Source organism: Taudactylus pleione, unplaced genomic scaffold (assembly GCF_031769625.1).
Source record: "Taudactylus pleione unplaced genomic scaffold, aTauple2 ptg000070l, whole genome shotgun sequence".
NCBI lineage: Eukaryota > Metazoa > Chordata > Amphibia > Anura > Myobatrachidae > Taudactylus > Taudactylus pleione.
The window spans coordinates 21,454,404-21,526,492 of record NW_028284472.1 but is presented as its reverse complement, the minus strand read 5'-3'; positions in this window follow the sequence as shown (position 1 = coordinate 21,526,492).

Here is a 72,089-nt window from a genome sequence, read left to right as displayed (position 1 = left end):
GGCCTCCCCAACTCCCTTCTCTCCACTCTCCAGTCTGTCCTCAATGCTGCTGCTCGGCTCATCTTCCTCTCCAAACACTCTGCATCTGACCCCCCTCTCCTGCAAGCTCTACACTGGCTCCCCTTTCCTTTCAGAACCCAATTCAAGTTTCTCATACTCACTTACAAAGCCCTCACCCATTCCACTCCCATTTACATCTCGGACCTCATCTCCCTTCACTCTCCTGTCCGCCCTCTTTGTTCAACAAATGCATGCCACCTTTCATGCCAATTTATTACTTCATCTCACTCCCGCTTGCAAGATTTTGCCCGCACTGCTCCCCACCTTTGGAACTTTCTCCCTCTTTCCATCAGACTCTCCACCTCTCTACAATCTTTCAAATAAGCTCTCAAGACCCACTACTTCATCAAAGCCTTCCAGCTCTTATCTTAACTTGCTGCTACATACTCCTTCATCCCTGCCCACCCCATCTGTGTCACACCTGTTTGTCTGCCCCTCCCCTTTAGAATGTAAGCTCTTACGAGCAGGGCCCTCTGCCCTCTTGTGCTTCTCCTTCTCTACTTTCATCTACTTCTTACTCCCGACTAGGGCACCAAACACTTGGCTGCTTTGCTCTGCTGCTTATCTGGGTGTTATGGTCGCTAATATAGCAATGTATATTATCCATGTTCCTTGTCCTGTATTGTATTGTATTGTATTGTAAGTCACTGGTCAACTTAAGGTGCCATATAAATAAATGATAATAATAACACTACCAGGAATGTGTGGCAGGTGTAGGAGATGGGCACTACCAGGAATGTGTTGCAGGTGTAGGGGATTGGCACTACCAGGAGTCTAGTTGCATATGGGGTAGAGGAGATGGACACAGTAGGGGCTGGACAAGTTGATGGATACTAATAAGTACAGTATCAGGGTGGGGTGCACAGGATAATTACTGAGGATTGACAGGTTCTAGGATAAAATGATGCATGTGGTGATATATGTCAGACTGCTTCATGTGATACTACAAGATGTACAGTCACTCTTACACCACTATACAGTACTTGATTGCTGAATGCCTGTGTCAGGTTTTCCTACAATTAATTGTGTCAAATGGGCATGTGTGAAATTCACCTGCTTATATAAACCTAGGGATTTGTAATGTGGCACCAGGAAAAGATTTTCCCTGCCAGTACTGTAAGCGTATGTGCTTTAAGTGGTTTTACAACAATGCCCCAAGCTGGAGGTTTGTACCGTCTAAATCAAATGGCCTCATTAAACAGGACAACTATATTGGGAGGGGGTGAGCAGGGGCGGTGCTGTGTAATTTAGCCTGGAAAGCTTGCACCAGCTCTATATGTATCTGTACTTTGTACCCGTGCCCCAGCTCTGCTCTGCTACCTTATTCTGTACTCTACAACCAGGCTCCAGCTCTGCTTTGCACGACACCCTCACTCTGTGATATGTATCTGCTCATCAGCTCTGCACCCTCATTTTGTGCCCTGTAAATGTGCCCCAACTCTGCACCCTCACTCTGTGCTCTGTAATTGGGTCCCAGCTCTGCACCCTCTCTCTGTAACCGGGCCCCAGCTCTGCACCCTCTCTCTGTAACCGGCCCCAGCTCTGCACCCTCGCTCTGTAACCGGGTCCCAGCTGTGCACTCTCGTTCTGTAACCGGGCCCCAGCTCTGCACACTTGCTCTGTAACCGGTCCCCAGCTCTGCACCCTTTCTCTGTAACCGGGTCCCAGCTGTGCACCCTCATTCTGTAACCGGGCCCCAGCTGTGCACCTTTGCTATGTAACCGGGCCCCAGCTCTGCACCCTTGCTCTGTAACTGGGCCCTAGCTCTGCATCCTCACTCTGTAACTGGGCCCCAGATCTGCACCCTTGCTCTGTAACCGGGCCCCAGCTTTGCACCCTTGCTCTGTAACCGGGCCCTAGCTCTGCACCCTCGCTCTGTAACCGGGCCCCAGCTCTGCACCCTTGCTGTGTAACCGGTTCACAGCTCTGCACCCTCACTCTGTAGCCGGGCCCCAGCTCTGCACCCTTGCTCTGTAACCGGCCCAATGCTTGTCTTTTCCTATTTTTTTTCTCTCCATCATGCGTCCCAATGATGTTCGTACAGAGTCACAGTACAGATTCGGACAGATACAAGAAGAAGTGTATTAGAAATGTGTTTGGTGTACTGTACCTGGGTGGTTGCAGGGGCTTGGCTAATCAGATGCAGATGTAACATAGAATGAGAGTGTTAGTAGAGTGACACAGGCATGTTGTTAATAGTGGTTGAGACATGAATGACGCAGTAACATACATCAACAGTGCGACTGATTGTGGGGTCTAAAGATGCATAAAGCATGATTGCAGCATCTGTAGACATTAAAAGTGGTCAACTCATTAATTCACATTCAGATGCACGGATATACACCAGGGAAGGGCTCTGTAGAAGCATTAGCATTAGGTCGCCTACACAACTGCAGCAAAAGATGCAAAGAAAGCCTCCACTGCATTCAACTCAGAAAACGTCCCACCAGAGAGGGAGTATCCCGCCACCTGCCCCTTGACAAACCCCACCCCCTCAACAGACCCCACCTCCATTAGAGCTGCTTCCACAAATTTCCCAGGCTGGTTTTCCATGTCAATCCACCCCTGGCTAAAAGTCAGAAATACCCATATGCTGCATGCGAACCACTGAGTCTACACAAAGATCACACTCTGTCAGGATGCAGCCTGGGATCGGGTGCTACTCACCCCTATGCCGGCGTCGGCATGCTCTGAGGCATGTGGATACTGGCTGAGTATTCTCCTCAGGGTCTGCTAGAATCCTCATGTGCTAGTCTTGGTTGCCACTGGCGTGGACATGGGTGCCGCCATGTTGGTTCGTGTCATCTGACTAGTATCCTCCACTGGTAGCCTGCGGTCGGTCAGCTGCCTCATTTGACCAAAGGGTATTTTAGTTCAACTCTTGGAACAGGAATTTGCCTGTGCAACTTCACTTCTCTAGTGGTTATTTGCTGAGACTGTGTCCTAGGCTCAACTCTACTCCCCAGTGTTCTCCATTTAGTTGCAACCTTCGTGTTTCCCATTGTTATTCAGCGTCTGGTTCATTCGAGCTGTCGCCCATCGCTATTCAGAGTCTGGATATCCAGTCACCTAAAACCTCCATTACATATCATCAAAACCTCCATGCTGTTACCCATCGTTATTCAGCGACCAAATCACTGAAGCAGCATTCTTCACTATTTAGCATCTCATTCCCCAGTACAGCTACTCGTGGCGGAACGCTGTCCGGAACCCCAGAGTTGTTCCCATCGCTATCAGCATCTGCCTCATCCTGCTGATTCTCCCAGTTGTTCCTCTAGTACATTCGTAGTCTTGTCCCTATCTTCTTGCTACTCCCAGATGCCTACTCCGGGGGCCGCAACCTGTTCACTTGGTGCAGCAAAACCCATATCCCGCTTGGAAGGGTCACTGGTGAACACCATCATGTGGATTAGACTCCGTGCCTTGGTGTAGGTCCCCCCAACATCTGCGAGTTGCCTATGAGGAAGACATTCTGCCACCCCAACCTAGCCCCCTGGCTACTTAACACTTAGCTGAGGACAAACTATACAAGGGTCTGACACGCTCATTTAAGATGATTGCGGAAAATAATAATAATAAAAAATAGAATTGGAATAGCTGAGATCTGGTGTTACCTTGTTCAGTTTGAAGAGCAGCTAATCTCTGTGCAGCAATTCTAAACACGAGATGCACAGCCAGATTAAATATCCGGTGAGGCTTTATGCAAGACATACAATGTCCTATTATAAGCCCAGTCAGCCGATAATCATCTGGTCAGGTCCATGATTATACAGTATATAGCCACAACCGATCAGTAATTATTGGTCAGTCGGACATGCAAAATTGTCCAACATGCCCTATAGACCCGATAATTGGACAGCCAGATTTCTGGCGGTGTATGCGTGGGGTGACCGAGAGGGAACTAATCACCCAGGCTTGTTGGAGGAGCCAGGGTCCATCCCCTCCTCCATAAGAAAGATAAGTAGATAGATATGAGATAGATAGATAGGTAGATAGGTAGATAGATAGATAAATTAAATATATAAACATACATTAATTTTTAATTTTGTATTTTTAAGATGGAAAACTATGCGCATATCAGTCATAATATGATTAGTTTCACAGTTCCAGCCATTATTTTAATATTGATTTTATAATATTATATTTTGCTGTTGGTTTACTGCAGACAAAATATATCACATTATGTAAATTCCCAAAGGATCAGCAGTAATATTTTTAGCGCAGTGACTGATTGTGTTATTACTCACTCTTTACTTGCAGCCCACACCCAAAAATCACATCATTTATTTGTCCCAATAAAATACACTGAATGAAGTAAGTTTCAGTAGTTCACATTTTCAAGTGGTTTAAAGCCCTCTCTCCATACAGACTCATCCGCTCAAGGATGATCTTGTATAGTTTTAATGTTTTTGTGTATAATGCTGGGTACACACTGGACGACATACAGTATCGGCCGTTCAGTTGACCGGTCGATAAATCGTCTGTGCGTCGGCCAGTGTGTACCAGCGATATGTCTGTGAACAATGTCGTTCACAGAAATGCACATGTGTATATGGGTGGTCAGCTGACCACCCGTACACTTGCTGCACAGGCCGCCGAGAAGGGGGGTGCGACGCAACCCCCGGCTAGCTCTATATTCAATTTTCCTAGCCTTTAAGCAGTTCTCTTTAAGCAGTGTAATGCTCCATAATTTTAGTGTAATGCTCCATAATTCCTAGCAAAACATATGTTATTGTACAGTAGTTTACTATTTGGTTAACTGACATTCTAATTTTATATTGATAATAATAACTTATCTAAAGTTGACCCAATAAAATGTCAAAGCAGTACTTTCATCATCTATAGTCTCTCACCAATTTGATTTAAAAGCCATTTCTTACTGGTGGTGCACATTTTATAAGTGAAGCCTGACCCGGGTCATTTACGGAGGCTGTGGGGAAACTGTTGATGTGTAACATCTATTTTGATGTCTGCAATGGGATCCAATTAATAGTAGTGGGTATCCTATCAATGTCAGTCCTTGTATACATAGTATGCCGCACTTAAGGTACCTCCAGACTTGCACATTTTTGTGTGCAGCCCCATAGGGCTATATACAAAAATTGTGCATGTCCGGTGTGAGATAGGGCTATGAGAGGGACTGATTGCTGTGCCGTTGAGGGCGTTTCTATGTTGTTGCAATGGCAATTTGCTCCCTTAGCACCTAATTGGATTGAACCCTTTTTGTCTTGAGCCCTCTCACTTTCCCATCAGCAGCACATGACTTCCCTCCTGTCTCCTGCAACTGGGCTCTGTCATGCCGCCTCTTGTCCTGGTTGCTTAGCAACCCAAGTCTCTGCGGATGCAACTGTACATATGCAAAGAGAGATCTTTGAGTGTTACTTTGTTACAGCAGGGTATCACACAGAGCCGGCAACTACAGATATGGCATTCACAAAGACAACAACATAGACTACAATAAAAGAAACCCCAAATACAGTACATTGGGCCTGATTCAGCAAGGAACGCAGATGAGAATTTGCACGCGCCCGTTCAATGTTTTTGCACTGCGCCTGCATCACAGTGCGGGAACTACCCAGTGCAAGCCGGTAGGGGTACGCAGGCTACACGCAGTGTGTAGGCAGACTGTTCTGATATTGGTTGACAGGAAGTGCCATTTGTGGGTGGTGACGGGAGTAGTCAGGCAATCACAGGTGTGCCTGTGCATTGGGACGCTGTTATAGGGGCGTGCATAATTAAGGCAGTGCGGCGGCATACGCAGCCAGACGACTCGATGCACGCAGGAAGTGGACAAAATCCTGCACGAGATCAGGTCAACCTCTATTGTGCGTATGGTTCCGATGGTTCTCGTTGTTACCGATGTTTCTGCTGTCTTGCGGACTACTCAGGCTTTGAGTAAAGGGAAGTGGGCTGCATTGTGCATCTTATGCTGCGGTTGCCGTGCGTATGCATTGATTAGCATTCAGTATATTCACAGCGGCTGAGTGCGTTCGTGCGTGCGTACAGTTGTGTTCCTTACTGAATCAGGCCCATTGACCACAGCAGCACAACCAGCAACTACAGAGTAGAGATGTGTATGGAGTAGGGGTGTGCACCGGCCACTTTTCGTGTTTTGTGTTTTGGTTTTGGATCTGGATCTTTCTTCGTGTTTTGGATCTGGATTGGTTTTGCCAAAACCACCCTTCCGTGTTTTGGGTTCTGGGTTTTGTGTTTTGGATCTGGAGTTTTTCTTAAAAAATAAAAAAAAACGCTAAAATCACATAAAATGGGCCTTTTTTTGTTCCTACGCTATTAATAACCCCAATAACATTAATTTCCACTCATTTCCACTCTATTCTGAACACCTCACACCTCACAATATTGTTTTTAGGCCAAAAGGTTGCACCGAGGTAGCTGGATGACTATGCTAAGCGACACAAGTGGGAGGCACAAACACGTGGCCCATCTAGGAGTGGCACTGCAGTGGTAGACAGGAAGCCAATCAGCGTTATGGTGCCCATTTGCATGTAGCACGAACCCGGGAGATCCGTGCTACATGCATCTGTGTGATTGGCACAGAGCAATGACAGGTCCGTGAGACCCGTCTGTGCTGCTGTGGTAAAAAAAAAAAAAAAAACCTGTGTAAAAAAAGAAAAAAATGGCGTGCACCCCCCCAAAAAAGAGCAACCAGCCCCGGGCATTAGTGACCCAGTGCTGGGTGTGCTTAAATACAGGGGACAAACGACGTAGGGGTCCCCTGTACTTAAGCACAACCAGCACCGGGCTAGTCAGAACCAGCGCTGGTTGCCAAAATACGGGGGACAAACGACGTAGGGGTCCCCCGTATTCTGCGCAACCAGCTCTGGGCTCTGATCCGGTCCTGGTTCTGGAAATACAGGGGACAAAAAATTAGTAGGGTTCCCCTGTATGTTCCAGAACCAGCACTGGACTTTTTCTAGCGGCCCCCCAGCCGCAGCATCAGCCCTGACCGCTAGTCAGCCCAGGCCGGGGATCCCTGGAGAGCTGGGGACCCCCCCAATAAAGGGGTCACCCTCTCCAGGGCACCCCAGGCCCAGGCTGATAGCCCGGGGCTATCCCCGCCACCCCTGGTGGCGGTGGGTGGCAGGTTGATTGTGTGGTGTGGTGTAAAACTTATACTGTCACGGTGTGTGTGTCCTGTGTTTTTTTGAAACAATTTTTTACAGGTGAACTACAGGTACTAGTGGGCCCTTAATGCCCTGCATGCTGGTACTTGTGGTTATCCAAGTACCAGCATGCGGGGCAGGCTTGCTGGGACTTGCAGTTCTACTTGTAAAGACAATGGCCCTCATTCAGAGCCGTACGCTCTGAGCAGAGCGCACGCTCTGAATGAGGGCCGGGCTCCATTTTCATGGAGCGTCCTCCTGGACACTCGTATAGCTGTGGGTCACCACCCACAGGCTATACGAGCGTGCTTTGTGATCGAATTTGCGAGCCGGAGCCTGCGGTTGAGGTTTTCAACCGCAAGCTCCGGAGTGATTTTGGCTCTATCAGAGCCAAAATCACTCCCACTGACATCACTAGTGATGTCAGTGGGCCGGCTTCTGACGGGAGGCGTTCCCGTGGGAACGCCCCCATCAGGGAGGCACGCCCCCGGCACGCCAACCAAAGGGGGCGTGCTGTCAATCAACATTGACAGCACGCCCCCTTTGATCGGACACAACGAGCGAAGGACTTTCCTTCGCTCGTCGCGTCTGGCGCATGCGCACGACGGAGCTCCCTCCGTCGTGCGCATGCTCAGTGCATAACATCGACCCACTTGCGAGCGGACAGCCGCTCGCGAGTGGGTCTGAATCAGGCCCAATGTTTGATATTCTTTATTTACACCACACCACACAATCAACCCGCCACCCACCGCCACCAAGGGTGGCGGGGATAGCCCCCGGGCTATCAGCCTGGGCCTGGGGTGCCCTGGAGAGGGTGACCCCTTTATTGGGGTGGTCCCCAGCTCTCCATGGATCCCCGGCCTGGGCTGACTAGCGGTCAGGGCTGATGCTGCGGCTGGGGGGCCCGGTGAAAGGGCTCCCCTGGCTGTGGCATCAGCCCCCCGCTAGAAAAAGTCCAGTGCTGGTTCTGGAACATACAGGGGAACCCTACTCATTTTTCCCCCTGTATTTCCAGAACCAGGACCGGATCAGAGCCCAGAGCTGGTTGCGCAGAATACGGGGGACCCCTACGTCGTTTGTCCCCCGTATTTTGGCAACCAGCTCTGGTTCTGACTAGCCCGGTGCTGGTTGTGCTTAAGTACAGGGGACCCCTACGTCGTTTGTCCCCTGTATTTAAGCACACCCAGCACTGGGTCACTAATGCCCGGGGCTGGTTGCTCTTTTTGGGGGGGGGGACGCCATTTTTTTCTTTTTTTACACAGGTTTTTTTTTTTTTTTTACCACAGCAGCACAGACGGGTCTCACGGACCTGTCAGTGCTCTGTGTCAATGACACAGATGCAAGTAGCACGGATCTCCTGGTCCATGTGTGCATCTGTGTCATTGAAATACACAGCAGCACAGACGGGTATCACTGACCCATCTGTGCTCTGTGTCACTGTCAATCACACAGATGCATGTAGCACGGATCTCACGAGTCCGTGCTACATGCAAATGAGCACCATAATGCTGATTGGCTGAGAGCCATGACAGACGGCTCTGTCAGCCAATCAGCACTTTGCCCATTAAAGGCAAAGGCATTTTTTTTTAAATGGCCGCTCTAGGCAAAACCTCGAGATCCGACAGCAGATCTCGAGGTTTTGCCTCGGGAGAGGGATCTGGGGCAGACAGGGAGATCCGAGCTTGGGCTCGGATCGCCCCGGATTCCCGAAGTTCGGGTGGGTTCGGTTCTCAGGGAACCGAACCCGCTCATCCCTAGTATGGAGTTGGACCCTCATGTTTTGGTCTTGGTAAAGCCACATTCAAATGTTATGGTTTTTGTTTTTCCAAAACTACCCTCAAGTGTTTTGGCTTGGATTTCAGTTTTGCATTGCTTTAAAATTGGTAAAAACAACTAAAATCATGTAATTTGGACCTGTTTCCACACAACACAAAACCGAGATTCCATTTTTAAAGTTCCAAACTTCCTCGGTTCTATTCAGAACCCCAAAAGTGATCCAAGCCTGGACTCAAATAGACACAGAACCCCTTAGTTTGAGTGTGTACTTTATCAGGAAAACCAAACAGCACATATCTCAGGGCCAGATTATAGGGAGGGTGACAGGGGCAGTCGACCAGGGTCCCCCACACCTTGGTGGGCCCCCACACTGCCGCAGATTTTGACCGGAAGCTGCCCCACTCATCCTGCCGGCTCCCGGCAGAAGAATCACACTCAGACACAGACAGCACACACTAAAAGACACGGACTACAGAAGCCCCGCCCCCTTGTCAAAACTACGCGATTTGCGGGTGCATGTATAGGGTTGGGGCCTAATGCCGTGAAGTGCCCGCCCCATCAGAAAGCTGATGGCTGAGCTCCTGCAGCTTCAAAAGGTGTGTGTGCGCTCACTCAGTTCCTTCTCTCGCTCTCCCCCTCTGTCCCCTCCTCTCTCTCTCTTCCTTTCTGTCTCCCTCCCCATCCCTCTCTGTCTCCCTCCCTCCCCTCTCTCTCTCCCTGTCCATTCCTCCCCTAACTACCTCTCTATCTCTCTCTACCATCCCTCTCTTTATCTCACTCCGTTCCTCCCTCGCTCTGCCCCCTCTTCCCCCTTCTCTCTCTTCCACCTCCCTCTCTGTCTCTTGTCCTTCCCCCTCTCTCCTTCTCTTACCCCTCTCGCTCTCTTCCCCCTCCCTCTCTACCTCTTCCTTCCCCCTCTCTCTCCCTCCCTTCCTGTCCCTTCCTCCCTCTCTTCTCCCCTCTCTCTGTCTATACTGATGTGGATGATATGTCATCCGATTTGCACGATCAGATGTCATATCGTCTAGTGTGTACCCGGTTTAAGGGGAATAGTAGTTGCTGCGTGAGGCAATTTTATTGATGGGGCCTCCACAATTTAGTTGCCCCGGGGCTCCTATAAGCCTTAATCCAACCCTGACATCTCTACTACAGAGATGGCAGCCATAGAGACTGCAACAGCAGAGACTGCAATAGCTACTGCAGTAACAGAAACCACAACTACAAAACTGGGTGCGGTTAAAATCCCGACAGTCGGGATGCCGGCACTTAGAATGTTGGCACCGGAATCCCGACACCTTTCAGAATCCTGGCGCCAGTATCCAGACGGTAAGTACCGGGGTTAGGGAGAGGGTTAGGGTTAGGCACTAGGGGGGAAGTTTAGGGTTCGGGAAGGAGTAGGTTAGGTTTAGGCACTAGCGGGGGAGGTTAGGGTTAGGGTATAGAGAGGAGAAGGGTTAGAATACTGGCCGACAAGTGCCGGGATTCTGACCGCGGATCCCTAGCGCCGGAATCCTGTACCCATCCCCTACAGAGCTACAGTGTCAGTGGCTGAGACACGGTAATGTAGCATTTCGCATGCAGATACAGCCGCAGTTGCACACAGAATATAGGCATGCTGCATAAGCCGCTTGTGTGTCCTATTTGCATCACTTTGCGAATAAGACGCATTTTAAGAGAAAGACGTCACACGAAAAGGCACTACCGATTTACTCTACAGCATGGCGCAACTGGAAGGGCTGTTTAATGCGCAAGGAGGCTAGATGTGCACACATCTGTATTTTACATGTTTGGAGTCCATCATCCTTTACATATGCTTGAAGATGCACTGGTTTTACAGACGCCATCAAACAAGTACAGTACTTAGGGGTCTATTTACTAAGCAGTGTTAGGAGACAGAGTTAAAAGTGATAAGGAAGTGATAAGATGCCAGCCAATCAGCTCCCAACTGTCATTTTTCAAACACAGCCTGTGAGATGGCAGGTGGGAGCTGATTGGCTGGCACCTTATCACTTCCTTATCACTTTTCACTCTGGGCCTGATTCAGAGCCGGACACTCTGACAGAGCACTCGCCCAGAATCAGGGCTGGCCCTCTGTTTTTTTAGAGCGGCCTCCTGGCCGCTCGCATAGCTGTGGTTGACCACCCACAGCTATAGCGAGCGGCCAGGAAGATGGTCCTGATGGTCAAGACCATCGCGACCATCGGGCTTGCGACGAGACCCTTGTGGTAGGGTCTCGTTGCCGCAAGCCCTAGAGTGCTTTCGGCTCTAACAGAGCCGAAAGCACTCCCACTGACATCACTTGTGATGTCAGTGGGACCGGCCCCCGACAGTAGGCGTTCCCATGGGAACGCCTCCATCTGGCCAGTCACGTCCCCGGCCCGCCCACCAAAGGGGGCATGCTGTCACTCAACATCGACACCCCTTTGGTACGAGACCCGGAGCAACGGATTGCCCGTCGCTATCCGGGTCTCACACATGCGCACGACGGAGCCAGCTCCGTCGTGCACATGCATACTGGGCCACCATCGACCCGCATGCGAGCGCATAGAGCTCGCGAGCGGGTCTGAATCAAGCCCTCTGTCTCCTAACGCTGCTTAGTAAATAGACCCCTAAGTCTGTAAGCAGCACATCTTAGGGGGTTCTCCCCTCCTATCATTGCCATCACATGGTTATTAATATATTACATCTGGATGGTATATCCATCCTTGTTCTACTTGACTTCACTTTTTTTGCCTATTTTTTATATCCGACTCTGATGAAGATACATCGGTGAGGTCTAGTATCCTCCAGGGAATTTACTTTTCCATATTAATATTTTTTCACTACATTAGCGTCATTCGCCGCACCCTCTTTGCCTTCCTATATTCTCCTGGTCCAGGGGCAGGACCAGGTACAGGATGGCAGCATTTGTCAGAAGCACCCATGGTGTATTTTATTGTGTTTACTAACGCTTTGGTTAGACTCGTTATCTAACCCATCACCCTAGTGAAACTCAGAGAACTCACAAGGACTTAAGCGGTAATGAATGCAAGTGCAGAGTTATACACAAAGCAAACGTATCGCCACTGCGACTTAAGGAGTCGTAATCGAGATTTAAAGGGGTGTTTGCAAGTAGGTTAGCCAGGGAGTGTTGACGAAACTGCGGGCAAAGCAGAGTTCTGCATATAAATAAATGGCCCTCTTTTCAGAACATACTTAAAGAGTTTTCTGGAGGAGCCAGCCATGTGTAAGGTGCGGAAGGCATTACGCTGTGACCGCGAGGCTGGACCACGATCACAGGAATCACCAGAAACTTCAGGGCAGCAATCAACGAATTGCGGGAGACTTACCTACTGTTGCTGGACTCCAGGGGGTATATTTACTAAAGTGAGAGTTTTTAGAAGTGGAGAGGTTGCCCATAGCAACCAATCAGATTCTAGTTATTATCTTCTAGAAGGTGCTAGTTAAATGTTAAGTAGGATCTGATTGCTACGGGCAACAATTCCATTTCTAAAAACTCTTGCTTTAGTAAATATTCCTCCAGGAGAGTCACCCAAAATTCAGGAGTGCACAAGGATAATATTACATACTTTATATTCTTTCTGTAAAAGTTCAATACATAGCAAATATTATTTTTATTTTGTTTCATGCTGCCATAGAGAAAAAATTGCTAATATACAGAGACATGTAAATATTTATAGTCATATAGAGATATACATGTATTATTTCAATGCGAGGGAGCTTTGTTTTGATGTAAAATTTTCAGACATTTGCAGATAGATGAAACGTATGCATTATCACTGTAGCTGTTTCAGAACAAACAGAGATGCTTGCAATGTTTATGTAATTTGTCCTTGCTAAGTCTTGTTTAAAAACTAATAGAGACTACACTTATTAATAAAAGATTACACTGAGAACATCTGAGATTTCGTTCTGGGGAAAATAGGAGAGAGACATTATTTTTACAGCATGTCCAGAGCGGTAACATCAGAGAGCGGAAAATGTTTTACTTACTTTGCCTTACAGGAACATGGTCCAGGAGCACGAGCGGGTTTTGGCAGGGCAGAGGGCGAATGTTCTACCCTTTGCCTCTTATGAAAATATGTACGTTGTCATCCAATTCAGGACAATAACTGGCATCTATAGTATGCACCTGTCATGATACACAAGTTTAGCTTTTAATATATCGTCATGCAAATACTTTCAAATACAATAAATGCTATATACATACAGTACTCATTATAACCAGGTATATGTGCCATTTTTGCAGAACGCATCTTACATGTACGTTATGTGTGCAATCAGGAGTCTTTGTAAGAATCTTATTTATGTTGTTCTTCAAGTAGCCATCATAAGGGTTTCCTTGCTAAGCGGAGAGGCTTTGGGTTGTTTAAGCAGACCTCCTATAGTTCTCCTAGTGTTAATGAGGGAGTGAACTTCTGTGTGCGACTCCCTATATGTCCTAGAGCAGTGGTTCTCAAACTCTGTACTCAGGACCCCACACAGGTCACGTTTTCCAGGTCACCCGGCAGCTGCACAGGTGTAGGCATTACTCACTGACACATTTTAAAAGATCCACAGGTTGAGCTAATTATTTCACTTGTGATTCTGTGAGGAGATCTGGAAAACATGCACTGTTTGGGGTCCTGAGGACCGAGTTTGAGAACTTGTGTCCTACAGTTTTTGCTCCATATGATGTAAGAAGCTTGGCGTGACTTGGACGCTCTTCCACGGGTAGTAATTTTGCATCTTATTCACATTATAGCCACATACAAAGTTACTAACAGTGTACCAGAGACACTAGACAAGTACTTTTGTCACAAAGGAATTGGTATAAAATTAGATATGAGCGGGTCCAGTTCTCTGAGAACCTGGCCCACCTGAACTTCCAGATCTGAGGTGAGAACCGAGCTAGGCTCGGGTTTTCCCGCCTGACTCGGATCTGAAAATAAGGCAAAACGTCATCCTCCCGCTATCGGATTCTCGCGGGTTTTGGATTATATAAATGTCCCTGCAAACGGGTCCATTTTCACTCCAGCTGTAGAGAGAGAAGCTAGCAGATGTAGCCAGTCACTGTCTGTCACTCAGTGTGTGTGTCCAGTCAGGGTCTTGGCCTGAAGGCTGCAGCTGTGTTGTCTATAAAGGGGCTTAGGCTGCAGTATATAAAGGGAGGCTTCTTTCAGTAGGTGCTACAGCTACTGTGTCACTTGTCCTGTCAATTAACTGTGGCTGCTGCTGTATTGTTGTCCTGTCCATCAGGCTAGGGATGCAGTCCATAAAGGGGTGCTGTGTTGTCCAGGGGGGGTGCTCTGTCAATTAGGGGTGCTCTTCCCCAGTGAAAGCAAAAATAAAAGTACTTTTCTTTTTTGTGTGTGTGTGCATTAACAACTTAGCTGCTCTATTATTGTTTGGTGACACTGCTGCAGTTTTTTAAAGCACTACTAGTAGTCTTCTTGGTCCCCTTCTGAGGTGAAAATCCACTCCCACAGCAGCAGGCATAGCACTCAAGAAATCTCAAGAAAGACACAACATAAGTCTTAAATCTTGCATTTGCTCTGTTCAGCTTGTCCATATATTTGTGATTAAGTGGACAGTGGGTACAATGGCATTTTGGAGGCCAGCAATTAAGTTTTTTTTAATGTTCCTGTACAAGTTGGGAATTGCTTTTCTAGTGAAGTGGAATCGTTGCAAAGGATTGTTTAACAGTCAATTGTTTTTTAAAGCACTACTAGTAGCCTGCCTAGTTCCCTTCTGGGATGAAAATCCACTCCTAGCAGCAGCAGGCATAGCACTCAATGATTCTTCTGGGGCAAAGACTGATGTGAATGAGTAAAATATTTTTTGGAAATGCCTCCCCTCCTTCCTCATAAATTTGCTTCGGAATCAAAATATGAAATGAAATTTACTACTTAGCAAATATTTCTTTCCCTGCCTTCAACTACATACTCCAACTGCCTCATGCATCTTGAATAATAAAAACATTTGTTTCCTGATGTGCCATGTTGGAAGTTGAACTGCCACTGCTGCCGCAATCTTTCACATGTGGTTGCTGAATGCCAAAAATGTTCAGAAATGTTTATGGGCACAGATATCATCTCCAACATGCCCCTTAAATTTTAAAAAAATATTCTGAACCACGAAGTTGATTTTGTGGGCAAAACATGAGACATATTGTTCACCCATGCTCTCCCCTCCTCTCTCATAAATTTGCTTTGGAATCAAAAAGTGAAATAAAATTTACTACAAATCAACCCTTCCTGTCCTTACCTACAACTACATACATACTCAAACTCCCTCAGCCCTCTTGATTAATGAAAACATATATGTTTCCTTATATGCCATGTTGGAAGTTGAACTGCCAAGTGTTTGTGCACTGCTGCCGCTTAGCTTAGTCAGCCAGCTATCTTTGTGCAAATTTTGGGCCTAAACCGGATGAAAACAATATTGTGAGCTGTGAGGTGGTCACAATTGACTGGAAACTAGTGGAATTTAAAGTTAATGAGTTTAATAATACTGTAGGAACAAAAAAAAAAAAAAATTATGTGATTTTAGCATAATTTTATAAATTTTTTCAAAAATACAGATGCAAAGCTAAAACCAAAACACACAAGGGGCGGTTTTGGCAAAACCAAATCCAGATCCAAAACACAAGGATATACAGTTTCAAAACCAAAATACGGGGGTCGGCGCACATCCCTATATAAAATTTGGGATGAGCGCCAACCCCTGTGTTTTGGTTTTGGATATGGCTCTCCTTCAAAGTTTTGGATCAGGATTTGTTTTTACAAACTGACCCTTACGTGTTTTGGTTTTGGATCTGTATTTTTTTTCTAAAAAATCATAAAAACAGCTGAAATCACATAATTTGGGCCTGTTTTTGTACCTACAATATTAGTAACCTCAATAACATTTATTTCAAGTAATTTCCAGTTAATTTTGACCACCTCACAATATTGATTTTTTCCAGTTTAGGCCAAAAGGTTGCATCGAGCTAGCTGGCTGACTAAGCTAAGCGACAGCAGTGGGCGACTCTAACATGTGGCAGTTCAGCTTCCAACATGGCACAGAGTGGCACTGCAGTTGCAGACAGGATGGCAGTTTAATAAACTATAAAATTAAAAATGTCAGGCAGCAATGCCCCAAACAGCACATAATGCAAAGACAGGAGGTGCCTGATGAAATTGTCTTTGGGCCCTTTCACCCACCCTTATGTTGTACATAGTAAACAGGATATACAAAGTTTAATGAGCCAATCATTTCAGTGACAGGGACTGCCAATTGTGGCTGAAGCAATTGGTTTGTTTGGGCCCCAACACAACAAGCTACCAATGGGTAGCTGACATTGCTGGTCATGATATCTCCATGCACAAACAGGCTTTACAGAGGCAAGATGTTGTCGCCATCATCATCCGATTCCTCACCCTCATCAGTGTGTACATCATCTTCACACAATATTAATTTGTCCCTGCTGGAATCAACCATTACAGCCTCAGGTGCCTTTGTAATTTTTGGATGTAATTGGCAGTAAAGGTCTTCCTCATTCAATTTTAGATCATTTTGATGCGTAATGCTCAAGGATTCTTCTGAGGAATCCAGGATAGAGAAGGACTGAGTTAGCCTTATCAAATTGGATGCAGTAGTAGTTCCAATCATGATTGAGGATACTGTTGATGAAGGTGTTGGTGGTTAAGATGCCAGGTGCCTGGATCTAGCAGAGAGAATGGAGCTGTTAGGATTCACAGGTAGTGGATCACCTTGGTGGCAGTTTCTAGTCTTGGTCATTACTGGAGACTGCATCTAATCCTATTTTGTCTGTGTTCAGTTCATAGTCTGTCATTCCTGTCTGGCTGTGTGTTTTTCTCAGGTGCTACTAATCATCTGCATCTCTGCAGATCTCAGGTGCACATCAGCCTGAGATTAGGAATTACTCTCTTTGGAGATGGCTCTGATTGGGTCCTGCTTCTCTAAAGTTACAGCCAGCCCTGCACTCTGTGCCAGTTATACTGTCTAAACATTAGTACACAGACTGTTTCCAAGCTTCCAAGCCACACCATTGTACAACCTGTCTCCTGGCTTCCAAGCCGCACTGGTGCACAGACTGTTTCCCAGCTTCCAAGCCACACTATTGCACAGCCTGCCTTCTTCTTTCAGTTTGGTCGACCCACTATTCCGCTTGAAGAGGAGATACCCATCTGTGACCTAGATGGAAGACATGTCTTGAGTGGGACCATTAAATTCCATAATCCATCCATCCAGTTCTCCGTGGGCCTAATGCACTCTGAAACTATTTCCTTTTTTTGTCCTCCAGTGCCCACTGGCACCCATTGTCCTCGGACTTCCTTGGCTAAAGACCCATAATGCCCTCATGAACTGGAGCACGGGGGATATTACATGATGGGGTTCCACCTGCCAACTTCATTGCCTGTCCTTACCAGTCAGAGCTGTGCAACCCCATCAACCAACTGCCAATTCCATATCAAGTTTATGTGGACATTTTTTCTAAGCTGAAGGCTAACTCTCTACCTCCACACCAGCCTTACGATTGCGCCATCCAGTTGCTTCCTGGGGCAAAGTTACCTAAGGGCCATCTATACTTGCTTTCCATTCCAGAGACCCAAGCCATGGAGGAGTACATCAAGGAGGCGCTAGCCAATGGTTTCATCCAGCCATCCAAAATTCCAGCAGGTGCAGAGTTCTTCTTCATGCAGAAGAAAGACGGCTCTCTCTGACCCTGCATTGACTCACGGGACCTGAATAATATCACGGTCAAAAAGTCTTGGTTCTGGAGCAGTCTTGTCTCAAAGGGATCCAACCGATGGCAAGCTTCACCCATGTACCTTCTTCTCACGGAAATTCTCTTTGGCCAAAAGAAACTACAGGCAAGGATAATCTGTTGGCCATCAAATGGGCTTTTGAGGATCGGAGACACTGGCTGGAGGGGGCCGAGCATCAGATCTCGATCCTCACAGACCATAAACACCTGGCATATATTGGCACTGCGAAGAGATTGAATGTCAGACAGGCACACTGGGCACTTTTCTTCACACGCCTTAATTATTATTTCATTTAGACCCGGTTCCCAGGAACATTAAGGCAGATGCCTTGTCCCGAAGCTTTTCTCCTCTTCAGAAGGATGATTCTCCTGATGAACCCATAGTGCCTAGCTCCTGCCTCCACCTGGTGCTTACCCGAAGTCGTGCCAAAGTCATTCTTGCTCATCGGACTGAATCTCCTCCTGAAAAACCTTCACACCTCCTCTTCGTACCTGAGAGGTTCACACAACAGGTTCTCTTGGACTTTCATGTTTGATAGGCATCTCGGTATCAACAAGACCACTGAACTTCTCTCTCACTCAGTATGGTGGCCCTCCTTGTCTCATGATGTTCAAGAGTTTGTTCTAACCTGCAAGACCTGCGCCCACAACGAGACCACTTGCACCACTCCTTCGGGCTTCCTGCTGCCACTTTTGGTTCTCAAAAGACCATGGACCCATATCACAATGAACTTTATTGCTTTATTGTGGCTCTCCCACTTTAAGCAGGTTGCTCTGTGGTCTGGACTATCGTGGACAGATTCAGTAAGATGGCCCATTTCATCCCTTTGCCAAAATTACCATCAGCGGAAGAACTGTCCAACCTGTTCATTCAACTCGTCTTTTGGCTCCATGGGCTTCCGGTTGACATCATTTCAAACCAAGGGACACAGTTCATCGCAGCATTCTGGAGACACTTCTGCTCCTCCTTGGGCATTCATCTGAACAGTACCTGCAAAGCCACATTTCAAAATGCCATAATGATTGGGCCTCACATCTACCATTGGCTGAGTTTGCCTTTAATAACACCTGCCATTCTGCCTCGGTGATGTCTCCATTTTTCTGTGTCTCTGGACTACATCCTAGGGCTAACTCCTTCAATGCAAGCTTCACCACGGCCAGTGACCCACCTGCTACCTCCAGGTTCTGTCGTGTTTGGAACAAGGTCCATTCTAACATACTTTAGGCTTCGCTTTCGGCCAAAGAAGTTTGTGACAGATGCAGGAGGGCATGCACCTTTGATAGAGGAGATCTGCTATGGCACTCTACCAGAGATATCAGGTTGCATCAGCCTACACGGACCCTTCCACATCATTTCACAGATCAACCCAGTGACCTTCAAGCTCCATTTACCTGCATCTTTGAAGATCAATAACTCCTTCCACTGTTCCCTACTCAAGCCAGTCTGCATGTTTACCAGATTCGGGGGTCCTCGTGCTTCCAGACCCAAACCAGTGGATGTTCAAGGTCAGAAGGAGATCGTGGTCGAGAAAAATTCTGGACTCTAGGATCTCTAGGGGTCATCTGCAATTTCTCGTCCATTGCAAGGGCAATGGACCCGAAGAACGTTCATGGGTTCCAGAAAACACCTTGCATGCTCCCAGGCTGAAGAAGGTGTTTTTCCAGTAGTTTCCTTTTAAACCAGGCTCTAGGGGTTCTTCAACCCCGCATCAAAGGGGGGGACTGTTAGAATCTGCAGGTAGGAGATCATCTTGGTGGCCTTTCCTAGTCTTGGTCACTACTGTAGACTGCATATAATCCTGTTTTGTCTGTGTTCAGATTGGATCCTGCTTCTCTTACAGCCAGCCCTGCACTCTGTGCCAATTATACTGTCTAAACATCAGTACACAGACTGTTTCCCAGCTTCCAAGCCACACTATTGCATAGCCTGCCTCCTGCCTTCCAAGCCTCACCAGTGCACAGACTGACTTCTGGCTTCCAAGCCGCTCCACCGCACAGACTGTTTCTCAGCTTCCAAGCCACACCAGTGCACAGACTGTTTCTCAGCTCCCAATCTGCTACATCGGCCTCCGGGCACCACTGGCATTCCAACCACATCCTCGGCACCTTGCCGCACCAACAGCTCCTAAGCCGCATCATCGGCTCCAAAGCCGCAACAATGGCCTCTTGTCACTCTACTGGCTCTCCAGCCACATCATCGGCACCTTGCCACACCAATGGCTCTTAAGCTGCATCATCGGCTCCCAAGGCGCAACATCAGCCTCCAGTCACTCTACTGGCTCTCCAGCCACATCATCGGCACCTTGCCGTACCAACGACTCTTAACCCGCATCATTGGCTCCCAAGCCGCAATATTGGCCTCTGGCCACTCTACTGGCTCTCCAGTCAGATCATTGGCACCTTGCCGCACCAACAGCACCTTAGTCATACCATCGGCTCCTTAGCCAAACCATCAGCTCCCTAGCCGTACCATTGGCGCTCAGCCATACTATCTGCATTCAGCCTGCACTATCATCATTCAGCCGCACCGTTCATACATTGGACTATTCTTTTATACGTTTTTGCCTGTTCTTTGTGACAATAAAGTAACTTACTTTGATTTCACCCTATGTCTCCTGGTGTCTCTCTCCTTTTTTTTAAATTGAGTAATTTTAATTGGAATTTACATAATACCAACACCCAATAAAAACAATAACAATAGCATAATACATTGCAGATAAATCGTCATGACAAATAAATAGGCACAAAATAATGTGGTACACATTTAGGCAATGCATATATACCCCTAAGTTAACATAACATAACATATACTAATAAATTGCGCCCCAACTATACAGAGATATTACACATATCATAAAACATAACTATTTTGGTATAGCTCAGTCCTAAGCACAGAAATATATTAGCAATATATCTCAATTAGGACATCTATTCCACGATAATATTATACATACCACGTGGTGATCAAATCCACCTTATATTATTAAATAACCATACAATATATAACAAAAAAGAGAAAGAAGAAAAAGAAAGAAAATTAAAATGAAAGAGAGAAGAGAAGCTTCTCCCGTGCCTGCACCTATACCATGCAGCAGTAAGGCATTACATATCAGGCAGAGTGTATCTGCACCCACTCCATCTTCTCCAAATGCGGTTAAATTTGAACTTTCGAGTTAAATAAAGGTATTGCTCTTGCCGAGCAGTGGTACGGACCAATGCAAGCCATGCACAGAAGTCCGGACCCTGAGAGGCCAACTAGGTGTGAGCAATACTAACCTTAGCCAGAGTACACATATTAATTATAAACTGCCTAGCATACTTATCGAGAATGGTATCCTCTAAGACACCAAAACATCATACTATTGGGGTAAGAAGAGGGGCATGAATCCCAGTGGTGGAAATATCATGTATAACCTTACTCCAAAATGTCTGAACTGTGAGGCAATCCCAGAGTAAGTGCCAAAAAGTACCAACAGCTATCTGATACTTTGGGCAAACATTAGAAGCAAGGCCACCAAATTTTGCCAACCGAATTTGGGTTAAATAAACTCTATGTAAAATATATAGCTGAATTTCCTGAAATCTTACAGAGACAGTGCAGATGCGGGGAATACTCAAGGCCATATCCCAGTCACTATCAGCTATTGAACCCACATCCGCCTCCCATTTTTCTTTAAGTTTAGGTAACCTGGATTCATGGTGAAAGGACGAAAGGTATGAGTAAATAAAAGACAAAGACCTGCGGGGACCCAATGAGATAAGTACGGTCTTAATGGGAAAGGACTGAATGTCAGGAGGATCAGCACTAAACTGAACACTAAGGGCATGCCTAAGATGCAGAAATCTGTAGAAATAAACTCTAGGTAAAGAAAACTCCTCCTGAAGTTGAGAAAAGGATTTAAGTGTAGAACTGACATATAACTGTCCTAGTGAGTGAATACACTTGGTGCCACACACTTGTCTAATTTAAAGTGATCTCAGTTCAGGCAATGCCATAGAATTCCACAAAGGTATATCAGGATCCAGCCCAGTAGATTGCGTGATCACAAAGGCTGCCTACCAAATATTAACAGCCTTTATTAGTAGCTGGGGAAGGGATCTATTTATAGAAGTGGACTTGCCCGGCATAAAGCCTGTCTTATCCGAATGGACCACAGAGGTGATAACCTGATTTAGTCTTAAAGACAGAATTTTGGCCAGGATTTTCACGTCCGTTGGTATTAAAAAAGTAGGATGATACGAGTCTGGGAACCTGGGGTCTTTGTCTGATTTTAATAAAACAATAATTAGTGCTTCTGGCATAGATGGTCGGAGGGAATTCAATTCAAACTGTTTATTTATTAACAGTTTCTTATATAGCACAGCACATTCTGTTGCGCTTTACAATTTGAAACAGTTCATAAGTCATCCATAGTTTTATTATTTTCACCATACTTAACTTAAACTTAACATCTAAAATAACGACACTGACAACTGAATAGATTTGCAATAAAGAGGTCGCAGCCAAATTTATTTAATTGAATTGTAATTGATCTGTAATAGCATCGAGCATGGTGGCGAAAAAGCAGTGCTAACTCGGCTACAGACCATGAGCGGAATGTATTACTAAGATGGGGGTGGAGATTCCACCCCCAAGTGCGAGCTATCTCGAGTAGTACCATCTCCCCTTAATCTAGCAAAGTGCTGATCCCTCCATAAGATGGAGACCTGGTCCTCCCCTAAGGCAGCGACCGACTCGCCTCCTCAAAGGGGGGATGCTAGCCAAGTTCAGCTGCACTAAATTGAGCCGCCGAGGAGCACTGCTTTCCGCCAAATACGGGGTCCACTGACGACGTTCCGCCACCAGCTAACTAGGACCGCTAACTGCTTCCCATACCAGCCAAAAGAACTGATACAAACCAGATCAAACCTTCCCCAACCAAATGCACTCCATCTGATCTATAGAAGTCAACCTCTTCATAGCGGAGACAGGGGTGTTTGATAGCACGCCCCGAGACTCTCCACAGAACAAGACACCGCAGCATTCAGTTGTCTCCTCACTCTCTCTCAAGCTGCACCTCCTTGTTCTCCTCTCCAAAATCTACGGGGAATGACTTCAGACCAAACCAACTGAACCTGTGACCAATGCTGAGCAATTATTTAAAAGTCTCTCTTTATAGCAATGATGAACTCTGGGTTTCCCAAAAAACAAACTCGCATTGAAGCGCTATCTACTTAGGCAGCTTGTCACCTCTAGCATAACCTTTATAAGCGGAAGACTTCCACCGACCCAATCGCTTGATTGCCTCGCTGGAAGAACCCGCTGCTGCTGCACAAGTGGCCACACCAAATCTGAATGAGTGTGCGCCATAATGCCCACCGGCAAATCAAGGACTATCAAATAATGCTTAAAAATCGCTGTGAACTGAAAAACGCGAGAGCGGTGAAAGATCCCCATGCACTAGCCATTGCAACCCCCTTCGCGGACGCCGCTGGTTGTAAAGCTTAGCTATGGCCACGGGGCATATGCTCAGGTCCGGATGCTCAGTAATTGACTACCAATGTCCCCCACCTAATTGGTCGGTCTTTGATCTCAGAATTTTCAGCAAAATCGAGTCCGATATCATAATCACATTCTCCAACAAAGTTCCTGTGCGCACTGACTTCTTACTAGCAGTTGCCAGTTCACCTACAAGCAGCGCCCCGAAAAATGCCAAAACAAATGCCAAACTGACAACATCGCCTCATGATCTCTAAAGGCCGCACCTGCCGCTGCCAGGCCGCTATTCCTTAACAAACTGGTACCTACTGGCCTACGAGAATCGTCTGAATGCGCCTGCTCTTACGCCCAACCCTTCAGAGCTTTGGAAAGAATAAATGACTTAGTTGGGTCTACCAAGACACGCAATTGTGAAAAATATGAAGTGCCTGCCAAAGCACCGGACATTGCTGCTTTTGACCGTCCTTGTTCATGCCAAAACCACGATCGCTAGCTGTGGACACGAGATAAAGCATCCGCTAACTCGTTTTCAACTTCCGGAACGCGTTAAAGGCTTGAACCACCCCCAGGTTGTCACACCAGAAAATTATGCTCAGATTACTAAGCTGCGCCATCTAGATCTCTATGGCCACTACAATTGGGAACAACTCGAGGAGGAGCATATTGCTTGTAAAACCGGCAGCTCGCCAATCTTGTGGCCAAGCCTCCGCGCAATACTGACCCTCAAAAAAGGCCCCAAAATCCAAAGCCCACTGGCTTGGGCAACCAAAAACCGAACCCCGTTAAAATCCTGCAAAAAGTGCACCATAAGCGCATGTCGACCTTGAGTTCACTATTCAAACTAGTTCACTATTTTTTATTTTTTTTTTATTATTTTTTTTATTATTGTTTACGCCTGCTGTGGCCCTCTCTACCAATAAGAATTCATCTAAATAATGGGCTATACTTGACTGCCCTGAACCTGGCTGAATGCACCACTGTAGGAAAGAGCTGAAATACTCGAAAAAGGAGCAGGAAATGGAGAATACCATTGGCAAACACTTATCCACACAATATGACGCATCAATTTTGAAACCCATGTAACTGAAAGAATCAGCCTGAAAAACGGACTCTGTCACTCTTCGCCAATGGGGCTCCCTCACCGAATTCATGCACCCACCGTAGAGGCATCCTCAACAGATTGATAAATGACGCTGCACTCGCCTGGATCTAGAGCGTCGTGAACGGACTCTCCCTCCGGATAGAACAGGTGTTGGATCAACCGGAATTTACCGACCTCCTTTTAGGAACAACACCCGAAGGGGAAACGATTTTTTCCTCCCAACCACTGGCTAATCCCTAGCTGACTTAATGTTCTTTTGGCCGAAACAAAAAATTGGACGAACAACGGGCAAATGAAACCCTCAATAAAAACCTCTTAACAAACCTATCTAACCACCCGCAAAAACGCAGTATTAGAGCAATGAACTGCATCGCCTGATGCATCCGGAACCGAGCTGTCTGCATAACTACGGAATCTATTTGTGCTCTGATGCTTCCCTTTTTTTTTTTTGAACAAAATAACGCGTGAGCCTGTGCGGTTTTTCGCTTGAGCCAGATGAATCGTATGAGACTTCAGAGTGTGATGACGTGGCAGTGTTATGTGGCGAAGTGATCTCACCTGCTCCAGACGTCGATGAGGTAGCGGCCCCGACCGTGGAAACCGATTCCTGTCCCGCGCTGTGAGATGTGCCCACCACGACTTGAATCGATAAAGCCGGAACGTCCTCCGTGACATTGGCAGCAGGAGCCAAAGACGCTGGTGACACTATGCTCTGCGAACTGGGGACATCAACATTAGTAATGGACAAAGTTGAAGCTGAAAAAGCAACAGGCATGGGAGTTCCGGCTCGAGCAGACAGAGGGGGATGTGGATGAATTTGGGTGGGGTGCGGAGGGGTGGAAGGCCTGCCAGGTGGCGGGACCAGAGGCAAGGGGGGTTGTAGGGTGGGATTCAGCTGTAAAAATGACCCTGGGCACCTGCTAGATAAATTACGGGTAAGGGTTATGTACGGCTGAAGTGGAAAGAAACTACTGATCACACGAAGGGTGTAGCACCTGCGGTACATAATGGCCCAGAGCATGGGGCAATTGAGGGTTAATAAATCGCTGGGAAAAGACAGGAAGGGCAGGCGGAAGTGTCCGCTGGCTAAAACCCTGACCAAAATATGGGGACCAATGTGCAGCGGGCGGGGCAATACCTATTGAAAATTTATGGTGGGCCAAACCGCTGATGGGAACGCTGGTGACAGGTGGTAAAAGGGCTAAACCTGGGTATGAGAACTGCTGGATTAATGGGGTATTGCGGTTTGAATCACTATGATGGCTGTCCACGGCAATGTGGCTCATTGGTGAATAGTTCAACCCAGCTGGCAAGTAGCTGACCCCTGGAAAGGGGGTGCCCATTGGCAGGGGTCAGCAGCAAAAAACCTTCCCCACTCCTGGAGCAGTGGAGGGTGACATTTGAGTGCTATGGGGGCTCAGGCCATCTAAAATGGCACCCGCTACTTGTGGGGGCAGGGCTTAGCACAGTGTCTGTGGACACCGCGCTGCCCGGCCTCATGGAAGCGGCTGGTGAGCGGGGGGGGCCCCGATGCAGCACCCGCTCGCACCAGCCATGCCTGCAGGCTGGATGGGGAAGGAGCGGGTGCACTAAACAACGCTCCGGGCACGGCGGGTGTCGCCAGCCCGGAGGACACGCGCGCGGGTGCAGTGCACGTGCCCCGCGGTGCCATTTGTGTCTATGGGGGCTCAGGCACCTAAAATGGCGCCCGCTACTTGTGGGGGCAGGGCTTAGTGCAGTGTCTGAGAACACCGTGCTGCCCGGCCTCATGGAAGCGGCTGGTGAGCAGCGGGGGGCCTGATGCAGCACACGCTAGGACCAGCCATACCTGCCGGCTGGATGGGGACAGAGCGGGTGCACTAACAAATGCTCCAGGCGCGGCGGGTGCCGCCGGCCCGGAGGACACGCGCGCGGGTGCAGTGCATGTGCCCCGCGTGTGTGAGGAGAGGCGGCTGCCAAGGCTAGAGGCCCTAAAGGCCCTGCACATATAAAATGGCCGCCGCTGTTTGCTGGGCCGGGCCAACGGCGGGAGCCGCGGTGACCGCGACAACGCTTCCGCCGCCAAACCCTGGAGACTGAGAGGCTCCTGAAGACGGGCCCCCACCGTGGGCCAGCCAAACCTGGAGGCCCGACGGTGAAGGCGCGAGGACGCCGGGGCCCGCGCTGTAAGCGGCCGCCGCCAGCGCCCTGGATCACACATGCGCGGGCAAGGAGAGGCGGCGGCCACCGCAAGCGGCCTGGCTGCATCGACCAGCCGCTGGGGGGGGAGCATTGCGGCGCGGACGCGACATAATGGATGGGGCACAGGAGGGGGGGTTATCAAGTAAATGCAGAGGGGAAAGAGCCGGCAGAGGGAGGTGAGGAGCATGTGGGGGGGATACACGGGTGGGATGAAAATAATAGAGGAGATACAAGATAGGAGAGGCAGAATATATATGGGATAGTAAATGAAGGTAAAAACAAGCAGTGGCAAGAATAATGAATAAATATTATGACACTGAGTTACTGAGGTACTTATCCCAGAGGAGATCACAACTGGAAAAGAGGAAGCTGACTCCTCCCAGTGCACTGATAACCCTAAACAGAGCCCGCCTAAACAGGTCCCTGATAGGCTGTCAAACTCTGATTGACTCAATACAAATACCAATAACATCACTGCGACCACAAACCCAGTTCTAACCAGTACTGCTACAATAAAACACAGGGTGCTTATCTCCTCTCATGCTTATGCTAGCATTCGCGTGCTTTTATATAGCTCTAGCAATTTAAGGATAAATACATTGGCATGCTTTTTATAAACCTCTAAATGTTGAAGTTAATGATTAGTTCTGTCTAATAAGTGGGCAGAAAACACTCTCCTGAGTGACCAACCATTTAATTCTAAAAGCATCAAGCCCATCTTGTAGAAACTGTAGTTGAGAATTTCTACAAGTGCATTCCAACTCGACCTCCTTCTCCCTATAATATTTTTTAATTTCGGCCACCCTTTTCAACAAAGTCCCTCTCATGAAAACCTTAAATGAATCCAAAATCACATCAGATGTAGCAGACCCAAAGTTATCTCCAAAATATCCCGTCCAAAGTGCCTCAAGCTCAGATCCTGCCCCCATCTGCGTCAATCAGGAGGGATGCAACTTCCAGAATTTCTGTCCTCTTGGTGCACCTAAATCGTATCCCATTACCAACGGAGAGTGGTCTGACACCCCTCTAGTCATATACTCAATTTTAACTATCGTAGAGACCAGGCAAGGTGAGACCAGTGCCATGTCAATCCTTGAAAAAGAGTTAAAGGAGGAGGAGAAACATGAAAACTGGTGCACTTTAGGATGCTTTTTGCGCCAGGCATCAACCCAACCTAAACCATCAATAAACCTTGCGAAACTAGTATTAGTTAACCCCTGAGTACCTGTAGTCTGCCAGCATCTGTCTATATACCCATTCATAATGTTGTTGAAGTCCCCCAGGCATATAACATGAGTATTAGGGGAGTCAGCAATAAATCAAGTTGCTAATTTTAGTACATTGTAGCTAAATGGAGGAGGGATATAAACTGCCAACAATAGAAGCGGAGTGGAGTGAATTTTACAGTCTAGAAATACAAATCTCCCATACGTATCAGTTTGGACTCAACACAAAGGGCACATTTTTATTTATGAGTTCGGATACCCCCCTAGAGGATGTGGTGAGGGAGGCATGATATGCCCAGCCTACCCAAAGATGTTTTAATGAAAAAACTTTGCTGCCGACCAAGTGGGTTTCCGTCAGGCATACAATATCTGGACAATATTGTTTAAGGAGTTTAAGAATTAGTGACCACTTAATCTTGTCATTAGCTCCACGAACATTCCAGGTCAATAAATTCAGCATTAGCATAAATATCAAGTGTATGTAACAAGAATAAGATCAGGCCCAGACCAGACCCTCAGACAAAATATTATGATCACATGATGAACAGTACCGTGCAGGCAAGAAAAAAAGCAGAAAAAAAACATATATAACAATCTTACATACCCCCAATAACCTACCCCCTCCCTGTATACCACCCTAAATGCTGGCATACCTAGACCCAAAATACAACCTAAACTTAGCTACCCACTATGCTGTAAAACCCAGCTAAGTGGTGGCACAAACAGATAGCAGAACCCACCAAAGCAATGAGGCTCTCCAGCATATATAAGACCAATGGAACATAACATAAATTGTCTGTAATCCAGTGCATATCCGTCTAAGATATATATTCAAATATAAACATAAAGGAGGAGGAAGTTGCTTCAGGTCACACACATTAGTATAACAGTTATCGTTACACAAATAGGTACAAAATACATGGAATTGTGCACTTACAATACAAAAAAATTTGTATTAATGCATATACGGTAAGAAAGGAAATGACCCGGTTGAGGGCGAACACAAATAGACATATCAGTCAGGAGCAAATTGTCTGGTGCCAGGTACCCTATGGTCCAACCATGCTGCAGCCTCACGAGGGGAGACAAAAAATTTGGATTCTCCATCTGCTATAACTCTCAATTTATATGGGAACAACATGGCATAATGTATATTCAAATCACGAAGGCGTCTTTTGAATGGGGATGAACTTAGCCCTATCCCTCTGAACATCAGCAGTGAAATCCGGAAATGCAGACACTGTCACACTATTATATTCCAGTGGGCCCTTCACCATTGCCAATCAGAGCACAGTGTCCCGGTCAAAATAATACAAGAATTTTGCTATGAAGGTGCGAGAAGGGGCCCCAGGAGACAACGGTCTAGCAGGAACTTGATGCGCCCTTTCCACCACGAATTGAGCTGAGAATGAGTCGTGGCCATACTTATCCACAAGCCATTTTTCAAAGAAGGCCTCAGGAGATGACCCTTCCTCCTTTTCTGGCAAGCCAACAAAAGAATATTGTTTCATCTCAAACGACCCTCTACTGTATGTCAGCAACTTTATTCTGCATTGTAGATAGTTGGGGGGTCAATGCGGATACTTGTGTTTTCAAAGGAGCATGGGAAACCTCAAGTGTAGAAATTCGAGTTTCAGTTTCCCCAACTCTATCACGGACCCGCTGCAGATCTTGACGTAGAAAGGATAAGTCGGCCTGCACTTGCCCTATTTTGTCAGATAACCTCTGCTCACTGGAGTTGACAGCCTCCAGAAGCTGTTGTAGGGTGACCTCCAATGGAGATGAGGAGGAAGAAGTGTGAGACTGGGGATCCAAGCGAGGCAGCTGAGTATCCTGAGCTGGTGAAGGGGGACCCTGGGAGTCTCCACTTGAGGGTGGCTGAGCAGTTGAGGATCTTGAAAAACATTCCAGCCTGGCTGCTGCTACAGCAGCATGTCCAGATTTACCCAGTGTAGCAGACACAAATCAGCAGGGCGTGAAATATTAAACTCCACCAGCACACCAGCAGGGGGCCATCAGGAAGAAGAAAGCTCAGATGAAATTCCTTCCAGCAATGGGCGTGGCGCATCCCACGAAATCCGCCCCCAGCAGCCAGGCACTAGAAGGAGGCCACACAATATATAGCAGAGGTACGACAAGGCGAACTTCAGGGAGAATGGATGGGACTGCTGAGAGCGCCACTCCCCGCCCTGTGTTAATGCTGACAGCCTGTCTCTGACAGCACCGCACACAGCCACACTCCCTGGCAGAGACTAAGCAGACAGGACCCGGGCACCACATGCTTGGCGCTGGCACCCGCAAAGCTGACCTCCAGATCCACGGGCAACAGGAGAAGGTAAGTGCAACTCCAGAACCGGTCCTAATGTCACAGGATAAGGGTTTTAGGATATTATGCTGGGGGGCTTGCAGTCAGCATGACCTTCTACATCGCCACCATGGCCACCTCCTGTGTCATCTCCTCCATGTGTATATCTGGTGTCTCTCTCCTTAAGGTATTCTGGTCATCTGGACCCCCAGACAACAGGATCTGGCACTGGAGTGCTTGTTGTTATTTTTTTTAGCCAAAGTTTCTGAATTTTGCAACTCTTTTGATGGATGCGCTGCAGATGACGTAACAGGGACAAGGTTCCTAGATGGTTAAGGTCCCTACCTCTACTTACTCTGGAATGACAATGGGTACAGATGGCTTGACAATTGTTGTCTGGATTTGGGTAGAGATAATTCCACATATAAGAAGTGAATTTTTTCGTTTTATGCCCAAGCATGACAATGGGCTTTTCCTTATCATGGGCAACAACTTTTTCCACTGGGGCCTGATTTACACAAACAACATCCTCATCATCAGCATCCTCATCATCAACATCCTTATTAGTGTCAGCTACACAAATATCCTCCTCATCCTGGTGCACTTCCACAGAAGCATCCTCGATTTCTATGTCAACATATTGACTTGTGCTGCTCATCCCCACATTTGCAGAGGATGCATAAGTGGTGGATGGAGACTCCCCTTCAAGTACAGTTTTGTAAAGGTCAGGCTCACACATGGCACCCACCGACACACTTAGACTCTCGTCTGGGATTTGTGACATTTCTGAGATAACAGTTGGTTCCTGTGCCTTAACGATTTAATTTTTTTTAAATGTCTACAGGGAGAAGGGCTTATATCATCCTAAGATGCAGAACCGCCAGTCATAAATAAAGGGCAATTCTTTAGCCTTTCCTTGACACTTGGGGTCTGATCCAGACCTGGTCGCAAGTGCTGAGCGCTCGCAACCATGTCAATGGTGGCCCACAGTGCATGCGCACTGTGGGCCAGCTCTGTCATGCACATGCGCAAGACCCGGCTAGCGATGGGCACTCTGTCGCTCCGGGTCTCCCACCAAAGGGTGCAAGCTGTCGATGTTGAGTGACAGCTCGCCCCATTTGGTGGGTGGGCCTGGGGGGGTGGATGCCCAAATGGAGGTTTTCCCAGGAGAACACCTGCCATTTGGGGGCGGCCCCACTGACATCACCAGTGATGTCAGTGGGAGAGCTTCCGGATCAATTTGAGCCAGAAGCTCTCTGATGCTTGTGGCCATGAGACCCTACCACAAGGGTCTCATCGCAAGCCCGATGGTCGCGATGGTCTTGACCATTGCGACCAGCATCATGGCCGCTCGCTATAGCTGTGGGTGGCAACCCACAGCTATGCGAGCGGCCAGGAGGCCGCTCCAAAAAAAAAGCCCGGCCCTGATTCAGAGCGAACGCTCTGTCAGAGCGAGTGGCTCTGAATCAGGCCCTTGGGGTGGTGAAAGGCAAATTGTCAATTTTATGTCTTTCTGCAGCTAACTTTCCCTTCGATGTTTTTTTCTTTACCAATGTAAAAGATTTCTTCTTTGATTTTAGATCCCTGATTTAAACCCTGTTTGGCCTTGGGCATCTGCTTTAGTAGATGATGTAGATGGACTAGTATCGTCATGACTGGTTGCAGTGGAAGCAGCTCCAGCACTAGTATGTGGTTCCTCCTCTCTTCTCAACTGATCGTTCTCCATATCAACAAACACAAACGAAGTGGGGTACTGCACACACATCAATTTGTACCAAGTTTAAATATAACACTGTGGTATCAATGACCTACATTGTCAAAATATTTTTTATGAATAAACCACTGCACTACCACTTTGTGTCACAATATTTTTTATGAATACACTGTGCTATCACTTACAGTGTCACAATGTGTTGAATATTACACTGCATTTCCACTTACAGTGTCACAATATTTTTTATTAATAAAACACTGCGCTACCACTTAGAGTGTCACAATATTTTTTATGAATAAAACACTGTGCTACCACTTACAGTGTCACAATATTATTTATGAATACACTGCACTACCACTTACAGTGTCACAATATGTCTTGAATATTACAGTACACTGCGTTTCCACTTAGCGCAGTATTTTATAAAAAAAATATTGTGACATTATCACTTACAGTGTCACAATGTGTTGAATATTACACTGTGTTTTCACTTAGTGTCACAATATTTTTTTTAATAAAACACTGCACTACCACTTACAGTAGCACAATATTTTTTATGAGCAAAACACTGCGCTACCACTTACAGTGTCACAATATTTTTTATGAATAAAACGCTGCATTTCCACTCAGTGTCACAATATTTTTTTATGAATAAAACACTGCGCTTCCATTTACATTGTAACAATTTTGTACACTGCACTACCACTAACAATGTCACAATACATCCTTGAATATTACAGTACACTGCATTTCCACTTTAGTGTCACAATATTTTTTTTTATAAAACACTGCGCTACCACTTACAGTGTCACAATGTGTTGAATATTAAACTGGGTTTTCACTTACAGTGTCACAATATTTTTTATGAATAAAACACTGCGCTACTACTTACAGTGTCACAACACGTGGTGAATATTACACTGCATTTCCACTTACAGTTTCACAATATTTTTTATGAATACACTGTGCTATCCCTTACAGTGTCACAATATTTTTTATGAATATATTACACTGTGGTATTACTGACCAACAGTGTCACAATACTTACAGTACATGAATATATATTACAGTGCGGTATTACTGACCGACAGTGTCACTCACAATACTTTTCGAATTATACACTGCAGTATGATGAACCTACAGCATCACTCACATGTTTTTTTTTTCACTTTTAGTTACTTTTTTTGTACAGCACATGGATGGACAGCACACTGGATGGACAGCACAACCATGGACAGCACACCCCTTGATGGACAGCACAGCACGCCCCTGGAGTAGCAAAGCAATGATAAATAACACGGCCCTCTGGACAGAGCACAGTACACCCTGCCTGGATTGGACAACACAGCCCAGCACAGCAAACCCCTTGATGGGCAACACAGCCCCTTGGACAGAGCACAGCACAATCTGCCTGGAATGGACAGTACAGCCCATAACAGCACACTCCTGCATTGGACAACACAGCCCAGCACAGCGAATCCCTGTATTGGACAACACAGCCCAGCACAGCACACCCCTCCACACACCCCTCCTGTATTGGACAACACAGCCTCCCTTGGACAAAGCACAGCCTGACAGCCCAATCACTGTGGGGAGGGAGTTATATACAATCCAAAATCTGCGAGAATCCAACAGCAGGATGATGACGTATTGCCTCCTTTTGGAATACGAGTCCAGCAGCAAAACCCAAGCCGGACTCGGATCCCGGCCCAGATCAAGCAGTTTGGGTGGGTCCGGTTCTCAGAGAATTGGACCCACTCATCTCTATATAAAATTTGTATAAATTTGCAGATTAAGCTAAATAATAAGTGGAGGGAGTCATGGTGCGGCTGCTTGCTTAGGAACTGCATTTTGCATTTTTTACCTGGATATTTAATTGAGTATCATACAGAAGCAGAGGTGGATTTAGACCTCATGGATCCCTAAGCAAGACAACGATTTGGGGCCCCCCTTCTTTAAACAATCCTGAACACTATATTTACGTTCCTGATTTATTCCCCTTACATTATTTGTAATTTTTCCACCTTATATTCAACTTTCTAAAATATTAAACATTAGGGGTGCCGTGAAAAAAATGCTGATACTCTAGGGTGCTGTGTTTAAAAAAAATATGGGAACTGCCTGATAGGTAAAATCTGAATGCTGTCTGCAGGGACATAGGGTCTGTGATTCACAGATGGACGGAATAGCAGAGCCGCACACAAACAGCTGTGCAATTCTGTCCATCTCAGATGCAAATGCAGCATATGGTGTCTGTGGGAAACAGACACCTCCTTGCTGCATCTGTGATCCCAGCGTTGCGACCGAAGTCGCAGCCTGACATCACCATCACAACCATCACGACCATTGGACTCACAGATGGAGGACTGTGCATGTGCAGTCTTAACAATTGGAGATGTGCGAACCCTATGGGGGCTGTGGCTGCCAGCCGGAATGGAGGAATAGCAGCAGGTTTCGGAGATATCTGCTGTGGTCCCTCTGTGATACATCTGGGTGAAAACTTAATATTTGCGGTTAAAGGGGTTATGTCGTCCTTTCAGTATTTAATAAACAGCAGTAAACTTAGTTTACCGCTGTTTGTTACCCAAATTACCGCCAGGTGAAAGTGTAATGCACATGCACAGACTGGCACCTGGCATGTGCAATACACGACAGCCCATCGCTGGCAGCTTTAGGCTGCCAGCAACAGCGTGGAGGATGTCGCTGGACCTTGCCAGAGGGGTAAGTAATGTTAAATATCAATAGCATATTTGCTAGTAATACTGCAATACTAATCAAAATATGCTGCTGGTAATATAGATTGTTGTTAAATTGAGCCCTTATTACTAGGGGTGTGCATCGACCACTTTTCGTGTTTTGGTTTTGGATCTGGATCTTTCTTCGTGTTTTGGATCTGGATTGGTTTTGCCAAAACCACCCTTCTGTGTTTTGGGTTCTGGGTTTTGTGTTTTGGATCTGTATTTTTTTTTAAAAAGCATAAAAACAGCTAAAATCACAGAATTTGTAGGTTTTTCTGCTCCTATGCTATTATTAACCTCAATAACCTTAATTTCCACTCATTTCCAGTCTATTCTGAACACCTCACACCTCACAATAGTGTTTTTATGTCCAAAAGGTTGCACCGAGGTAGCTGGATGACTATGCTAAGCGACACGAGTGGGCGGCACAAACACGTGACCCATCTAGGAGTGACACTGCAGTGGCAGACAGGATGGCAGTTTGAAAAACTAGGCCCCAAACTGAACATAATGCAAAGAAAAAAAAGAGGTGCAAGATGGAATTGTCCTTGGGCCCTCCCACCCACCCGTATGTTGTATAAACAGGACATGCACACTTTAACAAACCAATCATTTCAGCGCCAGGGTCTGCCACACAACTGTGGCTGAAATGATTGGTTCGTTTGGGCCCCCACAAAACAAGCTGGCAATTAATCTGTCCCTGCACAAACTGGCTCTACGGAGGCAAGATGTCGTCCTCATCCTCCTCATCCACCGATTCCTCACCCTCTTCAGTGTTGTGTACATCCTCATCCTCACAGAGTATTAACTCGTCCCCACTGGAATCCACCACCACAGGTCCCTCTGTACGTTCTGGAGGCTGGTCTCTCTGGAAGAGTTGATAATTCATTTTTATGAACATTATCTTCTCCACATTTTGTGGAAGCAACCTCCTACGCCTTTCGCTGACAAGGTTCCCGGCTGCTCTAAACACTCTTTCGGAGTACACACTGGAGGGGGGGCAACTCAAGTAAAATAGAGCCAGTTTGTAAAGGGGCCTCCAAATTGCCTCTTTTTCCTGCCAGTACAGGTATGGACTGTCTGAGATGCCTACTTTGATGTTGTCACCGATGTAATCCTCCACCATTCTGTCAATGGTGACAGTATCATATGTAGTGACAGTAGACATGTCAGAAATTGTTGCCAGGTCCTTCAGTCCGGACCAGATGTCCAAACTTGGTCCTGCCTGCCCTGCATCACCGCCAGCGGGTTGCTTAGGATACCTAAGTTTTTTCCTGGCAGCCCCAGTTGCGGGAGAAAATGAAGAAGGAGCTGTTGACGTGTCACGTTCTGCTTCAGCTGACAGTGTTTTCACCAGCAGGTCTTTGCACCTCTGCAGGCTTGTGTCAGCCGGAAAGAGAGACACCACATAGGCTTTAAACCTAGGATCGAGCACGGTGGCCAAAATGTAGTGGTCTGATTTCAAAAGATTGACCACCCTGGAATCCTGGTAAAGCGAATGAAGGGCTTCATCCACAAGTCCCACATGCCGAGCGGAATCGCTCCATCTTAGCTCCTCCTTCACATTCTCCAGCTGCTTCTGCAAAAGCCTGATGAGGGGAATGACCTGACTCAAGCTGGCAGTGTCTGAACTGACTTCACATGTGGCAAGTTCGAAGGGCTGGAGAACCTTGCACAACACGGAAATCATTCTCCACTGCGCTTGAGTCAGGTGCATACCCCCTCCTTTGCCTATGTCATAGGTGGATGTATAGGATTGAATGGCCTTTTGCTGCTCCTCCATCCTCTGAAGCATATAGAGGGTTGAGTTCCACCACGTCACAACCTCTTGCTTCAGGTGATGGTGGGGCAGGTTCAAGAGTGTTTGCTGGTGCTCCAGTCTTCGGCACGCAGTCGCTGAATGGCGAAAGTGGCCAGAAATTTTTCTGGCCACCCAAAGCGTCTCCTGCATGCCCCTGTCGCTTTTCAGAAAATTCTGCACCACCAAGTTTATTGTGTGAGCAAAACATGGGACGTGCTGGAATTTGCCCAGATGTAATGCCCGCACAATATTGGTGGCGTTGTCAGATATCACAAATCCCCAGGAGAGTCTAAGTGGGGTAAGCCACTGGGCGATGATTTCCCTCAGATTCTCTAAGAGGTTGTTGGCGGTGTGCCTCTTACTGAAACCGGTGATACACAGCGTAGCCTGCCTTGGAACGAGCTGGCGTTTCTGAGATGCTGCTACTGGTGACGCTGCTGCTGTTGCTGCGTAAGGTGATACATCTACCCAGTGGGCTGTCACAGTCATATAGTCCTTTAGTCCTTAGTCTGCCCTGTTCCACTTGCCCACATGTCCATGGTTAAGTGGACATTGGGTACAACGGCATTTTTCAGGACACTGAGGACACTTTTTCTGATGTTTCTGTACAGTCTCGGTATCACCTGCCTAGTGAAGTGAAATCTAGACGGGATTTGGAACCGGGGACACACTACCTCCATCAATTGTCTAAATCCTACTGCACTAATGGCGGATACCAGACGCACGTCTAACACCAACATATAGCAGTCAAGGCCTCAGTTATACATTTTGCTTCAGGATGACTGCTGTCGTACTTCATCCTCCTTGCTAAGGACTGTTGGAGGGTCAATTGTTTAGTAAAAGTAGTGGTGTTCCTACTTCCTCTCTGGGATGATGAACGACTCCCAGCAGCAGCAACAGCAGCAGCGGCAGCAGGAGGCGTAGCAATGCAGGATCCTCCGGAGGAATCCCGGATAGGAGAGTCAGTCATGCCAGTGACATGGCCTGCAGGACTACTTCCGATCCTGACTAAGGAGGAAATTGACGAGGAGGGAGTTGACGGTGTGGTTTGCAGGTGCTTGGATACAACAGGACAACGGGATTTAGGTGTCCCTGGACTGCTTACGGTCTTAGCCAAAGTTTCTGAACTTGACAGTAACTTTTTATGAATGCGCTGCAGGTGCCGTATAAGGGAGGATGTTCCTAGGTGGTTAACGTCCCTACCCCTACTTATTTCACCTTTACATATGGTACATATGGCAAGACAGTTGTTGTCTGGATTTGGATAGAAATATTGCAAGACCAAAGAGGTGGAATGTTTGGTCTTCTGCCCAGGCATGACCGTGATGGGCTTTTTCATCCCACGGACAACAACTGTCTCCCCCGGAGCCTGATTTAAACAAACCACATCATCATCAGAATCCTCCTCGCCAACTTCCTCCTCAGTGCCAGCTACACCAGTATCCTCATCCTGTTGTACTTCAACAGTGACATCTTCAATTTGCATATCAGCAAGTGGACTGTGGGTGCTCCTTTCAGCACTTGCAGGGGGCGTGCAAATGGTGGAAAGAGCCACCTCTTCCCGTCCAGTGCTGGGAAGGTCAGGCATCGCAACCACCACCACACTTGGACTCTCCTTGGGGATTTGTGATATCTTCTTATAATGCACAGTTCTTTGCTGTGCTGTTGCCAGCTTATCTCGTTTGATTTATTTAGCGGGAGGAGGGCTTCCATCGTCATGTGAAGCTGAACCACTAGTCATGAACATACTAGTCATACTAGTATGACACACACTAGTCTAAGGGAAAGACCTTAGCCGTTCCTTGCCACTCCGTGTCATAAATGGCATATTGGCAAGTTTACATTTCTCTTCAGATGATTTAAATGTTTTTTTTAAGGTCATTTTCCTGAACTTTGTCATTTGGGATTGTATGTGGCCTCTACTATGACATTGGGCATCGGCCTTGGCAGACGACGTTGATGGCATGTTATCGTCTATGTCTTGACTAGTGGCAGCAGCTTCAGCACTAGGAGGAAGTGGTTCTTGATCTTTCTCTATCTTATTTTTATCGGAGAAAGTTTGGTCCTCCATTTATGTTATATCGATTTGATATATACGTGCGGCTAAGGCGCACACAAACACAGAAAATATTATTTTATTTTTGCTGGAGAGTAGTGCACATTTGTGGGTTACACCACCCTTTAAGAAATGAGCCAGCCGGCTCTTTACTTATGGGACACAGGCGCACGCTTGGCGCTGCTCCTTTGTTGATACACGTGCAGCCACAGTGCACACAATTCACAAACACAGAAAATATTTTTTTATTTTGTTTGGAGTGTACTTTGGGGGTTACAGCACCCTTTAACGGTCAAGCCAGCCGGCCCTTTACTTATGACACAGGCGCACGCTTGGCACTACTTTGTTGATGCACGTGCGGCTACTGCGCACACAATTCACAAACACAGAAAATATTTTTTTATGTGGTTTGGAGTGTACTTTGGGGGTTACAGCACCCTTTAACGGTCAAGCCAGCCGGCCTTTTACTTATGACACAGGCGCACGCTTGGCGCTGCTCCTTTGTTGATGCACGTGCGGCTACTGCGCACACAATTCACAAAACACAGAAAATATTTTTTTAATTGGTTTGGAGTGTACTTTGGGGGTTACAGCACCCTTTAACGTTCAAGCCAGCCGGCCCTTTACTTATAACACAGGCGCACGCTTGGCACTACTTTGTTGATGCACGTGTGGCTACTGCGCACACAATTCACAAACACAAAAAAATATATTTTTTTATTTTGTTTGGAGTGCCCTTTGGGGGTTACAGCACCCTTTAAAGGACAAGCCAGCCGGCCCTTTACTTATGACACAGGCGCACACTTGGCACTACTTTGTTGTTGCACGTGCGGCTACTGCGCACACAATTCACAAACACAGAAAATATTTTTTTATTTTGTTTGGAGTGTACTTTGGGGGTTACAGCACCCTTTAACGGTCAAGCCAGCCGGCCCTTTACTTATGACACAGGTGCACGCTTGGCACTACTTTGTTGATGCACGTGCGGCTACTGCGCACACAATTCACAAACACAGAAAATATTTTTTTATTTGGTTTGGAGTGTACTTTGGGGGTTACAGCACCCTTTAATGGTCAAGCCAGCCGGCCCTTTACCTATGACACAGGCGCATGCTTGGCACTACTTTGTTAATGCACGTGCGGCTACTGCGCACACAATTCACAAACACAGAAAATATTTTTTTATTTGGTTTGGAGTGTACTTTGGGGGTTACAGCACCCTTTAACGGTCAAGCCAGCCGGCCCTTTACTAATGGGACACAGGCGCATGCTTGGCGCTGCTCCTTTGTTGATGCACGTGCAGCCACAGTGCACACAATTCACAAACACAGAAAAAATATATTTTTTTTAGCACTTGGGGGGAGCACCCCTGACGGACAGAGCACCCCCTGGACAACACTACAGCACCCCTTTAGGACTGGGACACTGCACAGGACTTTGGAGTGGACACAGCCCCTATGGACAACTGACTGCACAACACAGTCCAGCCAGCCCCTATGGACTTTGAAGTAGTGGACACAGCCCCTATGGACAACAGCAGCACAGCACAACACAGCCAGCCCCTATGGACTTTGAAGTAGTGGACACAGCCCCTATGGACAACAGCAGCACAGCGCAGCACAGCACAGCACAACACTACTCTGCACTACACTACACTACACAGCCCAGCCAGCCCTAACTCCCACCCTCCCTCTTCACTGTCCACAGCCGAGTGAGAAAATGGCGCCGACGCGGGTACCTTATATAGGATCCAAAACCCGCGAGACCCGGAAGGCGGGATGATGACGTTTTGCCTCGATTTCAGATCCGAGTCAGGCGGGAAAAGTTGAGGCTGACTCGGATCAGCCTCGGATCGGGGGTGCACGGGGGGGTTCGGATTTCAGAAATCCGAACCCGCTCACCCCTACTTATTACCTGTCTAGGCTCCACACTAAAAGGTAAATCCCATTTGTTAGTATAATGGTGGCAGTCATCAATCAATAAAAGCAGGGGAAGAGAAGAGGATGGAAAGTAGAAGGGGTGTGATGGGGAGATGAGGGGGCAGGTGTGAGGTCAGTAACCCTCATATATACAGACAGCGGTTTAGTAGCACCTTTCACAGAATTAATGGCTTTATGTAGCTTTCCCTGCTGCAGAGATATAAATCAGAGCAGTGATATTATATATAGCTACACTGCTATTATACAGCTACATACTGTATACGTGTGGGGAAGCAGGTCATATGCTAATAGTACTCCTCTTGTGCCTGGCGGTAGAGCATTAAATCCACCCTCCTCTATCTTACTATATAACAGTGCACAGCCATAAGTACATCAAGCATACCCACAGATTTACACAGCAAAGCCCTAATCCCGGTGAGCACAGGAAAAGGGGAGGTGTGCAGGCACACAGTGTAGTAAGGCAGCGTGGCCGTGGAGGAAGGAGAGGGTCGTGCTTGCTGTGCAGAGGAAGGGGAAGGTACACTGTCTCGCTCACATCATGTGGGGGAAAAGTAGGGTTCATGATTATGAATGCACTATAGCAAACTAACATGGGGCATGCCATGCCCCTGCTCTGGCTGGGTCTGAAGGCAGCTCACCCCCCCCCCCCCCCTGTGAATTTGCTAAACAGCAGGTCTATTAATAATAATAATTACACCCCCGCGGTAAGTGTTCTTGTTTTAGATGTTAAAAACTAAAGGCACTGATGGCGGCCACCTCACCTTTTAGGAAGCAGCTGAGCAGCGCGCACTGCACGACCTCACTGTCTTCTTCCTGTGTTGCCGGCTCCACTCCTCTCTCTTCCCCTCTCCATGCATGTCACGTGTAGACAGTGCAGCAGGGGAGGAAACGGACAGTGACACTGACTAGGTATGCTGCTGGTGCTACTGTATCTAGCTCCCGGCGGTGGCAGCAAGAAAAATGCCCTCTGCTTTATTATACATCCCCGCCGCTGACCGCGGCCGGGCCCCCTGGGACTCATCGGGCCCTAAGCGCGCGCCTCTGTTGCCTAGCAGTAAATCCACCACTGCACAGAAGTACATATAATGTCAGCCATTTAGTCAATGTTGCATTAGTTATGGGAATAAGATGCTACATTTCAAAGTCTGTGGTGCGCCAAACAGGGTTATTTTGTGCGATTTGAGAAAAGCTATAATGTAAATGGTAACATCTGTATAGTGCCCCTAGCATCAGTGAACTGTAGTGACTCTTGGGTTATTGACTTACAGTATAGTAACCCTAGTGTTAGTAACATATAGTGTCCTTAGTATAATTCACCTATAGTGCCCCTAGTGTTAGTGACCTATAGTGCCCCTAGTGTTAGTGATCTATAATACCCCTAGTGTTAGTGACCTAAAGTACTCCTAATGTTAGTAACCTATAATGTCCCTAGTTTCAGTAACCTATAGTGCCCCCGGTGTTAGTGACCAACTGGAAAGTGCCCCTAGTGTTAGTGACCTATAGTGACCCTGGTGTTAGTAACTTATAGTGCCCCCGGTGTTAGTGACCTACTGGAAAGTGTCCCTAGTGTTAGAGACCTATAGTCACCCTGGTGTTAGTAACTTATAGTACCCCTAGTGTTAGTGACCTATAGTACCCCTAGTGTTAGTAACCTATAGTGACCCTGGTGTTAGTAACTTACAGTACCCCTAGTGTTAGTGACCTAATGTGCCCCTAGTGTTAGTGACCTATAGTACCCTTGGTGTTAGTGACCTATAGTACCCCTAGTGTTAGTGAACTATAGTACCCCTAGTGTTAGTGACCTTTAATGTCCCTAGTTTCAGTGACCAAAAGTGCCCTTAGTGTTAGTGACCTATAGTTCCCTTACTATTGGTGAATTATAGTACATCTTGGGTTATATACTTATAGTGACCCTAATGTTAGTGACCTATAGTGTCCCCCGTGTTAGGAGTCTGTAGTGTTAGTGACCTATTGTGCTCCTAGTGTCAGTGACCTGTATGGGCTGCAGTGTTATTGTTACTCCTCCAGTTGTTTACCTTGAGTGGTAAATACCATTAATACTGAGGAAATGAGTATTGAGAATATCTAAATCTAAGGGAAGGATTATGGCCCTCATTCAGAGCCGCACGTTAACAACAGTACGCTCGTTGCGTTCCGATGTTGACTAACCGTGCATGTGTCGGTGTTACACTGCGCATGTGCGTACGGCAGATTGCGAGTTTTTTTTCTCTCGTTCCTAAAATAGCGTACAGGAAGTGACATGTCAAATGTGATTGACAGAACAGGGCGTTTTTGGGTGTTGACGGGGGTGGAGATGAAAAAACGCTTGCGTGGCGAGGCGTTTTTGGGGCGTACATACATTAGCAGATGCGAACGTCAAATGTGTTCGGACCGTCTCATACGTCACTGGAACATCCGCTTTCCCTTCAAAATGCTCGCACAGCTTAGGGTCAGGATTACTCGACCACATTGGCGATGGCCTTCTCCTCCGTCCCGGGACTCAACGATGGTGCTGCGATTAATCGCGGCTGGTCAGTAAAGTAATTAGTGTTGGATTGAAAACCGGCTTGGTATGTGTTTGGAAAGCAGTTTATTGGGATAGCACAAAAGCGTACGCAGGTGGAAATCAGAGCTGCTAATGTCATGATTACACAATCAATTAGCGTACATTTTTGGTGTTTTATTTTGGCCACAATTTGTTGGTTATGGCCTATTGTAACAATAATGTCATCATGTTTTAATTAGCTCCCCTTTTTTTTGGTTTACTGTGGAATTTGCATCGCTATGTGATTTTTTAAACGTTCCTTAAAGAGGCCTTTTTTTTTTTTTTAAGAGGGTCAGTTTTTGCCTTTAGGGCCAGGATTAAATGTAACCCATTTGTACAATAATGTCACAATACAATGTCAGTTTTTTGTTTTAAATTTATTGTTTAAACACAAACAAATTGGCCTAATATTTTGTTGCCTTTTTTTTGTGGCAAAGATATTTGTTAAAAAAAAAAAAAAAAGCCATAACTGGTAACATAAACGTAAATACAAAATTTAAAAACATTTCACAAGAAAGGAGAGGGAAGTTTTGACCAGAAAGGAATATGAGCCAAGCACAGAAGGAGTGTGGGAAAAGTCGCCATTGCTGTCACCGTTTTCTCGCCCGTTTGGCTGGGTGAGGGTGGGCGCCAGACCGGGTCCGGGCTGCCATCGGGCTGGCCTGTCCAGAGGCAGATGTTGTGGCCTCTGGACTAGGCACAGGGCTAGGCACATTTGGAGGATTGGCTGATGTTGTGCCAGAGGTGTAGGATCCGGATGTTCCAGCAGGAAGGGAGGTCGGCTCCACCATGTGCTGGCGAACGAGCTGCTCCAGGGCATCGGCGATGCGGATGTTGGCCCTGGTATTTTCCGCCAGGGCCTGACCAATGGTCACGTTGGCCGCAGCATTTTGCTCCAGGGCCTCAGCCACCCGTATCAGACTGGCGTCCATCCTCTGCAGAATCTCCGTATGGCAATCCGATTTAAAATTGAGTTCTGTGAGGAGGCCCACTGCCTGCGAGGGGGCACGCCCTGGACTGGCTTCTGCAGGGTCCTCAGCCGGATGTACTGGTTCCTCCCCTGCAGAGCCAGCAGAAATTCTGCGGCCAAGGCTCCCCTCTGGAGCAGACTCATCCGCCTCTGTCTCTGTTAGGAAAATTGCGAAAAGACTCACATTAGAATCTACATATTGGCACAATAGCATTTCAGAGTTGGTGACATCACAAGACTTACCTTGGCCAACATGAGGAGCCGCAAAGTCTGGCATGTCCGTATCCATGTTGGACACGCCAAACACCTCCACAGCCTGCACACACCCCTGTGCCAGCTCTTCTAAGTCTGTCAACTCCAATGACACAGGGGTGGGACCCCCACCTGTCCCCCTTGCATGCCTAGCCCTGTCGGCAAGTTTTTGCTTGAGACGATATTTGAAGTCTGCCCATCTGTGGAATGAAATTGGACCCATTATCCTTTTTTTTACAATGGGGTTTGTTTATAGGATGGGAAAGTGTTTACTTACCGCCGTTTGACATCCCGGGCTAGACGGACATAATCACCCACCCTATTGACAGCAACGGCGACCTCCTCCCACATTCTCCACTTCTGGCTTTGGCTCATATTCCTGGCTGCCTGGGGCAGGATGTCAACGCACTTCTGGATCAAAACCTCCATCTCCTTGCTTGTGAAATGTGGCTGCCTTTTTTTTTTGGCAGCTTTGGCGGGTTGACTGGGGCCAGCAGTCTCTTCCATGTCATCCTCCTCACCTATTTGGGTAAATATGCAGATTTAGCCACTTCACAACTTGACCAATATATTTGTTTTAAAATAATCATTGAGACAAAATGCATGAAGGCCTTACCGCCGGATTTTTGGCCATTGTTTCCCTGGTCTGAAGCCATGTCTCTGCTTCCAGAATGAAATCAACCAGAAATTCAATGTGATTTCGTGACGTATTTATACATGCGTCCTTTGTTTGCGGCCGCATCATTGATTGTGCGTCCCTATGATTCATCCTTAATTTGTGCGGGAAAATAAACACTATTTATGGCTTGGTGTGTGTGGAGTCGAGGTTGGGTTGTTGGATTGTTGGCGGTTAAGTTGTTTGGATTTGGTTGTTTGCGGTTGGAGGATTTGGCAGAGTTGGTTTTTTGTTTGGTTTTGCTACAGTTGTTTTGGTTTTCCGTTCGCATTTTTTTGCTTTTTTCCCCATCCTTTCCTGATTTGGTAAGTTTTGTGCAGTCTAATTTGTGGCCAATTGGTGTCTACTTCTGTTTTTTGGTTAGCTATTTTTTTTTAACACTAATTTCATCTTTTTTAGTTTGTTTTGGCTTTCGGACCCAAAGACCTTTTTTTTGGAAATCTTATATATTCGAGTTGGGTAAGTCCATTTTTTTTCTTGCATTTGCGAACTAATTACCGCATTTTTGACTGTTGGTGTAGTGACTTGCATTTGCGAACTAATTACCGCATTTTTGACTGTTGGTGTAGTGACTTGCATTTGCGAACTAATTACCGCATTTTTGACTGTTGGTGTAGTGACTTGCATTTGCGAATTAATTACCGCATTTTTGACTGTTGGTGTAGTGACTTGCATTTGCGAATTAATTACCGCATTTTTGACTGTTGGTGTAGTGACTTGCATTTGCGAACTAATTAACGCATTTTTGGCGGCTTATTCATCATGTAAACCAGTTTTGCTTTTCCCTTTTCCATTTTTGGGGTCCATTTGAACCCTATTTGACGTACGGTGTGCAATGTCGTTTTCATCGATGGCCAAATGTGTGTTTCGCCTATTTTATGTGTTGGCTTGCAACAATTTGAAAAACAAAAATTCACCCTCTAAATTTTTGATGTCTCATTTTTGGCTTTTTTACAGTTTATACGTATCATGACAATACCCCGGCATGTAAGCAGCTATGGATGGTATCAGAAAGCTAAGTTGTTTTTTGTTACTTTTGGGGTGTCTCAAAAGCCTTACATTGTAAACTTTGAATTTCAGGTAGATCTGGGGCGAATTGTTCTGGCCCTGCTCCCGGAAGACGACCAACCTCAAACTCGTCCCAGGCGTAGGCATCGTAGGCATGCAAGGCCCCAGATATTTCGAACACGTGTCACCCTTTTTGGAATGCCCGATGATGAGGTTTTAAGACGCTACCGTCTACCTCCCAAAATCATCATAGACACTCTCTCATTAATAGAAAGTGATCTTGAGCGGCAAATTGACAGTCCAACAGCAATACCACCACTGACGCAATTTATGGCGGTGTTACATTTCTGTGCCTCAGGATCGTTTCAAACAACGGTGGGAATAGTGGCGGGCATCTCCCAATCCTCCTTTTCCCGGATCCTGAGGGCAGTGATGGAGGCACTTTTCAAGCACCTCCATCATTTTATTAAAATGCCTTTGGATATGGGTGCCCTTAGTGTGGCCAAGGCCAATTTTTACCAAATAGCTGGCTTCCCACACATCATAGGGGTTGTGGATGGTACTCACATACCACTTCAGCCTCCAGCACGGCTGGAGGCAATATTTAGAAACCGTAAACACTATCACTCCCTGAATGTAATGGTGGTATGTGATGCCTCCCTCCAGATCCTGTCCCTGAATGCTAAATTACCCGGAAGTGCTCATGACTCCTTCGTCATCCGGCAATCAGGGATATGGCAGAAATTAACCAACCTACAAGCTGGTGATGCGTGGCTTCTGGGTAAGTGGAGACCTTTAGTACATAACAATGTTAAGCTTGATACACAGTGTTCCTGATGTGGTCTATTTTTGTTCACAGGAGACAGTGGATACCCTTGCATGTCCTGGCTGCTCACTCCTTATTTGGCTCCCACACCAGGGCCACAAAGTGCGTATAATTCCGCACTTACAGCCACCAGGCAAGTGGTGGAGCACTGTATCGGCCTTTTAAAAGGCCGATTCAGATGCCTCCACCGCTCTGGTGGCGAGCTCATGTATGTGCCGGATATGGTGTCTAAAATTGTGGTCCTGTGTGGGATATTTCACAACATTGCCATAAGGAGTGGTGTCCCAATGCAGCCAGAGGATGCCTTACCTGAGGATGGCCCCCCCGAGGTTGGTCGGAGGTCAGTATGTGGGGGGGCCATACGCGATGATGTGGTGGCCAGATTTTTTAGGTAAGTTTGAACAAAACTCCAGTGTTTATACCTAATGTGTTTGTGTTTGTTTGCGAACATCTAATTTTTTTTTTTTTTTCTCACCATCTTCTGTTTGTTCACATAATCTTTGGCACTCCAACGCTCACTACTTCCTGCTACCCTTACCAAACCTGGATCTGGTCCTTTTGGGCATATATTCTGGAACCCATATCGCAACGCCATGTTTGTGGAATCATGTTGGCATGGTCCTTCGTCAACCAGTTCTTGATTTTTTGTTTTTATTTAATTATTTCTTGGTATGTGTTGTATTTGAATTTATCACTGTGTTCTTTTTTTGGGAGTGACCACTTTGTTTTCTCTGTTATGTTGTGAATAAATGTTTGGAGAGTGAAATGGTCTTCCTTTTTTGGGACGTTAACAGCAAGTGTAACCAGGTTAACACAAGTTACATTTGACTAAGGGGTAAACCAGTACTGACGCCAGTTGAGCTAAACTGAAATATGTTTTCAGCTTCCCAATCCACACCAAAAGGAAGCCTGGCCCAACCTTGGGATTTGTAAGATTGGCCTAAGCAGCTTGCGCACCAACTAGGAACCTGGAAAATGTAGAAATATGTAATTGACACTACACCCAAAAAGGGAAATGACATTGTTACTGTTATGTGTTTCTTGTGTCTGTTTGACATACAAAGACAAAACACAATCTAACTTTTAAAAAAGGGAAATCCTTGCAGGAACAGTCTACTTATGTCATGCTAAACTATCTTGGTTTTGGTTTTTAAAAATGAGCCACAACGTATATTTGTCTTAATAAATTTATTTTGAAAATATAACAAAAATAAAAAAACTACTGCCGAAGGAGGCCAGACAGCCGGTCGAGGGCCACCAGAATGCCGATGACATGTTGACGCATCTGCCCCACACAATCCGCCACCTCTTGCCGACGCCTCTGTTCCTCTGTGGGTGAGAAAAGTGTGTGGGTTAATACAACAATAGGGAATCCACATTAAAAAAAAAAAACACAACCAAATCACTCCTAAACCCAAACCAAAAAAAAAAAAGGGGGGGCTGGCAAAAATACAAGGCCTAGGTACAAATTCCCACAGGTATGATATGTGTATGTTGAAATCACCAGGAAGAGGTAAAGGCAAACCTTCAAAATCACCAAAAGTCAAGCCACAAAAACACGAAGAAAGGCACGACACATGATTACATACAAACAGTTTGTGCTTTAAAAAAAAAAAAAAAAAATACATACCGGGAGACAAAACGGGAGCTCCGGAAATACCTCCATGATCCTCCTCGGAGGATCCGTCATTACCCAAAGAATGGGGAGGAGTTATGATGGACTCCGGGGAGGGGGTAATTGGAAGAGGGGTGGGTGGAGGAGAGGGGGAAGTGGGACGGAGGGGAAGGAGGCCCGACATTTCCGGGAGAGGGTCTGGGAAGGATGGGGAGGAGTGGGGAATAGGGGAAAGATTTGGGGTGGAGTGTTGGCTGGGGGTTGGGGATAGTGGCCGGGAACGCCGTCTGGACGGACGGTGACGGCGGAGTCTTGGCTGTCCCCCTAAAATATGACAAAGAAATTGCGGTTAGTTTATGGACAAATCCGGGCAACAAAACTAAAAAAAAAAAAAAAAACAACAAATAAGCCAAATAGCAGTAGAATGAATAAATCAGAAATAGAGGGGAAACATGCACACGCAGATATGAGTACAAATAATAAATAGAACAGACAGGAAAACATGCACACGCAGATATGAGTACAAATAATAAATAGAACAGACAGGAAAACATGCACACGCAGATATGAGTACAAATAATAAATAGGACAGACAGGAAAACATGCACACGCAGATATGAGTACAAATAATAAATAGAACAGACAGGAAAACATGCACACGCAGATATAAGTACAAATAATAAATAGAACAGACAGGAAAACATGCACACGCAGATATAAGTACAAATAATAAATAGAACAGACAGGAAAACATGCACACGCAGATATGAGTACAAATAATAAATAGAACAGACAGGAAAACATGCACACGCAGATATGAGTACAAATAATAAATAGAACAGACAGGAAAACATGCACACGCAGTTTGCCCCACAAACACAAACATTAAAACCACAATACATAACACTTACTTGCCAGGATCTGCATGCGAAAGCATGCCAGCAAGCGGGGCGTTCGCCGTTGCAGGTCGGACCACCTGCACTCCAGCTGCCCGATGTTGCGGCGTGAGCCGAAGGACCGCAGGCGGGACCGTGCCTCCGCATACGCGGAGCGCTTCTGCCGGTTGGTCATGGGTTGAGGTTGGCTGGTGATCCGGCGATCCATGACCTCCGTAAGCACCAGCAGCTCGCGCCTGGTGAATGCGGAGGCTCTCATGATGGCAATGGTGTTTTTCTTAAAAATAATTTTTGATAAAGTGTGTAAAAATTTTCTGATTGGCTAATGTATTTTGGAAATTAACAGGAGCAATTTTATTGGTTAGTGTATGAGTCATGTGTTCGACAGGGCCAGAAATCTCGGGAGAGTTATGATAGGCTTGATGCAGTGACATGCGTAAGCAAATTTAAATAAAGAAATGAACCCAGGGAAATATGCGGGGATCCACAGCAATAGAACAATTGTTTAATTGTGGTTCACATGTTTTTTGAACAATAAAAGCGAATGTTCCATCCGTACGTATTCTGCGGGTAAACACAAACACGGACAAGAGTAAAGTTTCTTGCATTGTGTTGAAAAAAAACAAACAATTAAGCTAATTGATACATTGATTGGCATGATACGATTGATGGAGGTAGGCAGAATAAAGGAGCAGGTAATCGACATCTGACAAGGCCACTTCCTGTTTATACTTGTGCGTGCGTTCCTTTCAAGCCATTTCGGGGATGTACGCTCGCTATTTCGCACGCTCGTTAGTTAGAGGAGGGGTCGTCAGAGTTTAGGGAGGAATTTTAGATGCGAACGAAAATACGAGCGAGCCATTGAATTTAAATATTTTTGTACGTGCGCCCGCTTGCGAGTGGGTCTGAATGAGGGCCTATGTTTCTTGTATTCACAGAATGGTCATGAGTGGACTGATATTACAATTGCACTGTTTACCCCATAGAAATGTACCACATCTATAGATGTTGAGCCACTTCAAAATATGTTGATATTCCATATAAAAATATACTGTACAAGTTATACAGCATCTCCAATCTCTGGATATGTCTCAACCGAAATTATAATTCTTCTTGACATATTTCATTATTCTGTTCTAATTATACAGTTTGGTATATTACAAAACCTGAAAGACAACACAACAAGTGGACATTGATTTTTCTTAAAATGAACAATATTATATTGAACAACTGCAGTTAATATTGGCTCAGACAAAGCAGAGGTCAACATACAAAAGTCAATTTATTGATTGCCAAATACAGTTTAGACTTTCAATTTAATAGCCCCATTTTAACCAGAAAAGAATGTGATTCTGAAGTGCAATCTCTTTTAGCAGAGGCAATTTAATACTGGAGAAATATGCGGAAGGAAAATTACGTTCCATAACACACAAATATGTTGACTTTTTTTCTTTTGTTACAGAAAATAAAATGCACAATGCCAGTGACAGTATTAAATTTACCAATAAGGATATAAATATACAGTAATACAATATGTGTTATACATTTGACTACTGGAAATATGAGCTGTGCATGGACCCCGTGTTTTGGTTTTGGATCTAGATTAATCTTTATGTTTTGGTCTTGAAAAACCACCCTCAAGTGTTTTGGTTTTGGATTCGGATAATAATCAATTAAAATCGATAAAAACAGCTAAAATGTTCAAATACAAAACCCGAGTTCGGTTTTTAAATCCAGGTTCTGAACCAGCAACAGAGCCAAACCGGGAATCGGTTCAAACTGGGTCACAAAAGTAACTCTGAACCTTGACCCGGTTCTACTCAGAACCCCTAAATTCGGGTGTGTTCAGACTTAAGAAATCCAGACTCGCACGTCTCTAATAAAAATATCTGGATTGTAGTAAGAAGAAATCACACTACTTAACAGGCATTTTGCATCTGACATGATATAAATCAATTTCCATGTAATTTTGTACGTAGAATCCAAATATACCATCAGAAATTTGTTAGAAAATGAAAGTATTTAATCACAGTAAGTACTCTGCAACACTCCCCTCTGCCTGCGCTATGGGGTACGCATCCTGCCCAGACCCCTCATCCTCTATGTCATCAGAATCCCTCTCCTCATCTTCTTCATTCTCCTCCATGTGCTGGTCCTGGGTAGTGTAAGTGATAAACAGGGGGAACATTTTCAGAAAGACATTCTGACAACGTAGCATCGCTACCAGGGCTGGCTCAAGGCATGATTGACCAGTGCGGTCGAGCAGGGACACCACTAAATAGAGGGCACACCCCTCCCAACCATTCCCGATTTCAGCGGGAAAGTCCCGTTTTTAAGACACTGCCCCGGTGTTCCACTCGTGGGGCAAAGTGGCCCAAGGGTGGTCGGGAGGTTGAGCCGTGCAGCAGTGCCAACCCGGGAGAAAAGGAATGAATGGGGCACGCATAAGCAGCTCAAACAGACACAAATGTTCGATTTTATACGTGGTTTATTTTATAAAAAATTATATTTTGAGAAAACAAAATTAATGCATATTGAGTTGTAGTGATAATCTTCCCTAACTTTCCACACCATTGTCTATCTATCTATCTATCTATCTATCTATCTATCTATCTATCTATCTATCTATCTATTTTAGGGGTGAGCGGGTTCGGATTTCTGAAATCCGAACCCCCCCGAGCCCCCCGGATCCGAGGCAGATCCGAGTCAGGCTCGACTTTTCCCGCCTGACTCGGACCTGAAATCGAGGCAAAACGTCATCATCCCGCCTTCCGAGTCTCGCGGGTTTTGGAACCTATATAAGGTACCCGCGTCGGGGCCATTTTCTCACTCGGCTGTGGACAGTGAAGAGGGAGGGTGGGAGTTAGGGCTGGCTGGGCTGTGTAGTGTAGAGTAGTGTAGTGCAGAGTAGTGTTGTGCTGCGCTGTGCTGCGCTGTGCTGCGCTGTGCTGCTGTTGTCCACTACCTCAAAGTCCATAGGGCCTGGCTGTGTTGTGCTGTGCTGCTGTTGTTAATAGGGGCTGTGTCCACTACTTCAAAGTCCATAGGGGCTGGCTGGACTGTGTTGTGCAGTCTGTTCTCCAAAGGGGCTGTGTCCACTCCAAAGTCCTGTGCAGTGTCCCAGTCCTAAAGGGGTGCTGTAGTGTTGTCCAGGGGGTGCTCTGTCCATCAGGGGTGCTCCCCCCAAGTGCTAGAAAAATAATATTTTTTGTGTGTTTGTGAATTGTGTGCGCAGTAGCCGCACATGCATCAACAAAGTAGTGCCAAGCGTGCGCCTGTGTCATAAGTAAAAGGACGGCTGGCTTGACCGTTAAAGGTTGCTGTAACCCCCAAAGTACACTCCAGTCCAAACCAAAAAAAAAATTATTTTCTGTGTTTGTGAATTGTGTGCGCAGTAGCCGCACGTGCATCAACAAAGTAGTGCCAAGCGTGCGCCTGTGTCATAAGTAAAGGGTCGGCTGGCTTAACCGTTAAAGGGTGCTGTAACCCCCAAAGTACACTCCAGTCCAAACCAAAAAAAAAATTATTTTCTGTGTTTGTGAATTGTGTGCGCAGTAGCCGCACGTGCATCAACAAAGTAGTGCCAAGCGTGCGCCTGTGTCATAAGTAAAGGGCCGGCTGGCTTGACCGTTAAAGGGTGCTGTAACCCCCAAAGTACACTCTAGTCCAAACAAAAAAAATATATATATTTTCTGTGTTTGTGAATTGTGTGCGCAGTAGCCGCACGTGCATTAACAAAGTAGTGCCAAGCGTGCGCCTGTGTCATAAGTAAAGGGCCGGCTGGCTTGACCGTTAAAGGGTGCTGTAACCCCCAAAGTACACTCCAGTCCACTCCAAACCAAAAAAAAAATATTTTCTGTGTTTGTGAATTGTGTGCGCAGTAGCCGCACGTGCATCAACAAAGTAGTGCCAAGCGTGCGCCTGTGTCATAAGTAAAGGGCCGGCTGGCTTGATCGTTAAAGGTTGCTGTAACCCCCAAAGTACACTCCAAACCAAAAAAATATATATTTTCTGTGTTTGTGAATTGTGTGTGCAGTAGCCGCATGTGCATCAACAAAGTAGTGCCAAGCGTGCGCCTGTGTCATAAGTAAAGGGCCGGCTGGCTTGACCGTTAAAGGGTGCTGTAACCCCCAAAGTACACTCCAGTCCAAACCAAAAAAAAAAATTATTTTCTGTGTTTGTGAATTGTGTGCGCAGTAGCCGCACGTGCATCAACAAAGGAGCAGCGCCAAGCGTGCGCCTGTGTCCCATAAGTAAAGAGCCGGCTGGCTCATTTCTTAAAGGCTGGTGTAACCCACAAAGTGCACTACTCTCCAGCAAAAATAAAAAAATATTTTCTGTGTTTAGCCGCACGTATATATCAAATCGATATAACATAAATGGAGGACCAAACTTTCTCCGATAAAAATAAAATAGAGAAAGATCAAGAACCGCTTCCTCCTAGTGCTGAAGCTGCTGCCACTAGTCATGACATAGACGATAACATGCCATCAACGTCGTCTGCCATGGCCAATGCCCAATGTCATAATAGAGGGCACATACAATCCCAAATGACAAAGTTCAGGAAAATGACCTTGAAAAAAACATTTAAATCAGCTGAAGAGAAAGGTAAACTTGCCAATATGCCATTTACGACACGGAGTGGCAAGGAACGGCTAAGGTCATTCCCTAGTATGTTCATGACTAGTGGTTCAGCTTCACATGACGATGGAAGCCCTCCTCCCACTAAAAAAATCAATAGAGTTAAGCTGGCAAAAAGCACAGCGAAGAACTGTGCTTTCTAAGAAGATATCACAAATCCCCAAGGAGAGTCCAAGTGTGGTGGTGGTTGCGATGCCTGACCTTCCCAGTACTGGACGGGAAGAGGTGGCTCTTTCCACCATTTGCACGCCCCCTGCAAATGCTGAAAGGAGCACCCGCAGTCCACTTGCTGATATGCAAATTGAAGATGTCACTGTTGAAGTACAACAGGATGAGGATACTGGTGTAACTGGCGCTGAGGCGGAAGTTGGCGAGGAGGATTCTGATGGTGATCTGGATTGTTTAAATCAGGCTCCGGGGGAGACAGTTGTTGTCCGTGGGATGAAAAAGCCCATCACGGTCATGCCTGGGCAGAAGACCAAACATTCCACCTCTTTGGTCTGGCAATATTTCTATCCAAATCCAGACAACAACTGTCTTGCCATATGTACCATATGTAAAGGTGGAATAAGTAGGTGTAGGGACGTTAACCACCTAGGAACATCCTCCCTTATACGGCACCTGCAGCGCGTTCATAATAAGTTACTGTCAAGTTCAGAAACTTTGGCTAAGACCGTAAGCAGTCCAGGGACACCTTAATCCCGTTGTCCTGTTGTATCCAAGCGCCTGCAAACCACACCGTCAACTCCCTCCTCATCAATTTCCTCCTTAGTCAGGATCGGAAGTAGTCCTGCAGGCCATGTCACTGGCATGACTGACTCTCCTATCCCGGATTCCTCCGGAGAATCCTGCATTGCTATGCCTCCTGCTGCCGCTGCTGCTGTTGCTGCTGCTAGGAGTCGTTCATCATCCCAGAGAGGAAGTAGGAACACCACTACTTTTACTAAACAATTGACCCTCCAACAGTCCTTAGCGAGGAGGATGAAGTACGACAGCAGTCTTCCTGAAGCAAAACGTATAACTGAGGCCTTGACTGCTATGTTGGTGTTAGACGTGCGTCCGGTATCCGCCATTAGTGCAGTGGGATTTAGACAATTGATGGAGGTAGTGTGTCCCCGGTTCCAAATCCCGTCTAGATTCCACTTCACTAGGCAGGCGATACCGAGACTGTACAGAAACATCAGAAAAAGTGTCCTCAGTGTCCTGAAAAATGCCGTTGTATCCAATGTCCACTTAACCACGGACATGTGGACAAGTGGAACAGGGCAGACTAAGGACTATATGACTGTGACAGCCCACTGGGTAGATGTATCACCTTACGCAGCAACAGCAGCAGCGTCACCAGTAGCAGCATCTCAGAAACGCCAGCTCGTTCCAAGGCAGGCTACGCTGTGTATCACCGGTTTCAGTAAGAGGCACACCGCCGACAACCTCTTAGAGAAACTGAGGGAAATCATCGCCCAGTGGCTTACCCCACTTAGACTCTCCTGGGGAATTGTGATATCTGACAACGCCACCAATATTGTGCGGGCATTACATCTGGGCAAATTCCAGCACATCCCATGTTTTGCTCACACAATAAACTTGGTGGTGCAGAATTTTCTGAAAAGCGACAGGGGCGTGCAGGAGACGCTTTGGGTGGCCCGAAAAATTTCTGGCCACTTTCGCCATTCAGTGACTGCGTGCCGAAGACTGGAGCGCCAGCAAACACTCTTGAACCTGCCCCGCCATCACCTGAAGCAAGAGGTTGTGACGCGGTGGAACTCAACCCTCTATATGCTTCAGAGGATGGAGGAGCAGCAAAAGGCCATTCAAGCCTATACATCCACCTATGACATAGGCAAAGGAGGGGGTATGCACCTGACTCAAGCGCAGTGGAGAATGATTTCCGTGTTGTTCAAGGTTCTCCAGCCCTTCGAACTTGCCACACGTGAAGTCAGTTCAGACACTGCCAGCTTGAGTCAGGTCATTCCCCTCATCAGGCTTTTGCAGAAGCAGCTGGAGAAAGTGAAGGAGGAGCTAAGATGGAGCAATTCCGCTCGGCATGTGGGACTTGTGGATGAAGCCCTTCATTCGCTTTGCCAGGATTACAGGGTGGTCAATCTGTTGAAATCAGACCACTACATTTTGGCCACTGTGCTCGATCCTAGGTTTAAAGCCTATGTGGTGTCTCTCTTTCCAGCCGACACAAGCCTGCAGAGGTGCAAAGACCTGCTGGTGAACACACTGTCAGCTGAAGCAGAACGTGACACGTCAACAGCTCCTTCTTCATTTTCTCCCGCAACTGGGGCTGCCAGGAAAAAACGTAGGTATCCTAAGCAACCCGCTGGCGGTGATGCAGGGCAGGCAGGACCAAGTTTGGACATCTGGTCTGGACTGAAGGACCTGGCAACAATTTCTGACATGTCTACTGTCACTGCATATGATACTGTCACCATTGACAGAATGGTGGAGGATTACATCGGTGACAGCATCCAAGTAGGCATGTCAGACAGTCCATACCTGTAATGGCAGGAAAAAGAGGCAATTTGGAGGCCCCTGTACAAACTGGCTCTATTTTACCTGAGTTGCCCCCCCTCCAGTGTGTACTCCGAAAGAGTTTTTAGTGCAGCCGGAAACCTTGTCAGCGAAAGGCGTAGGAGGTTGTTTCCACAGAATGTGGAGAAGATGATGTTCATCAAAATGAATTATCAGCTCTTCCAGGGAGACCAGCCTCCAGAACGTACAGAGGGACCTGTGGTGGTGGATTCAAGTGGGGACGAGTTAATACTTTGTGAGAATGAGGATGTACATACTGAAGAGGGTGAGGAATCGGTGGATAAGGAGGATGAGGATGACATCTTGCCTCCGTAGAGCCAGTTTGTGCAGGGACAGATTAATTGCCAGCTTGTTTTGTGGGGGCCCAAACGAACCAATCATTTCAGCCACAGTCGTGTGGCAGACCCTGGCGCTGAAATGATTGGTTTGTTAAAGTGTGCATGCCCTGTTTATACAACATAAGGGTGGGTGGGAGGGCCCAAGGACAATTCCATCTTGCACCTCTTTTTTTTCTTTGCATTATGTTCAGTTTGGGGCCTAGTTTTTCAAACTGCCATCCTGTCTGCCACTGCAGTATCACGCCTAGATGGGTCACGTGTTTGTGCCGCCCACTCGTGTCGCTTAGCATAGTCATCCAGCTACCTCGGTGCAACCTTTTGGACATAAAAACACTATTGTGAGGTGTGAGATCTTCAGAATAGACTGGAAATGAGTGGAAATTAAGGTTATTGAGGTTAATAATAGCATAGGGGCAGAAAAACCTACAAATTCTGTGATTTTAGCTGTTTTTATGCTTTTTTTCAAAAAAATACAGATCCAAAACACAAAACCCAGAACCCAAAACACGGAAGGGTGGTTTTGGCAAAACCAATCCAGATCCAAAACACGAAGAAAGATCCAGATCCAAAACCAAAACACAAAACACGAAAAGTGGCCGGTGCACTATTTATCTATCTATCTATCTATCTATCTATCTATCTATCTATCTAATATCTATCTATCTAGCTAGCTATCTATCTATCTAACATATATCTCATATCTATCTATCTATCTATCTATCTAATATATATATATATATATATATATATATATATCTATCTATCTCATATCTATCTATCTATCTATCTATCTCATATCTATCTATCTATCTATCTATCTATCTATCTATCTATCTATCTATCTATCTCATATCTATTTATCTATCTAATATCTATCTATCTATCTCATATCTATCTATCTATCTATCTACCTATCTATCTCATATCTATCTATCTATCTATCTATCTATCTATCTATCTATCTATCTATCTAGTGCAGTGGGGGTTGGTGAGCGATTATGGTAGGATTAGTAGTCTTAGGTGTGGGCAGACCCGTAACTAGTCTTTTTGGTGCCCCATTGCCAGAGAGAGCATTGGCGCCCCCCCCCCCCCATTTTTTTAAATAAGGACATAAGATAGTGCACCTGAAAAAAATCCATGGCCTCATGGGAAAGGGCCAGGGGAGATATAGGGGAGGCCAGGAGATGCTGGGGATAAAAGAAGTTGAAGCTGCAAGAGAGAATTATAATAAATAGGAAAATTGACAGGCCCAAACAGCGCCCCCTGACCTGCGGTGCCCTGTACCATGGCACTGGTCTCACCACCCTAGTTATGACCCTGGGTGTGGGGGCATGTAATTCCAGGCCTGGTTAGCTACCATCGTCACTAATTACAGCATATGAAGGGAAGCCATGCTGACCATTTGAAAAATAATAAAAAATACTTTTTCAAACACCAACGTTACATTCCATTACAGTAGACTTTTATATTTGACTGTGCTTTGCACATACAGTATTCTTTACCTGATGATTGCTTGCAAGGCCATTATGGCAGCTTCCATTAAGCAAAGGTTGAGATATACATACTGTAGTATAAGCAAGTATATTTTATTATACATTTATCTGTTTCAAATAGCACTTATTCCGGGAATACATAGTTTAAAAAAATGTCACTCACTCCACTGAAGACAGAAACCTCCGCAGAGAAATATCACATGTGATCCATGGTATAAATTTGGCTTCTATTTATGCATTTCAGGCAATGTGTGGAAACACAGGCCATTATTTATTTTCAATGCTTGAGATATAACACAAGTCAGATCTTACAAATCCACTTCAAAACAATCTGCCACGGTTGTGGTTTATATCTGGAACGGTTCATGCAGCACAAAAATTGATCCTTAATCTGTAGGTCAGTTCACAATCATATGGGTCACGGAAAAGGGTTTTTCCTTTTTTCAGAACAAAGAATTTTCTGACTCACACATACAGAAAATGCTGTTAAAAGGCTAAAACAGAAAACTTGGATGGAGAAAGTCATTGTTGCAAGCATAGCTCAACCTGTATTTGTAAACTCTATCCATCTGTTTCTCCTCTTAGTGTTTTGATGTACTGTAAAGGCAATGCCACGGGCACTTTTTATTGTTTTGAAGCCCATCGCATGTGCCTGGGTCTAACGGTTTATATCATTCCAAAAGAAAAAAAAAAGTCAAATAATTACAAGCAATTTGAGAATGTCAAGTACACATCACAGACTCAGGCTTTAAGCAGTCAACATGCACGGCAAACTGTTCTGCTAATTCTCCAATAGGCACCACTACAAAAACATTTCATCGGACTGACCGAGTGTGGCAAAAGTCTTTTGAAATTACTGCTAGAGCCAAGATCATGAAGTTTTTTTTTTTTTAATATATGTCACTATTCCAAATTCAGGTGACATTCAGGAAGTCGACACTAAAAGGTTGACTGGTTCTTAATGTCGACAATGGGTTGGCATGATCATTAGGTTGACCATCGTTCTGTAGACATGTATGTAAGTCGACAGGGTAAAATGGTGGACAATTGGAAATGGCGACCTTTAACATGTCGACACTAAAATGCCAACATATTTTTTGTGTTCTTCAGCCTAACCATAAACCTAACACAAACTCTAGAAATCATGAAAAGAAGACTTTATTTCGACATACTATGAAAGGTAAATAATTTTAAAGTCTGCTCAGCTCACTTGAAGTTCCAAAGTCCATAAGGATTTATTTGCAAACAGAAATAAATAGCTTACCGCCCCTTACACGATTGGCACCAATACAAGGCTTCAATTCTGAATGCACTGACTTCCAACGGTCACTGCAGTACAATGTTATAAGGTCACTTTCAAATAGTCCTTAGGGAATACAATCATTGGATACAGGCAGGGATCTGTATATACTCGACGTCCGATAGGTCAGTTCTTTCTTCTTCGTGTGTGAGCAGTCGGATCTTCATTAGCCTGAGGGTCACGCCAAAACTATCCCAGTCTGGAATTCCTTTGTCTCACAGTATCATTGGAGAGGGGGAAGTTTCAGTTTCAGGTTAAGCACATTGCATTGTTTAACTATACATAAACTGGATCTAAAACATTATACCAATAATATTACATTTATATTTACAACAGGGATGCAGTATTTACCTGTAAAATGCTACAAATTAAATGCTGATTAAAATAAGACTAAACATCAATATACAGTTATGTAACATTATAAATATACTAAAAGTATATTTAAAATAAGAACTTTATTAATGCTATTCCATAACCGCACGGTGTGGTGGTTTTCTGCAGGGTCACCAAAGTTATCCTATTGGAATACAGAACAGAACAAGCCCAAGGAATGGTGTAATATTATGAATCACAATAGCATACAATCAGATCTTATACAATCAGATCTCATACAATCTAATTCGACCAATCTGTAATTTGTAACAAAGTACATGTCTTCATCCAAAATATCTATCTTTAACATACTGTACTAAATGGTGAATGTGAATGTATCGACCATTTAACCCTGTCAACTTAAATATATGTCTAAAAATTGATTCTGAATGTTGACCTTTTTAGTGTCGACAAAATGACCGAATCCCTTTGTCATAATTTATTGAAATAAATTAAAATTAAGATGATTTAGTTAACAAAAACATTACCCAACAGCTGGGCCATTCAGTAATCATGAGACACATACAGCAGCAGGTTGTGCAAGTATATCTCTAATAGCTTTGTCTAAACACAGGCCACATGTCTGTACCAGCAGTCATGGACACCACTGGCCTGCCTCCAACACTTGGCAGGCCACCGATTACTAGTCTTCCCAATTAGAATCCTTAACCAGACCAAGCTGGGCTCAGCTTCAGGCTAGAGATGACAGAACACCTCTCTCAGGTGTTACCACTAACCTCCTGCACTGATGAATCATGCAGGAATATCCCATCAGCTAGCCAGTATAAGAACCTGCTCAGTGCACTCCTCCAGTGCCTGAGTATCAAGTGTGTTCTACATCGGTGCTCCTGCTTCAGAACCACACCCTCCACTGTAGTTTTCTTCCAGTGTTGTTTATACTCCTGTGTTTCGTTCCCTCAACATATGTGTATCTCGTTACATACTACGCACTGTCAAAAAAGTGTCAATACCGCCGTAAACTCTATTGCAGGCTACGCGCTATACAAACAGTGCCAGCGCATCCATGTGTCTTGTGACACGCTACCAAAATTGCACACTTTGTGTACTCAGCTGTACCTCTAGGATTTGTGCCTACTGTGTTAGACACCTCACGGTATTTTATGGCTACCACCTCTCGGAGTATCGCAGCTATACCTCTTTCAGTGTGTTTCCCTGTAGAATCAAAATCCCAAGGCTTTAGACCACAGATCTGCCAAATATATTGAGTTTTACAGGGAACGATTCAATTCAGCATAATGCTGAATAGCCCCAGGAAAGAGTTTTTCAATTCACCGCGCTGTTAGCACGACTAAAGGGTGAGGGTACGAGCAGAAATCAATGAAAGTGCCGGCCACAATGCTGTTTTCAGCCACGCGGCCGGCACTTTAGTCGGAGAAGCCGGTTGGCGCCACTAATCACCCAGCTTTATGCGTGCTAACTGGCATTCTCCAACTTAAGTGGTTCTAGTCAGACTTAACAGCGCGGTAAATTGAACAGCTCTGTGAATTCCTCCCCGGGACTATTCAGCATTGCACTGAACTGACTGACCCCCATAGCATTCTATTTTTAGTACAGGTTGAGTCTCCGATATCCAAAATGCTTGGGACCAGGGCTATTTTGGATAACAGAATATTCCGTATTTTGGAATATTTGTATATCATAATGAAATATTTTGGGAATGGGACCCAAATTTAAACACAGAATGCATTTATGTGTTATATACACCTCACACACACAGCCTGCAGGTAATTCTATACAATATTTTCAATAATTTTGTGGCTCAAACAAAGTTTGTGTACATACATGAAATTCAGTTATGTTTCATATACGCCCTATACACACAGCCTGAGGGTAATATTATACAATATGTTTAATCATTTGTATCTTAGACAATGTTTGTGTACATTGAACCATCAAAAATCAAAGGTTTCATTATCTCAGTCAAGCCAAAAAAATTCCGTATTTCGGAATATTCCGTATTTCGGAATATTTGGATATGGGAGACTCAACCTGTATATAAAAGGGTCATAAATTATACCAATATTTTTCCTCTTTTTGAATTTTAGACTGTGCTGCAGCCCCACCTCTGGAGTCGCCACAGGTACAGTGTATGAGAAATTGTATTTTAGAGTTGGGGTGTTGGGGTAAAAAATCCTTCTTCTAGAGTGGAGCTCACTGGCTCCGTAACGGGGTCTGATGCAGAGTTGTACGCTAATGCTGCCGCTGCTGCATTTGTGTATGCAGCTGCTCTGCAAAAATTTGAAAAAGTCGCAGGAATGTATAGAGACTTTGCAAAGACGCAGCATCGGTCACAGGGCCTGACAGGGCCTGATTCAGAGCTGGGCGCTATTTGCGCTCGCTCGTTCAGAAAAAGGGGCCGGCTATTTAAATTGAGCGCTCGCTCTTTGCGGTCTGTTGACGCCTCTATGTCTGAGCAAGCGAACGAAACATGCGCTCGCTATTTTGTAAAGACGCCCCCTGGCCGTTCGCATCCTACATCATCTCTGCTATTTATTAGATTAATCGAGTACACCGAAAGGTGTCTGAACTGCTCGCAGTGCTTGTGGTTGGATTTTCCTACCGCAATCATGCGAACAGTTCAGGCTAAAAGACAACCAAGTGACGTGGCCGATGACGCTGCTTTGATAATTATGCACACCCTTAAAACACCCGTTTTGACCGTTTGGCACGCCTGCATTCGGATCTCCACTCAAACGTTTTCAAGCACCTTCCCCTGTTACCACCCACAAACGCCTCATCCTATCACTCAAATTAGCAGGCACTCGCTATTTTGCGAGCGCTCAATTTCCGACCGCACTGACTGGTTGGCGCATGCGCATTACGACCCATATGCATGCGCAGATGTGCGAACATCGCTCGGAGCGAACGAGCGGCCGCTTACGAACGGCTCTGAATCAGGCCCACAGATCCTTCAATTATTGATCTTCTGAGTATGGTCGCGTAGAATGACCCGGAAACTGAGACACTGTAACCATTTTTCTGGAATATGGGATTGCAAATCTGTGCTCTGTGTCACCACTCCCGTCACCTCCCAAAGGCTGCCTGACTACAGTAATGTACCATGATGCATGAGCAGTGAGACTCAGGCGCATGCGCAGCATGACAGATTATTGATCAACTGCGAACATATCGGCATAGAGTACATTTCTGAATCAGGGCCCAACCAGGACAAGACCGAGAATGATTGACACTTAGGGATACTGTATATTTACTGAAGTGTGGAGTTTTTAGTAGACATGAGCAGGTTCGGATCTCAGAGATCCAAACCCACCCGAACTTAGCGATTCGAGCTGAGATCCGAGTCAGCTTGGGTTTTCCTGCCTGACTCGGATCTCAAAACGAGGCAAAACATCATCATCCCGCTGTCGGATTCTCACGGGTTTTGGATTCTATAAAAGGTCCCGCGATCTCCGCCATTTTCATTCCGGATGTGGAGAGTGAAGAGGAAGGAGGGGGCTGTGCTGCTGTTGTGCTATTGCTGTGTGTGCACAGGGGCTGGCTACTGTTGTCACTTGTAAGGGGCTGGCTGCTGAATGTCCATACTGCATAGGGGCTGGCAGTTGTCACTTCTCATAGGGGCTGTCTGCTCTGCTGGACTGTGCTGTTCCTGTTGTCCATAAGGGCTGTGTTACTAGGAGCTGTGCTGTTCCTGTTGTCCATAAGGGATGTGTTACTAGGAGCTGTGCTGTAGACAGAAGAGGGGGCTTCAGTGGCTCCTGTGTCACTGCAGTCCATAAGGGGTGCTGCTGTGTTGTCCAGGGGATGCTCTGTCCATTAGGGGCGCTCTCTTAACCCCCAGTGTGAAAAAAATAAAGAAATGAAGAATGAAGAAATTGTTTTTTTTTCTGTGTGTGTTCACGTGTTACCCACACTTATTTGCAACGTAGCTAGGTCATTTATCAAGGGGCTGCTGCCTCATTCAGTGGTACTCTCCCCCCCAAGTCCCCCCAAAAATTAATCAATGTGTTTTTTTTTCTGTGTGTGTGCACGCATTAGCCACACTTATCACCAGCAACGTAGCTGCACAGGGGTGCTGCATGTGCTGTTTTTCAAAGGGCTGCTGCCTTGTTCAGGGGTGCTCTCCTCCCCCAAGTGCCCCCCCAAAATTAATCAATCAATGTGTTTTTTTCTGTGTGTGTGTGTGTGCATTAGCCCCACTTAGCACCAGCAACGTAACTGCGCAGGGGTGCTGCCTGTGTTGTTTATCAAGGGGCTGCTGCCTTATTCAGGGGTGCTCTCCCCCCAAGTGCCAAAAAAAAATGAATCCATTCAATCAATGTGTTTTTTTTTTCTGTGTGTGTGTGTGTGCACTAACCCCACTTATCACCAGCAACGTAGCTGCACAGGGGTGCTGCCTGTGTCGTTTATCATGAAGCTGCTGCCTCGGGTGCTCTCCCCCCCAAGTGCAAAAAAATATATATTAAGTGTTTTTTTTCTGTGTGTGTGTGCGCGTTAGCTACTCTTATCAACAGCAACATAGCTGAGCAGGGGTGCTGCCTGTGGCTGCACCAATTATCAAGTATCAACTCTTCTTTCTTCAACCAGTGGCTGCGCCAACTATCATTTCTTCAGCCAGTTGCTGCACCAATTATCAAGTATCAACTCTTCTTACTTCAGCCAGTGGCTGCACCAATTATCAACTATCAATTTCTCCTTCAGTCAGTGACTATCAATTATCAACTATCAATTCTTCAATCCTCAAGGGGTACCCTAACCATCATCTTTGCACAGTCCTCAACTCTATTTATCACTCAGTTTTGAGCCAGCTAGCTGGATGCAACCTTTAAGCCCTTAACTAGATTAAAAAATCAATATTGTGAGCTGTGAAGTGGTCAAAATTGACTGTAAATGAGTGGAAATAAATGTTATTGAGGTTAAAAATACTGTAGGAACCAAAACAGGCCGCTTTTATGTGATTTTAGCTGTTTTCATGATTTTTTTAAGAAAAAATCCAGATCCAAAAACAAAGCCAAAAAACAAAATACAGAAGGGAGGTTTTGCCAAAACCAATCCAGATCCAAAACGAGAGGAGATACAGATCCAAAACCAAAATTAAAACACGGGGGTCGACACACATCTCTAGTTTTTAGAAGTGGAGATGTTGCTCATTTCAACCAATCAGATTCTACTTGACATTTATATAGCACCTTCTAGAAGATAATAGCTAGAATCTGATTGGATGCTATGGGTAACATCCCCACGTCTAAAAACCAGCACTTTAGTAAATAGGATGGAGAGACCAGAGGGATAGATTACCTTCAATATATATATTTTTTTATTACTGGGGAATAGGAAAAGGACAGTAGGGGCTTCTGATTAAACAGAAAACACACAGTATTAAATGTTCCTTACAATTCAGCAAGAAATACTAATGATAAATTATACTAGTTAAACAATCACTTATGGTATTACACTTAGAATATATTATTAAAACTCATAATTACTAAAAATCCCCTAGCACTAATGCTTCTAGAATCACACTGTACTTTAACAGTATAATAAAGGACCATCTAATAATGAGTTTTTGATGTCTCATTCTGATTAATCTCTATGATGAATGATATCCCTTCCTATAAATAAACCCTGTTAATGTGGGTGAGCCCCCGGCCTTTTCAGTATGATTTTAATTTTTTTCTGTTTTAAAGTCTCTTTTCTGATTTATGTAACTCGGAGATCTGGGAGCGCTGTCTCTCGCTAATAAAGTACTTTAGTATAGCACTAATCTCTTCCACTGGCCAGGACGTCCGGTCAGGTTTGTGTAGTGAGTGGTGTACAAACCTGAAAATGTATTACTGATCTGTTCTCCATGCAGGGACGTGGTGGCAGCATTCCTGGCAGGTGTGGTCTGAAGAGTGTGTCTGAGGAGCTTTCGTCTATGTGGTATTGTCTTTGCTGTTATAGTCTCTGTAATTGTATTCCTGCACCGCCCTTATACTACTTCAGGGGCATAGGGAGGGATGTGCGAGCAGTGCCATCACCCAGAGCACATGGTCCTGGAAACGGCACCATCACTGCCCCACGGCCCCAGTACTGCAAAGGATGCTCCAGGCACGAACCCTGCAGTATGTAGTGCCCCCCGGAGTAACCGGGAAGCTCTACACTTTCTCCTACCACTGGTTCCGCCCCCTAGCGTAATGTCACATGTTTGGGGTGGGGCCTGCACAGGGCGCTGAGGAGCTGATCTAATTTATTTGCTATTAGTTATATCCATTATCCCTATACTATTTCCTATTTTTTTAACATTTATTTTCCACCATTACTTTTTTTCCTCTCTATACCACACGTTTTCTTACTCCACCTTATTCCTGGCCTAATGAGTCATTCATGGTCACAAATCACACCAGGATCTCCCCTTCTACTGCCCCAATCTATCCCAAAGGTTCTCTCCATCCTTCTGTGTCTGGTTCAGTTCAATTCTTCTCCTGATATGTTACCTTTGTTACTCCAAGTTTTCCCACTTTCCCCTCAGGGCCAGATAAAGGACCGCATGGGGCCTACTGTGAGAAGTGGAGGAGCTGTGACCAGTGCTGTTAGGGTGTGACCAGTGATGTGGGGGTGTGGCCAGTGATGTGGGGGTGTGGACAGTGTCATGTGGGTGTGACCAGTGATGTGAGGGTGTGGCCAGTGCCATGTGGGTGTGACCAGTCCTGTGTGGGTGTGGCTTGCCATATGAGCGGGTACATCCTCGCCCTAAAGGCTCCTTATATACATAAAACTACAAAAGTTGCACAATTTTGTGAGGAAAACACAAATACAACTTTAATACTTGGGATTTACAGATGCCTGGATGTGACTACTATATGTCAGAGCATGTACAAGTGGACAGCACCAGGGAGGGATCCTACAGATCTCTCTCCCAAAAATAATCTGAAGATGGCACTAGGTACTGGGGCTTTGCATTACAGAGTTTGGTAAATCTGGCACCTAAGCAGGCCCTATAAAAAAAGCTACAGTATGGGGGCTGTTTTTGCTAATGAAAGCCAGGGATCACAGCTGGCATCTCCAATTTATGCTGTGGTCTCACATACATATAGACAAGGGAAACTTAATATTTGTAGCCCCCCCCTGCCCTTGTTTGTAGGCCCCTCCAACCCTCCTCCCATTTTCATGGAGATACTGTACCCCATAAATATGCTTTAATAAATAAACCTTAAAGAAAGGTACGGTACTAGTGGGCAGATTCAAAAGTACAGAACATGAAAATGGGCAAAGAAAGGCAGAAATCAAGGGGGACCACGACTGAGGAGAAGGTCTCTTAGGGAGAGAGTGGAGTAATAATAGCAAGTGGACACTCAATGCAGTAATTATTAGCCATGGGAGATTTAAGGAGACAGTTTATATTTAAGAACGTAATGAAATATGTGGATAAGACAAAATAAAGATATAAATAGTTTGAGAAGAAAGGAACTGACAAGTAAATAGAGACCACAAACTAACTGAATAAATAATGGTGAGAATGCTAATAAAGAAATGAGAGCACATTCACATTACATTTATTAAGAGCAAAGAAGAAGGCAGTAAATGAGGTGATAGAAAGAAAAGAGCAGCGCAGAATAGGGATAATGAACGGTATCAAAATAAATACAGAGGGGCTGAGCATGCTGCAAAGTGGCGGAAAGCTGTGGAAGCCAGATTTACTCGCTGATGCAAGTTTCCGTAGGGCTCATGCAGGGATCCTCAAGCGGGAAGCTGCTCCGCCCACTGTTTTTCCACCCACTATTTTATTGTCCACAGCTGCAACCATCACCAGTAGTATTGCCACGTGCACCATCCCCATACTAGGCGCAAGGAATCCATCAGAAGCAGATGTCCAATCTCCATACTTATGCCCCAGAATAGTGCGGATTGCTAGCTACGCTCCTGCGACACAGATCTCTTGCGTATGTTGCTGCCCAGTAACGCCAATTTCACGTAAAGAGAGATCCAGCCAAGATCCGACTGACTCATAATCATGATGCGTAAATGTGCTTCTGTGTATGCACTGTTTGCTATAACTGGCTATTTTTGTCATGTATCTGAATGAGAAGCTCCATGATGCCTACGCATCTGCAGACACAGGGCCGAATACAGAGATTTACGCAAACCTGATGATTTATGTACTTCTCAGATGGGGTGAGACACTGGGCATGTACAGATCTCGTTCGCAGTGCCCTGGACTGTCTAACAGTGGTCCAAGTGGTCCCAGTCAAACACCTTCTCTACATCAATGGAAAGCAGGCATGTTAGGCTGTTTATGGAGTTATCTCTCGGAGAAGCAAATCCTGATCTTTGAAGGGTCAGACAAATCACCAGGGACATTATATATAATATAGCCATCACCGGGTGTATGATGGCCACGGGCCTGGATGAGCGTCTGGTGATGCTAGCCCATCCACTATGCCAACACCTGCTTTGCTCTTCTGAGCTGGCTTGGGGCAGCACACGGTGATGGAGCTCCATTTGGACCTACTGTACTGATTCAATGACTGAAAGAGCAGAGAGGCAGCCTAGGGTGGGGGTGTACATATATATTGCTGACCGCCTGCAACGATTGTCACAGATTTATATAGTAGCTTTATAAAAAAAGCCCCTTAGACACTGATGATCCTGGGATTGCACTAGTTGTGGATGATCTCTGTGGCTATTAATAGCCAAGAAACTATAAACTTGTGTGCGCTTTGCATTTGCAACATAAATCTGTATTGGGTATTTGTAACTTTACCTGACTTATTTTTTACCCTTTCTTTCCTTATTTTACACCTTCACTAAAACACACTGGCTACCGAAAAATGAAATTGTTTTCTGTAATCATCATTACATCCCTTAGCTATCTGGTGTCGAAATACACAGGCAATTTACTGTGATCCCAACCTGTGTATTTTCCCAAACACACTGACCGCCCTAAAACTCAATTGTTTTCTGTACTTGTCATTAGTTCCATTAGATATCTAGCTTAGAAATACAAAGGCAATTTACTGTGATCCCAACCTAAGTATTTTCCCAAACACACTGACCATCGCAGAACGCAATTGTTTTCTGTACTTGCCCTTAAAAGCCATTACCTGTGCAGAAATGAGCAGGCAACTAATTGTGATCTCAACGGGTATATCATTTACTAAAATGCATCGTCTAGCACAAAACAAAACAAAAATGATGTGCTTGTATCATTAGCTGTAACTATATAGATGTTACATTGTAATATATATACATTGTAATCTCTAGTGGTGTATTTGTCACAATGAAATGACTGATACAAAACAGATGTGCTTTTCTTCCTGTACTTGTCATTAGCGTTAATAACTATATAGGTGTAGAAATATTCAGGCAATCCACTGTAATCTCAAACTTAGTGGGCCTGACTCAGCGGTGTAGCTAACGTAGCCAGGACTGCGTCTTTCTGCTAATGCCGCAGCCGATGGGATTCGTAATGAGATGCCTACCGGCTGCAGGGCTGATCTGCCGTTGTGCGTATTAAGAAGCGGCATAGGCCGCACATGGATTGCACCATCGAACATTTCACCGGAACTATGGAGGCGTAGAATGTCCATGTGAAAATGGCCGCAGCAATCAGTGGCACTGTGCCAAAAGATGCAGTCACTGATGGCAACAGGGCTACGACTGGCTAGCCACCTCCCTCTTGCCACCCAGAAACGCCCACCAAAATTGCCTCTCTCTGCATCTAAATTTGTTCAGCGGCTCCCGGCGGTAGCCATCTCAGTTGCATGCACAGACCGAAAACATAGGCCACTAGCATGCGGCATTGAGATAGCATGCCCCTCTGATTTAGGCCATGGGTTCATTAATGCATACTGTACTAACCATGTCTCCAGGGGCGTATCTATAATGGGTGCAGGGTGTGCAGGGCACACGGCCGCAAGGTCCAGGGGGGCCCCGCACCGCACACCCTGCACCCATAGTATTACTTACCTCTCCCGAGTCCCACGTCGGTGCAAGGGGGCCAGCGCTGTAAAAACGACTGGAAAATGGCCGCCGCGGCCATTTTCCTGTTGTTTGCACATGCTCAGCACAGGGAAAGTGGCCGCCACAGCCGTTTTCCCGGTGACCTGTGCATACTTTATAGACTTTGGGCACATTCTAGTGCCAGGAGTCTATAACTCCGGCGCTGGCCGCGCACAGCTCAGTGCGCTGCCGGCCGCCAGACAGAGAGGAGGGGACCCGTGTCGGAGACTGCACACGGGCCCCTTCCCCTCTAGAAATGCCCCTGCATATCTCCCAACTTTCCCAATTGAAGCGGGACAGTCCTGCTCTTCGAGTTCTACCCCACTTTCCCGGTGGGGACTGCTTTGTCTACTGGGTCAGGTAGTTGGGTGGTATCTTCTGTTCACCTATGTTTTGCATAGATTGAAGGGGTGTTAAGGGGGTTACGGTGCCATTTAGTGCTTCAAAGTGGGACCACACCCAAAACATGATAGGGCCACAGCCTCCTCTCAATTTGTCTTCTGTACAGATCTCTAAGGCCATTTGTGTCTAGATATACCGGGCCTAGTTCTGCGTCTCATTCAATGACTATACTGATGGAGATTTTTTTTGTGCGTGCACAAAATCCCTTGAAACTGGTACAACATAATGTATGCCTTCCATAGTGTGAATGCACAGAGGCACATGGTGTCCAAATTGTTTTGGAAATGTGCTGGGACTTCCTGGGCGGTGACTTGGAGGTGGCTATTCGGATGCATGAAGATAGAAGATTGGCGCATTTACAGGATCTGTACTGTGCATGCGCCGGACTTCTACTATGAGATCTCTCGCAGTTCACCAAAGGCCCATTCTGATTGACAGGCTGCAGTCTTTTAGGGGTGGGGGGTGGGTGGGGCTGGCCTCCGTTCTGGCAAATGGGGCGTGTCACAGTATACTGCACCGCAGAGAGAAGGGAGCCCACATAGAGTCTGCACACATGACTCCATGGGGTAGATGTATTATAGCGGCACTTAACGTGCCGCTATAACGCTTCCCGAGGTGAAGCAGGAAGCACTACCGATGAGATGTATAAACATCGCATCGGCCGGAGAGGGGGAGCGTTAACTCCCCCCTCCGGCACTACCCGCTAGAGACAGCAGCGCATCAGCCTAGTGCTGATGCGCTGTGTCTCTCTCCCGGCCAGCTCCACTGAGCATGCGCGGGATCTCGCAAGTATCGCGAGATCCCCGCGTGGAGCCCTGGAGCCGGCAGCCGCCGCAGCAGGAACAGCGCTGTCCCTGCTGTGGGGATAGGCTAACGCCAGGCTGTAGCTGTCGATAACGACAGCTACAGCCGGCCGAACGGTCATGCATTATGACCGTTCGTACATGGCCCTGCCGTCGGCGTTGCTATCTTATCTTACAGCGCCCCTGTCATTTACCGCCCAGACCCCCGATCATACATCAGGGAGAAGCGGTTTCTGGGCTTCGTACATCTCCCCCTTCTCTCTTAAGCCGCTCCCTGCATAGATCTATCCTCTCTGTAAGAATACCGGAAAACTGGCCAATGGCAGAAACCAGAATCTGCCAAAGTTTTAGACATTCACAAATTTACATAATGATTCCGGTTTCATACATCTGAAGAAATAACTAGCCTGGCATTATTGTTGTCCTCATCTAGTGGAAGGAATTGGTATGTAATGCCGGCTGTCTGGATGCCTCCTGTCAAAATACCGACAGTGGCATCCCGATGGTTGGTATCACAAAAGGGGTCTGGTAAGTAGACTTACTCTTTCCTCTTCTCTCCTTAACCCTAACCTTCCCTTATTGTATCCTAACCCTAACCCACCCCACCCCGCACCATAACCAACCCTCCCCCCTTAGTGTCTAACCCTAAACCCCCCCCAGTGGTGTCTAACCCTAACCCTTCCCCCTAGGGGTGCCTAACTCTAACCTCCCCTCCAAAATACCTAACCCTGCTATGCTGCCTAAAGTAAACACTCCCCCCCCCCGCGCGGCTAACAGCTAAGGGCGCCCCATACTTACCTCATTCGGGCTGGCGTCCTTCTGGATTCTGGCATCGGGATTAAGATAGGCATCGGTATTTCCTATGTCAGACTTTCAGCGTCGGGATTCAGACAGGCGGCATTCCAATCAGCCGGTCTGATAACTACATCCCCTAGTAGAATATAAGCAGAATTGTATATGGAGTAAGATGCCCAGAATAGAGCACATTATAGCCTGAAGGCCTCAATGCTTGAAATATATTCCCGCAGGCCAGTGAGTTTAAATTAGAGATGAGCGGGTTCGGATCTCAGAGATCCAAACCCACCCGAATTTTGAGATCCAGGGCGAGAACCGAACATGCATTCGGGTCCCTCACCGGTCCCGGATCTCAAACCAAGGCGAAACCATAGAGACGAAATCTCGCAGCTCGCAAGCTTTCGT